The sequence below is a fragment of the Xiphias gladius genome, chromosome 18 (assembly GCF_016859285.1).
Source record: "Xiphias gladius isolate SHS-SW01 ecotype Sanya breed wild chromosome 18, ASM1685928v1, whole genome shotgun sequence".
Taxonomy (NCBI): Eukaryota; Metazoa; Chordata; class Actinopteri; order Istiophoriformes; family Xiphiidae; genus Xiphias; species Xiphias gladius.
The window spans coordinates 10,974,005-11,030,925 of record NC_053417.1 but is presented as its reverse complement, the minus strand read 5'-3'; the positions used below and the strand labels follow the sequence as shown (position 1 = coordinate 11,030,925).

General features: G+C 40.0%; 2 protein-coding genes across 3 annotated transcripts; both read right to left on the bottom strand.

Annotated features, from left to right (window-relative positions):
* Nucleotides 1-1,198: 1,198 nt before the first annotated feature.
* On the bottom strand, nucleotides 1,199-52,999 carry acot7 (acyl-CoA thioesterase 7). Of its 2 annotated transcripts, XM_040151816.1 has the most exons (10): nucleotides 52,560-52,999; nucleotides 47,886-48,035; nucleotides 46,395-46,512; nucleotides 44,302-44,458; nucleotides 33,443-33,534; nucleotides 33,068-33,182; nucleotides 32,052-32,138; nucleotides 20,138-20,254; nucleotides 12,059-12,243; nucleotides 1,199-1,720 (listed from the first exon to the last, which is right to left on the bottom strand). In XM_040151816.1, exons 1-10 carry the CDS (start codon nucleotides 52,607-52,609, stop codon nucleotides 1,622-1,624), a joined length of 1,170 nt encoding a protein of 389 aa, XP_040007750.1. In that variant the 5' UTR covers nucleotides 52,610-52,999; the 3' UTR covers nucleotides 1,199-1,621. The 2 variants fall into 2 exon arrangements, with proteins under 2 accessions (XP_040007750.1, XP_040007751.1); XM_040151817.1 differs by lacking the exon at nucleotides 47,886-48,035 and having other exon boundaries at nucleotides 52,560-52,996.
* Nucleotides 53,000-54,157: 1,158 nt separating this feature from the next.
* Nucleotides 54,158-55,095, bottom strand: LOC120804295 (transcription factor HES-2-like). The gene is made up of 4 exons (XM_040153662.1): nucleotides 55,006-55,095; nucleotides 54,807-54,902; nucleotides 54,607-54,694; nucleotides 54,158-54,504 (listed from the first exon to the last, which is right to left on the bottom strand). Exons 1-4 carry the CDS (start codon nucleotides 55,093-55,095, stop codon nucleotides 54,158-54,160), a joined length of 621 nt encoding a protein of 206 aa, XP_040009596.1.
* Nucleotides 55,096-56,921: the final 1,826 nt, after the last annotated feature.

The window sequence follows — 56,921 nt, the reverse complement described above, 5'->3', positions numbered from 1 at the left end:
GAGGACAGTAATGAAAACTGTTGTGAATGATGAGAAATTACACACGTTTTTGAATGTTTTAATATCAGGAACAGTCTGCCGTATCTGTGCTGATGTTATGCATCAGGCAGATGCTTTTCAATAAAGGTCATATGTCCCAGAAGTCTCATCTTGCCATATAAGATGGATCCTGTCTCCCTGTTTTCTCCTTCTCCCACAAGATGCCTCGACTTCACTGGGGTTAAAAATAGATATATCCCCCAAGTGCAGCTTGAGCCTAACTATTTTTTTTCAGAGGGGAAATGAAAAGCACACACACTGTGCTGGAGGGACTGAGGGGGAAAAAACAATAACCTTCAAGATCCAATGACAAATCAGTTCCTGTCTGTGCAAGAAAAATAGTACGAGGAGGAACAAAGGTCCAAACAAAAAGGTTTAGACCTGTGTTGAGCTTTCATCTTTTTAATTCACTTTGGTTTTAATCTCAAATTAGTTCTTTCCATCTGTTGCGAAGGATTGAAGCTTAACTACTCCTCCAGATAAATCAGATTCAAGTCTAAGAGTGTTCTCAATACACAAATGACAAACCATTCCTGCTAAATATTTGAACAGGACTTTTTATGGCAGGTTACTAATCACAGCCAGTACAGTCCCTGCAGTCCATATGGATATTTATTTCTCACTGGCTACTGCTGTCCCCCAATTCATTTTCCTGATCTTTCTGATGAGAAAGACGCACGTACGGACACTTTTTTTCCCCCCCAGTTCTGGCTCATATCAGGCTGTGAGGAGTCCTCACATCTTATCTGGAGACAAAGAGAGTTAGGCAGGGAGAAGAATGGAGGAGACACAGGGATAAACAGAATGAATGAGAGGAGCAAGACAGTGACATTGCAAGAGAATTGAGACGGACGAGGACATGACAGTAACCAGGAGAAGGAAAGGAGAGCACAGTAAGGCAGAGCAAATGCTGGAGTGAGAGTGTGACAGACAGGCAGAGGAAGACGAGAGCAGAGAGGAAAGAGGGGGAGGGCGGGCGTGGGAGGGATGCAAGTTGAGTCAAAGCCCTTAAGCTCCCCTGATTTCTCTGTGAAAGACACAGTGCTGAAAAGATGGATGGCGTGTGCCCTCTCTGCCAAGGCATGCCCAAGACAATGACATCATCATCATCATCAAACTATCAAGGACATGAAGCGAGAGCCCCAGACTCATGCTTGGATCTTTTATTCATTATTATTCACCCACTTATTCATCATTTTCCTTGCGCTCAGACTATAACGTTGCACTGACACCAATCATGAAGTCTTCATACTTAAAAATCTTCTTTAGTCAAAATAGTACTCTTACTTATACATACAGTCAGACTGTCACTTTGCACTGACAGTGATCATGAATAGTCTTCATACATCAATAATAATCTCCCCAAAAATTAAAATATGTACTTTTACTTTTACATACATGTAGAGCTATATGTGGACACTTTGGTGTGTAGCACAGGAATAAATAATCACAGGTTTAGGTTTAAGAGGAGGCTACAATTACAGAACAGGAGAGAGGGTTTTTATTTCCTTCATTCTGTACGCGTGTTGTGTGGGGTTGATATAATATTGTTGCAGGCATTAAATTCTGGTGAACAATGGCGTCACTCCTGGCGCTCCTTGTCTGCAAGTCTCTTTGCTTTGTTGTGGAGGTAACGCGCTTTGCCTTCCTCAGAACGTTTCTGCTCCTCCTCTCCTTCAATCTGAGAAAAAAGCAAAAAGACAAAAAATTTGTTTTCAGACACATGCATCATTTACACATGTACACTGGAATGTTTCCCCGGCTGTTATTATATTAACCGTGGGCATGAAGCTCTCATCTAATTTACCAGTCTGTGCTATTGAATGTGCCATTCATCTTGCTGGTGACGTACAGAATAAATGATTGAAGCATGAATGCATTTAAATAAACTTGAACAAAAGCACATGAGGTGATCTACAAGACATTTGCAGGGCATCGACAGATTTGAAATTCCTTTAGCAGCAATTAAACAACATATGAGACAACATCGTGATGTAAATGCAAATTTTGTGTTGCTGCAATGCTGACAGCACGGCCTAAAGGAAGGATGGCCATCAGCTTCATCCAGCTGGATGAATACTCATGTTTTCAGCTGTACTATCTACTGTACTGTAGCATCAACCTCTACTTCCATAACAGACTGTTAAAGGCACATTCCAATGCAGTTTTAGCATGTAATACATGGCATACAGTATATTTGTATTATACCCTCTGATACTGATAGGACACCTTCATAACCAGGAAATCTGGGAAGCCCCCAGTGATTTACAGCTACTCTGAATCACTTTTACACTTCTGTTTTTATTCTGAGCAGCACTTTCAAGCCTGTGAAGAACAAATATTCTCTTTCTCCTTCACTTAGCTCAGTTCGTGTGCTGATTCGTGGGAGGAAGCACTTGCTTAGCCTTTACAGTTTAATTAGACTGCCTGGCAACCGTGTGACTTAAACAATAATACCACCACCGGTGACAGTGTCAACACTTACTTTTTTACCTCATCTGCACACTGTTCTTAGGGAGCGGTGGAGTGTGAGCATGTGCACATATATGTTTTTGTATATAAAATATACTGTAAAAGTGAATACTAGCTTTATTAACATGTTCAGATGGAAGCTCTTAGCTGTGACACACCAGGTGGTTGGCAGATTCCAGAGCACCCACTCAGCAGCACTCTGGGTGCAAAGCTGGCAGATGGCACCTTAACTTTATGGAGAGAGCAGGGTGGTAACAGATATGGAAAAACATCATGCCAGGGACAAGCACAGGGGTCACAACTCAAATGTGAAGAGAATATTGAAATACTGAAGCTGAGCTACAAACAAAACACAGATGGGCATATCTTCTCTGCAGCAGGTTCAGGAGTTTACAGTTGTAGTATTGGTGCGTTTGTTGTATAGTGGTTATATAACAGTCAGCATACTGCTCAGTCAATTTTGCTTTTGCCATTCATCTGAAAGTAATGGATAATTTCAGTTCATTGACTTTCAAAGAAGAAAAAAAAACAAGCGAGACCAAGTTTCACCACAGTTCCGACATTTACATAAACACAAATGCTGCTCGGAAAATCAATTTCTCATAAAGTTAATTTCCTCAGTCCAAGTCATTAAACATGTACACAGCCAGGAACTGTGGAACCCTTTCTAGTGTATGAAAGTAGGAAACTGACTGTACAGTCAGTCAGCAAACTATGTATATGAAACTGAATAATAAATAGTGTAAAACCTATAAAAGCCTTTCACATACTATGAGGAATGTCAGGTTTTTCCTTCGTGCTGTTGGGGGGGGGCTCTGTTCATACGTGACAAATATACTAACATATTTTAGTAGTGTTTTGTTGCTGTATATCGTAACAAGTTACAGTAAAACAGTAACATCATGCTTTTCCTACTTCATCACTGCATAGAAAGCAAGCATTTTATTTTGAAAACGTTTACCAATGGTTACCTGAGGCCATGTCGGAAGGTAGACAACTACACATAAATAGGACTCTATTATTATAATATTTTTTGAGCTGGCTGACTCCCTGGATAATCCACCGCCTTTATCAATTCATAGTGTGTAGTAATTAGATAGACTTATTAGACTGTAAGTTAACATTCTAAATTGCACTGCAAGCAGTAAAATACAAAGGGAGCTGCGCAGTACAGTATTATTAAAATAAGCCCCGACAATTCCTCTTTCATACAGCTCCTGTGCGTACCAAAGGCATCCATCATTTAAAACAAAACACTCATTTAAAATGATTTTGTTACAAGTCCAAAAAGGGACTGCAGCCAAGAAACCAGCAAAATGAAACAAAAGTGGTAAAATGTTTAAATTACTTTTGGCCACTAGAATCATTAAAAAGTAATAATGCTGAAATTATTATAGGTCTGTTGTGTTTCTCAGCAGTCACCAAAGACAACCAGCAATTTCATACAAGTTGCAGAACTGATACAATGCCAGAGATGTATATGAGAGCCTATAAGCCTATAAGGACTTTGGCAAACCCCAATTGTCTGGGTATAATGTGTTGAAGAAGATAAATTCAGGGATGCAAATTAATGCATCAAGAGTGTGCACACACAGACATGAATTTATCAAAAAAATCCAAAAAACATACAAACAAATGCGCAAACTGTACTGTGTAAATATAAGTCCACATGGTGGGAAAATGTTGTCTTTTGGTTCATTTATAACAGGCTCTCCAGGCTGTTTGTACCTTTTATTCTCAGTTTCTCTCCTTTAACGTCCTCATAACTCCCCCCAAACAAACTTAACCAAACACCCAAATGTTCCAGTTATTTTTTTTTTATTATTCCAAGAAACTCCGTCAGGTTATCAGCAGAAAATGACATTATTCATTCTGAGAAGAAGAAATGCTCATGAACAGATTTGACTTACATTATGATGTGATTCAACTTGTCTTCTAAATGCTGGTTTAAGCATGATACGGACTAAACTTTTTTTTTTTTTTAAACAATTGTTAGTATTGCTTTGGTTTATAATGGCTTCTTCACTCTTTTACAGTGACAGCAGGAGATGATGTTCTCTGAGAAGTAAGTGAACCATAACATCGGAGCTATAACATCTACAAAGACTTATTACTGATGTTACTACCTTTTTGTCCATGTGTATGTATATGCATACACATTATTTGTCTCACTTTTATTATGAGCGCATTACTGCTAGGCTGCACATGTGCATGCATATGCTAATGTGGATCAGATTTGCATAACCCAATGAGACATTTCAATGCTAATCTCAAAATGTCCTTTTGGTGTCCCCATGTACACCAATTGGTATTCCCACAGTGGCTCCAGTCTAATAACTATGATTATGCAGGATCATCAACTACTACTAGTGCCTCTCTGATGCAAAACCTATCAACCTCAACGCAAAAAGCACTCATGCTTGTTTTATGTGTCTTTAACTTGAGTATTTCCATTCCCATTGTGTTTCACATTTCAGGCAAGAAACTTCTGCCCGCTGCCTTAACTTAACATTATTTCAATTCAACAGATACCACTTTTTGGCTCATAAACCCTACCTCAGGTATACTGTACCATGAGGGCAGTTTGCAAAGACTGGCTCCATTCCATCTGTCTCAGACTGAAAGAGGGGTGAGCAGTAGCTTTTCTTCTCAAATTACAGTTATTTGGAAATTAATTTCATTTTTGTTACTCAAATATTTCATCTGGCATACATTATTGTATTACTGTGCTGCATTCATTCACAATCAGTTTGAACCAATAATAAGATGGAGTGAGGAGATAATACGTTACATTTAAAAGCTATTATGGGGGGCCCTGATAGCCTAAAGGCTAAGGCACATACCACTTTATCGCAATGCCAATGGTTCAGTTCCGGGCAGCAGGACCCTTGCTGCATGTAGATCGCATTGAAACACTTGAAATATCAATCTGAATGCCTTCCACTGGGAACCAAGACAAAGTCAGATCTCAGAGCTTTGGCTAATTGGGCCGAGAAAAACAGCTGTTTTCACCTGCCACGGTGGTTGTCCATTAGGTGGACAGTTGAGTGGAGTGTGACAAACCAAATGGTGTAAACTTGGAACAGGGACATGGCTTGTAAAGGGACTCACTCAGACATTGCTAGCAAAATGCCAGAGGGGTTCCTTTGTGTTGGCACGAGCTGTTATTAGAGTGGGCATGGGGCATCTGTGGTACTGCCAGTGTCTCTAAAGCAGCACTAAGCTGTAACCAACCAGCTGAAAAAAATAATAGCTATCTGAAATGCCATTAGTTTGGATACTAATCTAGAGTCTATATTTTTGTGTGTGACAGAGAGAAATACAAAGAGAGTGAGAGGGATACACTCATACACAAAGGATGACATTTTACACAATGCTGAAAGGTGTTTCATTTGTGAACATAAAACGAATCCTGTCAAATACTCTCCACTGGCTTTTCTTGAATGCTAAAAGGACCTCTGTCCATGGATCCCTCTGTTCAGTCATGATTCATATTTTGTACTGTCTGAAGTTCTGCCTGCAAACCAGTCATCTAACATATTTCAATAGTCTGGGCTGGACTAAATTGCCTAGCACAAGCGAATTTCAAGTTTATTTTCAGACATGAATGGACCCCCGCCATTATCTGGAAAAACCAATTCAACAAAGTACACCTTGCTTTTATATACTTTGTAAATGTTTGGCATTCATTTAAAGAATTAATAATTTGCATTAGTACTAGCTACCGCTGTTTATGTTCTTGTTGGCCCATCTTTGATTTAAAACTAACACTTACCTACTTCTTGTGTGGTGCTGCTGAGGGTCATTATGGGATCTGTAGGTAAATAAAAATGAACCTAGGACTGGATGAGATTGAATACACCCAAAAAGTGATTATCAACACTTAATCAAAAATATCGAACTCGTGTATTGACAGTCTAAGCTCTATGTGTATTATTGACATTCTCACAAATTAATTGTGCCATGTTGCCTCTCCTCACAAAACAGGATGAGAATTGGATGTAATTTAGTTGTGGTTATGGATATTGGACAGTATAGGCTTCAATGCATATTCATGAATAAGATATAATGAAAAGGTCCTAATATTCATAATTAATCATCCATTACAGATTCATGCACTGAAGCGCTATGAGAACAAACGTCGGTATGTTCTCTGTGTCATGCCTTGGATTACCACAGAGGCAGAAATATCTGCAACTGTGGCACGAGTGTACCCATTAACCCGTTGTGGATTGTCTTGAATGAGCGGCATCTAAAAATAAATGGGCATCACTTCATGTGGACTACAGGAGGTTACCATGACAACCAGGCTTGTTTTCATGCCAAGGGAGGCCAGCTGAGCCTCTGCCAAGGGCGGGGGGGGGCAAGATGGGGGAAAAGGAGGGAAGGAGTGATTAAGAAAAGAAGGCAAAAGAGAGATGGAGGGAGAGGATGGGATAGAAAGTGAGAGAGGCAAGAAAGATGAATAGAGGCAGAAGGAGTGAGAGATCGAGGGAGAAATAGAATAAAAGAAGGCAGGAAGGAGAGATATGATGAAAAATGAACAACAATGGAGAGGAATAAAGAGAAAGCAAGATGTAAGAAGGACCAAACCTATTGTATGTTCACCAGGAATTAATCCACTTATTAACAGTAGACTCACTTATTCTAACCTTTATACCTCTGCAGCGGGATTGCTGAATGTGCACACTGTTTTGAGCAACAACCACCTTTTCATTCATACCGTAACACACATCCACACTTGGGTTTCGCCCAGTGTAACCACAGTACAACCACATTCTCCCAGCAGCTGGTATTCAGTCCGCACTGGCGGAGGGTTCACATATGCTGACCTTCTGGTTACTAGTCTGTTTTTCTAACCTTGAGGCAACCACTACCCCTTTTAAATCATCAGAAATACAACTAAGACATATGTGCTAGTCACAGGTGCTTCCAGGCATTTTCGATTATTTCTATGCCAGCCCAGTGTGCACATATATTACTTCAGTGCTTTTCAAGGATGCTGCTGTAGAGAGGCAAAGCACCCCCTTGATATCCTCCCTTCTACTCATACTGTCCTCTTTCCCCACTTCAGCATTACCCACAGTATGCTAACATTAGTGACAGCTCATCTACAACTCCCCGAACACACACACACACACACACACACACACACACACACACACACACACACACACACACACACACACACACACTCACACAGAGTCCCTAACCCCCTGCTGAGCTAAAACAGGAAAATCTAAAAATAGTAAACGCATCGGGCTCACTCGAGTGAAAGTCAGGATGAGAGAATGGGGGAAATGTACCTGCAGTCAAAAATAGCAGAAGCGGTCCTTTCGATCAGGCTATCTATAGAACATAACTGGAGCAAAACCTGCCACAATGTCATGAGAATTTCATTAGTGAAGGTTTGACATTTATTTTTAGCTTTCAGGGGTGTTTTTATATTTAAAGTGAAGGCTCCAGTGAAAGAAAGATAAGATATTCAATGACAATATAAATAAAGAAGAAGAGGAGGAGACTCAGCCTGGTCCTCTGAAATATTTTGAAAATGTGATGTGCAAAAATGTGTTCTGTGTGTACAATATGAGTGAATGGATTATGTGGAGGACCTGAGGGACAAAGTAGAAGAGAAATGTAATCTCCCCATTATTTGTGTCCACAACACATCATTTTATCCTTTCATGAGATTTTGTCAGACTTTGCTGTCCAGGCTGCAGGTAATTAATGCATGAATTAAGGTTTCAGGTCCGGTTTTAGCTCTTTCATGCAAGTGAGCTTTATAGGAAGGAGCCAGGAACAGACATGGAGCCTGTGCTGTAGATTTGGGAAGAAGTACAAACTAAAGAACACCTTTGGCGGCGACTGGGGAAATTAGTCTACATTTGGGCTTCCATAAAGTTGGTGAACGAGGAGAGAGCCTTAGTAGTGGTAGCTGTGAGGGAGTGGAGTTGGGTGTCACTGAAATAAGTTCTAACCATTTACAGTAGCCTATCCAGTTCTCTAAAGATCCTTACAATTAATTTATTTAAGTAATTTCAAACACTACATGGGATAAGTATTAAGAATTCAAAGTCACAGTTTACTGAGGTACATGTTGAAAAACCGGAATAAATCTTAGAAAGGGTTTTTTGTTTTAAAATAGGGATTTCCAGTACAAGCAGATAAAGATGATCTGAGGGAGAGGAATGGGATTTTTTGGCTAAGGAGGACGAGGGAGCGGGGAAGTCATAAAGGAAGATGTATTTTTAGAAAATCATACAAGATAACTTAGCATGCTCTTTTGAGGAAGTTTGGCTTTTTTGGAAATCTGCTTATTTTAAGGCACTTCCCAAGAGTTTGATGAGAAATTGAATCCAACTCTCATGTCTATATGCTAAATATGAAGCTACAACCAGCAGCAGGTCAGATTATTTTAGCAAAAAGATTAAATACAGCACCTCTAAAGCTCACTAATTAACATGTTATATCTCATTGGTTTAAACCCTGTGAAAAAAGAAAGTGTGAAAATGCCCCCTTTGGTAATGTGCAGGAATATTTTTTGGCAAGGTGCAGTTACTTCCTGGAGTCTTGAAATAGGCCTGCATTTGACCTTCTTTAAACTGCAACTTGTCGTTTGTACACTGCTGAGTGCTGGTGGAGAGATTTTGTGATCTTTGGACAGAGCCAGGTCAGCTATTACCCCCTTTCTCCAGTCTTTGTGCTAGGCTAAGATACTTAGTTGATGGCTGCGAGGAAGATTTTGTGTAACCATCCATGTTTTCATGCTAACACAAAGGAGCAAAGTCTTGTTCTCTTGAGGGTGGTCTTCGGCGAAACTTAAAAGTACTTAAAAGGACGCAAAATGACAGCAGTGTTTATCCTTACAAGGTTTATTTGGAAAATATATCAGCATTGCTTTTGATCATTCATGCCTACAACCAATTACAATTAATTAACCCTTTTTTGTGTGTCTTTTCAACTTTTCATCCTTGGAACAAAAAAATCTGCTATCACAACATGCACATGTAGAAATTTTATTTGACGGGACTATTTAGAATAATGGATGGTGGCATTGGCCCGAGATAAAATTAATATGGAAGTACAGGGAGGCCAAATGTTTGTCTTGCTTTGTTCAACTTGCTATCATCTGGCTTATGAGGCTAATTAATGTCACCATTGCTTTTCCATCCCTCACAGTCCCATCTTCACTGTTGGGGGAAATCCAGGTGTTAATTGGATTGACGTGTTAAACCTTATTTCCTGCATGTGACGCTTCTCTTTTATACACTGAGGGACTGACGTGTAAATAAGTTTACTGCCATCAATAGAGCCTGGATGGGCACTCCCTTCTTTTGAGTCTCATCCCAAGTTCAAGCAAGCCAGAAATACCCGTGACTCTGAGCTTTGTCATCCTCCTCTCGCTCATATAAATAATCACACGCATTTGTGCTCAGTGATCTGTCCAAGCACGTGCACATCCAAAAACAAAGCCCTCTCTTACACATACAGACCTACACATGCAGGAGCTCTATTTGTCTTTCTCTGACACAGAAACAAAGTCTGTCTATATTGTATCTCTGTCCAACATTTTCTCTCCAACACATGCACACACACAAATTTCTCTATTCCTGCCCTTGTTTATCTGACATGCTACATCAGAACCCTGGCAGCCCAGGCTCTATTTAGATTTCCATTTATAGTGTTGAGAATGAATTATTAACATCACCAAGAGATTTTTTTTTCAGCCTCTTTTCATAAAATTGAGGTGAACAGAGGAAATACAATGACTCTAATTATCGCTGCAATCCCCTGCCATTAAAACAAAAGCCACGAGCAGCTTGTGCAAGAGTGAAAACCAGGTAATGAATTCATGGAGGGAGGCAGACAATGGGCAAACCAAATGCGGGGTTTTTGTGAAATGGAAATAGGGGAGACCCTCAGGCACTTCAGAAAACGCCGACCAGCGGAGATGCAGATTCGATGCACATTTCTATGCAGGGGCACAAGCAGAGAACTCTGTTCCCAAATTGACGTGTCATGCTGTTAAAGGTTGATGCTGCACCTTTAAGTGTGTGAGAATATTAATGGTAAGAGGGGTCACTGCAGCACTTGGTGGCATGACAACACACCTATAACAACCATTTTCCACGCTTCACTCTCAGCCACACTGCCAATCTTGGATTTCTTGCTGCACATTTCTTATTACAAACTCATGTTACTTGAAACACGGCAGGACATGGTGTTGTGCTTCTTTTAAGATCTTAGGGTGAGTTTGACAGTAATTTGTCGTATACATACTGTATTTTTCGACAGGCTTTGGTTTGATGATTTTATTATCACTGAAATGTAAGAAATGTAAATGTTAAAATGAATTGCAATCCTTTAAAAAAAAACCCTTTATTTAGTGCTTGGAATGTGATTTTAATGGCTCCTCTATTGTCTAAATGAAACAAACTGACAAGCTGACTTCATCTCACATAAAAGTTGCACAGGTTTTAAAGGGATCATCACGGAGAAAATCAGGGTGTGTGAATGTTGCCAGAAAATAATTTCAACATGCTGAGTTAAACAGATGGCCTGTGCATACAATGTTTGCATATAAAAAGGCTTTGGACCATCGTGTAATAAGAAGGCAGATCAAACAGCAGGCGTCCCTCTCCTATCTTTAGGTAAACACACACACTTTACATACAGACAATAAGTGCTGAGTCAGCCAGACTTTGCCTTCCAGGGATGTTGTGGGGATATTAGCATTATGCTCTCAGTGATTAAGGACAATACGCAGACACAGCAAAGACTTTAATGCACTGAAAAGACACTAACAGGCGAAACTGCCAAATAACGGACAGTGCCTCTCATGCTCTGAGCTTTCCAAAAGTCACAGGTGCCACTGACTAAATTAATTTTACTATCAGGGAACAAGAAGAGAAACAGAAGAGTGAATTTACTGAATAAGTCGTGAAGAAACAGTCTACAAACATTAAATTGTGTGTGTGTACGTGACATTTAGTCAGTAATAATTTACATTTAGTTGAGTTTTCAAAGCAGTTGTCATTACAATGCTAATCTTTTCATATATACAACTTATTTGTACTAGCCTGTAAAAATACTTTGTCATTTCTTTTTGGCAAAAAATACAGAACAGCAAAGATCATATCTTCTCTGTAGAGTAAATTTTATATTTCGTCATGTTTTTTTTTATTCAGGAGGTTGCCCAAGGTCAGGTATCTGATTGAATCTTTATCAGCTCTCACGATAAACAAAGCCGAACAGGGTGTCCAGTCCTCAAAAGTGATGCCTCAGCATAAATCATAAAAATCCATGGCCTGATTTTTTCACCATAAAAAAGCTGGCAGACTAAGAAACCAAGGTTTTCCACCATGCTTGGTGGACAACAATCAACAAACAATCCACATTTTAATCTGTGTAAATGACCTGTGTAAATGTTTGCAGTCTGTATTTGGCCATATCTGGATATAAAATGATTTATAGGATCAAATTAATTCTACATTCAGGTTTTAATAAAAAGACAAACTTCAGAGGGCAGAGCCTGGATGGTACTAACCTTAAGAGGAGGAACAGGGAGAGGCTTATTGTCCTTGTCCAGGGAGATGAAGGTGAAGAAGGCAGACACAGCACGATATTTCCCTTTTTCTGTCTCCACCAGCGAGGAAGCATCTACCAACACTTCAATTTCCATTGACTTGTTACTGACAAATGTGAGACGCCCTGTCACCGTCACCACACAGCCTTGGAGAGAAGAGGAATGAGATAAGAAAAAAATGTTTGACATTAAAGCAGTATACTGGTTTTCAGTGTTTTTTAATGCAAGTAAGTATGCTGCCGTACAAGACGCTTTCATTGCATAAAGAAAAGGAGAATATCTCAAACTCCTTTCATCTTGATTTAACAACATTTCCCAAGAACACCTGAACTTTTAAAAATCTTTGCATTTGATTCAAGCTACTCTGTCCTTTAGGCATCCACAGAAAAAGAAAAGTTTTTATTTAAAGTTTATTATTTGTTATTTAAAGTTTGAGAAGGGTAAAAAAAAAAAAGAAGTTGTGAGAGAGTTATCAGGTTTTGCAAAAATAGAAATATCTTGTTGTAGTTACCTCACACCAAAATTACTAAAAGTTTTAAATCACCCAAAAACTTGAACACAACTATACTCATTTTACAAAAATCAAACTAGGGACCTTCATGTATAGCTATACTGAACAGGAACTGAACATGAAATCAGCTGGTATACTGATATACTCAGACTAGGAATTTTTACCATCTGCTCTTGCAGTCTACTTCACATTGTTGCATCATGAACTTCTGTTCCACTGAGAAAGTCAGCAGAGTGAGACAGGCAGAAGATCTCTGGCTGGAAGAATTTCCGAACCACAGCCAATCGATCTGTCCTCCCTTTTTCTTTCAGATTAATACAAAGTAGGATGTTCTTTTCTGTGCTAGAGTAAAACTGAAAGGTTGGAAAATAAGTACAAATTAAGTTGTATTTTAGTCAAAACCCTTTTAAAGAGGTTAATGTTTGTTACCATATATTCAGAGGACACATTGTGTCCACTGCTGCAGAGCATTTGCTACCTTTGCTTTCAATTTCAGCCTGAGATTCATCTGAGTCATCTAATGTTTGACTCATCGAAACTTACTACTCTCTCCCTTTGTAACGGCAGGGAGCTGGGAAGAAACAGTCAGCTAATAGCACCGGGCATCGCTGATGTGTTTCTTTATTCTCTTTCATGTGTCTGTACTGTATTATTAGTGCTGTTGCCATAGAGATGAGGGGAGAAGCGCAGTCTGAGACAAATCTCAAGAATATGACTGATCTTATAAAACAGTCAATGTCTTAAATAATCAAAGACATACATGGAAAGTGAAAAAGGCTTTCATATCAGAATATGTGCTGCAAGCCACTCTGACGTTATGTTAACAATTTCTGCCAGCACCACACTCGGTTGTTGTTTAGTGATGGAGCTCTCATGCAGGAAACTCTTTAGAAAACTCATGATGCTCAGAGTTTGAAAGCTGTCCTTATTGGGAAAAAGACAACAGCATTGGCCATCAAATAACTAAAATGACCTATGTTTGTCTAGGTTTTCAGAGACAAGCAAGCTCTTGTTGTCATGCAAACAATCGCTGGAAACCCCAGTAAAGTAGAAGTACTACCACAAATAAGAGGAGGAAGTTGATGGTTTGGTATATAAAGTGTGTGACTCTTGCACCAGAGACCATGGTTTGTTTGGACGGGGGCTGCCAGTAAGGTTGGCTTCTTTTAACCAAGACACCAATGGACTAAACTTCACTAGGCCTTAACCAGACACTGCAGATCAGAAAATGCTAATATTAGATTTTGAAGGCACTAACAATGTGCTAGAGTTTACAAGATATGTACCAATATAATTTTTTTTCAATCATCTCAACGTACAGTTGCATTGCAATAATAACTGAAAAATTGGAAAATCCTCAGTTGTGTTAACACATATTTCAAGGAAAGTGGTAATCATTCAATTTTAGCAAATGTAAAACTCTTACTAAATATGGTGTGTTGCTGCCTTTGGATCCTGCTCTTAAAAAATTTTCAATAGACTTCCTTTGGCACCTTTTCAAAACCAAAGTGTGAGTGTTCCTCTGAACATTCGATTTCACAGTAAAAAAGTTCTGCTCCCTTTTTCTGGCTCTGCTCAACCGTATTTTCCCTATAGACAAGCAGGGTGAATTACTGTATGAAGTTTTAATTTTTGTAAAACTTTCCCAGTGTCCTGAAAAGCTTTTTGCGTGTGACAAATCTCAGTGTAAAGTGTATGGGTCGGGTCAGCAAGGCCAGAGAAAGCGATGCTAATGCACACATGCACTGGGCTGCAAAACAACGAAGCAAACATAAGAGGGAGAGGGAAATTTTAAGGTGTTATGCCCTGAGTGACCACCTTTCACTGGAATAAAGAACTTAAATTCAGGCAGTTTCCTGTGCATTGGAGAAAATATGACAGCTCTGAATTAGATTTTTTGGTGTGAGTTAAGAAAAACTGATTGCTAACCTTGTTCTCACCCCTCTATCTGATACTTGTTATGAAATCTTCATTATGAGAGATCTTACATGCCAAGAGATTTGAGAAATGAAATCAAGGCGATGATGAAAATCCCACTGAATAAAGAACTCAGAAAAGGTGCCATGATTGTATAAGAAATCAGGATAAGTTATGGCAAAGTAACAATCCATTCATTTCCATAAAGCTTGCGAACCTAGCACATACACAGGAAGCATTCATTCTCTCTCTTGTTGTCTGGCCCTTTGAGTGTTTTTATATGTTACCCCCAGGAGCCTGACTCATTCAGGTAAACTATCTCTGGCTAGATGTATTAGGCTCAGTGAGGTATGGTCTGCTCAGTGACATTAAACCAAAAAATGAGACTTGATGAGAATGGGTAATTTTTTGAAGACATTCATGGTTAATAATTGATTTATGCAGAAAGTGGATATGGACTTGTGCAGCCATCTCTGAGGAGCTGTTTGATATAACTCATTTGTTGTGAGGCGAGTTCTTTGTTCTGGGGCTTGCTGTTGTATGCACTAAGATTGGATTGTACTTTTGAGCCATAGGTTTGCTATTTTAGCTACAGTCTAGTGAATAGAGTTTGGGTTTTTTGGACCGGAGGGAATATGTTTCTTAGGTTTTGAAAATAAAACCAAGAAATATATCGAGAATGGCATTTTGTTTCTTGTTATACATTTTCCTCTTTTCAAGGAGCTTTCTGGAAATTGCATTTTTGCATTAGGAAGTGGCCAGAAAAGGCTACAAAAGAATGGAACAAGGCAATATGCAGATAAAATAAAAGCCCTCACTTTTGACAGCTTCTCCAGATACACATTAGGTAGATGACATTGTTTCTTTTGTTGCTGATAAACATAGAAGTGTCTCATATTCAGATATATACAGTTCTCCACCCGAGGAACTTCTTGATTTAAGCAAAACCATGGAATTATAATGATTCTGATTCAATACAGATTACAAAGTATCGTCCTGATACGTCTTTAAATAAGTGAGATATGTGCCTCTAAGATAAATTCTCCAATTTTATGAATTTCTAAAGTTCATCTTAAACTAAAATTGCATATCCAATATTGTCTACTCTTCTCTATTAGCATGGGAAGTACTAGTGCTCACTTTATTTAGCATAGTTACCATAAATGTACTGCTTTTTTCAAATGATTCGAACCATTCTTGTTTGGTGGGTCAGGGTTGCTCCACACTGGTAACAATTTAAGAGTCTAAGCAGCAAACAGCAGAATTACTTTCCCCAGTCTATCCATTACACATATCGTCTACAAGTACAAGTCCTTTCCACATAAAGAGTAACACATAACACACAGAAGCTTTTAGCTTTTAGCTTGGATTTCCTCAAATCCCAGGCTACAATAATACTGTAAGTCCTCTCATCCCTGTCACTACACTGAACAGGTCAACAAGTCGACATGTTGTGAAGACAAAAGCAAGAAATCAATATAATTGATAATCACGCCGTGTATCTATTGTCTTTACTTATTTGAGCAAACAATTCATAAAAATGTCAAGTTTGTACAAATCATGCTGGATCAATGAAACAAAATTAAAAATCACTGAACAAGAACATCATTGTGAGTATTCATTATGCCTCACTGTTCCCCTTATTTCTTTCTCTCATACTTTCTCTTTCACCTTTAGTGCTCGTTCCTCTCTCCCTGAAGTTTCCTTTCATCTACCATTCATCTTTTGAGGTTTTATGCCTTTCTTCTCAGTCTTTCTACCTTGGGGCATTTTGCTGTAATGGATAGAGGAGAGGAATGCTGATTGAACACTACAGTGGTACATCAATGGGCAGCATCTCACCGACTTATATTCACAGTTTAAAATAATACACATTATCGTTCAGTGCAGCATCACAGTTACTTTACTTTTCACAATGTCTGTGAAAAGAAACATGAAAAGAAACTAATAAGCAAGGGATTCACAAGCTGTGATGTAAGTGCAGCCATTTTTTAATGTTTAAAAGACTCAACTTACTGTCTCAGCTAGTCAACTTTTATTTTATTTTCATTATAGAATTTGTGAACATTTTTAAAGTATTATAGAATATCGAAATAACGCAAAAATCTGCATTTCATCCCAAAACATACAAAAGAAATGTGTTGCAGACAAGAGAAAGATACACTGCAATCACAAAAAAACAGTCTAGGAAAACCATTTGCTGTCTTCAACAGCAAATCAAATTTGCATTTTTGCATATTGCACCTTGCCAAATTATTTTCATGGCACATTGTATACATGTTGTTCTCAAAAGAGACCTCTTGAAGTATAACATGTCTCCTGACAGTTGATAAAACAGACTGACTTAAAAGTGTTGAAAAAACAGATATTGTAAAAAAAAAAAATTAGGTGTCAAATGATGTGTGAGATGGAATATGATAGAAAGACAAATTAGTAAATTAAATAAATAGTAAAATTACAAAATATTAAGTTATTCATAATTGTTTAGTTTAATGATTATTGTGTTATTTATTTTAATAACCGTTTTTCAATTGCATAAACTGACTGCACGTGAAATAACTTTCTAAATAGTTTTTAAATGTGTCAGTTAATTGATCCATTAATGAAACCCTTCTCTTAGTATTACTGTTGGCACATAGCCACAGTCTGAAGCTTCACACTAACCGTTCGATCACATAGTGTATCAAACACTTTGCTCCTTGATCATTAGTTTAATCAGTTTAGATATCTTCCCGCTAAATCACTGAAATGTTGGATTTGTTCTGGTTTTGCGTCGATAATGCATAAAACTAAACCAAATGTGTTTTAAACCATGGTGCTCTGCCTCTCTGCATTTCACTGAATCAAGCTTATGAAATTGTACACTGTATCACTGAGATCAAAAATTAAGCTAAATCTGTTTCAGCTCAATACATTAATCCACAGGATCTTTGTGTAGCTTTGTAACACAGCATGACAGATAAAATGCGATTGTGGTGGAAAGTTAACATCTGGGATCGTTATCGATCCTCTGACCTCAATCATTTTTTCTAGTGTGGAGTATCACTGTGGCTGCAAATGAAGACCTCTAAGTTGCTTTGTTCATTCTGAAAGTCTATAAACTCAACTGTCTGTGTTTTTCTCTATGATGACTTTTGTTTACATTGTAAACCTGCCCTGCTCTGCAGTGATTTTTGTGCTGCTGAGCCCCACCCGACTGAAAATCTGTGCAATTAGGTAAGTGGACTGTTCAGGCTCAAAACAGTGGGACCTCCGAAAACTCATACACAAATCATCTGAACATCCTCTACATTAGTACTTTTACAGACCTCAGTCTGTTTAATGTTCTGGGTCTTAGTTTCCAATCTAACTGTATTTAATGTTCATGTTGTCCATTTGTCTGCTGGTGCGTGGTCCTCAAGCTTCACACAGGTTTAAAATGGAATATGCATTAGTTAAACGTTCTTGTACAAATCAAGGTTTTATGTCAAAGTACGCAATTACTACCCTCTGATATTTTTCACCTTTCCAGGAATTGCAATATCTTATTCTTAAGAACTAAAGTTTACTTTTCTGTCCATCAACCTGCCAACCTGTCTACCGTTCTTTCATCTAAAAAGAAAGTTGAACATATTACACCAGTTACTCAGACCTTATATTGGATTCCAGTGTGTTGCAGGATAGAATTCCAAATTCTATGCTTGTATATAAATCTTTTAATGGCTTAGCACATAAAATATACTGGTGACCTGCTTGTACAATATGACAATATGCCTTCTAATGGTGTGTTTAACGTCTGTATTTATTTATTTATTTATTTAGCAGTACCCTTCCTGTGAAGAAATTCTGCCTAAAAGGGTCTGTTCAGGGCACAAAAATCCCCCCCACTATTATAGCAGTAAGACTAAATTGTATTATAGTCTATTTAGACTACCGCCAGTGGAAAGGTTTGTTATTTTTCTAACTGCTTTAATGGATTTCTAGAGAAATTCACTGATAGTTTGGATCGTTTAAAATGTTTGACTTCAACCCCTGCTGGATACATCCTGGAAATAACTCAAAATTATGTATACTATTTGCATTTAGCTGGCAAGGAAACTAACGAGAAGCAATACACCCCATAAAATGACACAATAAATGCAGAGGTGCAGCCTACAAAGCCAGTAGCTTTTTAAGTCTGGAATTGTGTTTTGATCCTTGACCATTATTTTCCTATGCACACCTCTTGAGTTTTTTGTCTGACAACCTTAAGCAAAATGGGAAATCTACTGGTGACATAACACCTAAGTCACCGTGGAAGCCAGGGGAAATTCATGTCACCACCTCCTGAACTCAGAGGACAGATGGCGAGAGCAACTGGCGCTACCAGGAGCAGCTGAGAGATGTGGACTAGGATCTCATATGATCTGTACTGTGAAGTTTTCTGGTCCTGAAACTCACAGAAAGGTGTGTTTTAAACGTTTTAAATTCCCCCAACCTCCCATCCCACCACGCACTCCATCTTACTCAGACCTCCTTGAAAAAACACTTTTGTTTGGAGTGACTTATCAAGCTCTAACAAAGTCACCTGTATTTGAAAATGCATGCACTATACATGAAATGCTGTTAGAGCTGACCAGGCACAGATGTGCTGAGCCGTGAAGTATAAAAATGTTCTTACCACTTCATAATTCAACAATGGGGAGAGGTGTAGTTGGTCCATTGTTAACATCATATCCTGAGGTAATCATAACATCTGAATGTTAGCACTGGATGTCTGGATCAAATCATGCCCAGGACATGAACAGATAACATAGACACTGAGCTGACAAAAACTGTAAACCGTAGATGTAATACACTGTTCTACACCACTTTGAAGAAACGGCTTTTAGTCAATTTTGACTACTGAAGACTGTGTCTGTGTCTTATGTCTGTGGGTGTGTCTGTACTGTAGGAGAGTATGTTTGTTCCTTCTTGGATTACTGTACTTTATCTTTGCTCATACAGTAACTGTCCTTAAAGCACTTTGGATCGACTGTGTTGCCCAAGCCGTGCTGCCAATAAAACCTTTAACCCAGTGTTCAACTTTCAGAACTGAAAAGCAGTATAAATAGTGTCACCATCATGACTGGACACTTTTTACCCACTACGATGCCAAAGGCTAAGTGGATTGTAGCGTTTGTCAAAATACTTCAATAAACTTTGAGATATGAGGCTTGTGGCATTGTGGCAAATACAGTGTAAATGATTTCTCACTGTTCTCACTTTCTCAGAGTGTAAGAGAGTCACAGCTTGGTCATGGAAAATGGTTAAATCATAATGATGGGTCTTTCCAGATGTAGCAGCAGAACTACAAAACACAACTGGTCTTGATTAGCAACTGTGTGACTGGTGTTAACGCTGGCTAGCCCATTTTAAAACAGCACTGTCTGAGGCTGAATTTATAGACTGCTGAGTTTTTTCCACATTATCATGCAACTAGGTTTTTCGAGAGTGCAGTTCACTAATGGGCAAAATGCAGCTCCATGGAAGGTGGAGACACAGCTTCCCGTAGCCTACAGTACCAACGCTGCAGTAGATGTTTTGTAGAAGTCTGTAAATTTTTATCTAACAGTGACTTAAAGCTCTGAGCAGATTCTCTGTGTCATCCTCACCTTTCTTGATCTTACGATGGAAATTGATGGCATCCACAGAGGCAGTGACAACGTTGGTGTTGCAGTGCCGAGCTGCCACAATGCCAGCGACCTCATCCATCAGCTTCATGGTTACACCTGTGTCAGACACACACACAGTTTGACTTTATTAAGATACACAGTATATCCAAACAGGAAGATTAATAGAATAGTATTTGATTTCATTAAGGCTCCAAACAGTCTTTAAGGTAAATTTGAAGGATTTTTTCGGTTGTGTTTGAGACACTATTTCTCAGAGATGAGATTGTCCGAAGTCAAAATTAATGGCTTTCCTGATCCAATTGCTATCCACTATCCACCTGAAATTAAACTCTGAAGGAGTCCCCTTGCCATTTCTCAAACATTAGCTTCTCATTCAGACTCATTAGCCCACTGTGTTTCAGTTGACGGCTAACATAAAGCGTTTCAACAGAATTTCAGCCAGCTGCTTTTCAGCTGATAAAAGTTATCAAAGTTCAATAAATAAATATTCAATAAATGTTCACAATCCAAATTGTGTGATACAGAGTGGCCTCATCTTGATGACAGCGGTGGCAGGTGGTATCTGATTCTGAAAACATCTTAGCTAGTTTACTTTTGCATATGGATGTTGAATGAATTCTTGACACTGCAAACTGCCATATTTCATCGGTTTTAAAAAGTTTCAATCCCATTGCTCTCTAAGGTGATTTTAAAAAGGGGAGATGATTTTTCTTGAATTGAATTGTATAGTCTAGATATTAGGCTTCATGACAAAGGGAGCCATTCAAAAAATTCCTCTATTAAACCACATGTTGGTGAAGATGGGAAGGGAGCAAACAGCTTTTTCATTAAATTATGAACCTGAATGTATCTGTGGCAATGGGAATGACAAATGTCACACTGTGGTTTAGTTTTTTCAAAAGAAATTAAGTTATTGTCATGAAAGAGATCCCTTACACATCTCAACCCCTTCCTGAATCATAGCTGAAAGGCAGAGTCTAGAGAAGAGTAGGCGGAAATAGGGCATTGGCTTTCATAGGCAGTAGAGACAGTGCTTGTTTATACTTTAAGTGAGATCTAAACTGAAACCATATTTTCATTGAGCCAGTCACACTTTTCTTGCTGAGAGGTAATGGTGCGCAGAGCAACTGAAGTTAAAGTGGACAACAAGAAGACTGCTCCAGCTCAACCCATGCTGGACCAGAACCATGATAAAAATTCGATATCCAAAAAATAACTGTGAATGTTGGAAGCTGAATAAAAATACAAGAAATTAGGCAACGCTATTGCCCCATCCACCTTCTGGTTCTCCAGGATATTTACCTTATTGATGCAAGAGTGGTATCAATTTTTGGCAAAAAAGCGATTAAGTATATTTCCAAAAGATAAGGTGATCTATCACTAACTTTGACCTAGTAGTATTGGTTTCTTGAAATGTTAGTTGTTGCATGTTATTAAAAAGATTTATCTGTGACCATGTGCTCTAGATATTAGGGTTGTTTTATAATGTATACTACTCATGAAAACTCACCACAATCGAAATCCACTGTTAGCAAAATGAATCTTGTTCTCTGCGAAAAGATGAAACTACAAACATTTAACGGCCACCTTTCAAGCCTAAATGTGGTATTGGATACTAAAAAGATAGATGTTCGGAGAAGAGTAAGTTTTAAGATGTGAGAACACTTCCATCAAGCAATCCGTCATCAAAAATTTTACAGAGCACTTTCCCACACTAAAAGCTTGCAAATGATTTGAAGTGCAAGAAAACACTTTGAGCGTGAAGTTTCAGGTTAAAATAAAGCTTTAAACCCATTAGTTCCCTAATGGAGCAGAGCTCACAGAGTGGACACAGAGGAATTCACAAATCTGCACCTGCATTTGTCAAACTGCGCCACACATACAGCCTTGGCAGCTTGTGTTATGTGTTATGTGTAAAGGAAACAGCTGTTCCTTTGGGTTTCTCACAGAAAGTGGGACATCTTGTATAGAGTGGGTGGGTTGTAGATGAGTGAAGCGAGGAAGAGGGTGGCATCTCTTTCTCATCTCGGAGAAAGTGTGTATGCTTGTGCAATGTGCGTGTCTGTGAACATATGCTCATTTAAAGATATTCGGGCCCTTCACTAGACGCTCCAGTTGCCCCAGTCGTTCCCACTGAGCTGCTTTTTGTCTCTCTCATGCTACAGAAAATCAATAAGTCTGCTTGTTGATGGCTGGTTTGGCTCAAAAAGGCTCCTACCATCATCTCTATTTATGACAGCCAAATGTGTGTGGGAGTACAAACAGAATGTGCTACTTGCTACCAAATGCAGCATTCCTTGTAAAAGTTGACCTGCTGAGTTGATTGAGAATGAAACATGCTATTACTTTGACTTCTTCTTATCGCGAATGGTCGGAGCATCGATTTCATTTTATTTTGCTGATAACATTTATATGTACAAAGGCTGACGGAAAGTAGACATCTGTTTCTTCTTCTGTTTCTGGCCAAGCTATACCTTGGACAGAATACAATTAAATTTCCAACTGGATATATCAAAATAGAAAATGACTTAATGCTAGATAAACTGAATCAAGCTCTGACTTTGATGGGTGATTATGTGGTTAAACTCTTTTGCTCCGTCACATGAAAGGCTCCATCATCTTTAACGCCGATCGATGAACTATATCCAATAAAAACGCACTCTGATTGACGCTGATGATGTGGCCACGGGCCAGAAAGGTGACAACAGCATGTCAGGCTTAAAGTGCAAGTGGGCAAGGAAATATCTCACTCTCTTGCTTAAGCCTCTTGCGAGGAATTTTCCAAAACTCATCTTGTGTTTTTCCCCCCAGCTCCACTATGTCGTGAAAATTGATGGGATCTCACCTAAGACTGAAAATTTCCCCTGGGTACAAGGCACAGCAAGCTGCTGTTATTTAAAGACTCGAGTGGTCATGTCTGAGCCTGTAACACTTAATGGAGATGGATCATGACCTGACGAAATGATGAAATTGAACACTGTATTACACTACTCTGAATCTAAACATTTCAATTAAGTTTAAAGACACCCTACCTGAGTTTTTTACAAAACTTGTCTGTGAACTATGTTGACTAAGCAGCTCTTATTAGTATTTTTATATTAACAATGGATCACAGGACTATGAGAAGTGATAAACCTGCAGGGAAGTATCACCCAACTCTGCAGTTCTCCTCAACTCTATGGATCTTTACAGCAAATTGTAGCTAATTGTTTCGGTTTCCTGGCCTGCAAATTGAACAAATCGTTTTTTGTTCACTTTCACCGCTCCCATTAGGATTGTATACAACTGCAGCAGGCAGCTGTTTTCAGACTCTTTCAAACTCTTAAAAACTCATTGTATACTGCCTGCTCAGCACCAAAGGACCGACAGACAACGTTTTGTGACTAGCTTTTGAACATAGTGTTGTCACTGTCTTCCTCTCACAGGACTAAGATGGTGCAGTACCTTCCCTGAACTCTGGAAGCTGTCCCAGCTTTGAAAGTTTCTTCTGCCTCAAACTGTGAAAATTTGCATTTCAGGGAACCAAAAAACCGTTAACATTATACCAAGTCACCAACTTCTCTCCCTCTTCAGCAAAGTTTACTGCAATATGCATATTATCTTCCAGCATTTTTAGAAGAACAGTAATTTTTAATTAATGAATGGTCCATTCAAAGCTTATTATTTCTAAAAAAGACAGTTGGATTGGCTTAGTGCATAATGTTAATGTGCATCAATAACATTTAATGGTAACTTAAACTTAAACACCAGGGTCTGTTGTAAGTGCTTCTAGGAGGCCACATTTTGGATCAATTTGTATTGAAAATTGCTTGCTTTTAAAATAGTGTTAAGCCATTTGATTTCAGTCTGCAAAGATAATCTGCTGAACCCATTAGGTCCCTAACAGTCGTGTTATTTGCTAAAAAGTAATACAACAATATAAATTACAGCTGAAATCTAAAGTAGCATTCAAAAAGATGATGTAACTGAAATAAACATTATATTGCTGTGGCCTTCTCTACTGAAATATCTGTGGCTTTTGTCTTTATCTCATGGTAATGATACAAAACAGGAGCTTTGGTAGCAGCAATCATGCATCATCTGATGATATAAATCCTTGAAACACAGTGACCGGGCATTTGTGAATATTAACTGGTAAGAATTAGATCATGTTTTTATTCTGTTTCTCTGTCATGGTATGAGGGCCCTGATAAGGATCAAATGATCTTTTTTGGAGGTCATTCAGGGTAAATAAAGGAATCATGAGGGACGGATAGAAAGCCCTGCTCAGCATGCTATGGCATGAATTGAATGCTAATGTGTTAAATGGCTGGACTGGAAAAGTCAAGAATATGATTTTAGGACATGAAATGAACTCTGTAACTTTATAAGAAACAAATAAATAGAAATGTACTGAGGAATCGCTTATTTTAGATTTGAATTTCTGAGGGATTTTGAGACTGTGTGCACAGTGAGAGTGGGCTCCCATGGTCCTGTTCCCCAGCTCCCCAGTGTTAGCAGCCCTGCAGATGCCTTGAGAAAACCAAGGACGGTGGCTGTGGGGGGATAATTATGCCAGTTTGCCCAAGCTTTTCACTTTACAACACTCCCTTCCCACAGCCTAACAGTATCTATGAGTAGTTAGAAGCTGCGAGTTTGGATGCTTGAAAATACTATTGTTTACCTAGAGCTGAGAGGCAGTTGTGCACAGTAACTGATAGAGAGCTTCAGAATCTAAATTTTTGGAATTTTAGTTGCTTATTTTTCTTCACAACACACTTGTCACATCGTGGGAAAAAGCTTAAGCAATTCCCCAGAATGGTTCATTTGCATTCCTCGTCGTGAGCAGCACAGCACCTATAGATGTAAATGCAGTAGTCTCTTTGCCTCAGACAGGAATATTAACTTTTCTTTAAGCTGTTAAGAGGAAACGAAGGACAAATGTGGATGCAGTGCATTGTAGTCTGAATTTTACATTGGTGTACAGACGTTCCTACAACTCAGACTTTGGTTCAATCATGGAAAGAACTTTTCAATTGTTAATGCAATGTTCACCTTTTCTACCACCTTATGCTAATCTTCACCCAATTTTAATTTTTGTTGCCTTAACTCAAAACTCCACCAATCAAATTTTTGATCGAAGGTAATATGAAAACATGAAAGGGGTCACTCCCCCATGAACCCACACAGGAATGTCACCCAACTCTGCGATTTCTGCAGCACATTGTTTTAATTTTAATATTACTGTGTGGTTCGGTTTCAACGCTCTCATCAACCCTGTTTCACACAGCAGGCAGCCAACAATTTATCTGGTGCATTAGAAACCTGTGACTAAAATGTCAAGACAAATCAAGTGGAGGACTGCACTGTCCTTGAGTACCAAAGATGCTTGTCTTTATTAATCTCTACCATCAGTGGAACTGTTAATGCAACTCCTGCAAAAACGCCTCTCCTTGTACAGTCCATGTAAAAGGTTGAAGTGAGGCTCAATGTGTGACTGCAAATGAGGACAAGCGAGGCTAAGACAGCCCTGGGCCTGGCGTTACACATTCACAGGGTGACATGGCACACTATGACTCTCCCTTTTGCTGTAGGGTGGGAACACAAAAGGCAGAGTGTGGGGGTTGGGTGGGGTGGGGTGGGCTGGGGTGGGGTGGGGGTGTGGGGGAGATGGTGTGTGTGAAGAGGAAAGACAGCTTACTCCAAATGGGGAAAAAAAGGGCAATTAGTAACCAAGTCCCCAGTGCAGCCCAGTTTGCCATGGGGCAGAATACCTCTGTGATTAGATTCCTTCTGACGATTTTCCCAAATCTTCACGCACCATGCCGTCCATTGGCTACAGGCATGAGAAAGATGAAGGGAGTCTCCAGGGCAGCTCTTGTCGCCCATCAACTCTGTCTACTAACTTCAAGCCCTTTCATTTAGAAACAGCTGAGGCACTGCACAATACGCAAAGTGCCCAGTGATGTAAAGGGGGAAGAGAGTGTGACACCAAGAGATCAACAACAAAGCATCTGTGACCACATATTCTCTTATCGTTTCCTAACCTTACTCCCTCCATCTCTTTATCTCTATTTCTTCCCTGTCTTCCCTGTTGTTGCCCTCTGCCTACCTCTATCCACCAATGACAATTCCCTGTCTCTTTCTGTCCCTTTCATCCCCTCCCCGATAAGTGCTTTAATCATGGACAGTATCAAACGGCTCAAACTGACTCCTAATGAGCTGTTACTATAGAAACAGCTGCTGTTAACATTACTGCCATGCAGCAACCCACCCACATCCTCTTGCAAAGTCCCATAAACTACATATTTTTTGTATATTTTACCGTTGCAGGTGTGGTGAGTTTGGTAAAACTAGGCAGCACCTTCGCAGACTTATGTGTGGCTCTGGGTCCTGCAATTTGCGAGTGCTGTAATGATTACCATTAAACTATAAGCTCCATGCAAACCACAGGCCTGGGAAAATCACGGAAATACAATTCCTGTGATGTAAATTCTTTCAGATTAAGGGCTTTCAGACAAAATGCATCTCTGGCTGTAATGGTAATGGTCACCGGCTCCTGCAGATGAGTTTTCTAAATGTACAACTTTGCTTTCAGTTTGTGATAAACATAGTTAATTTGTGTTCCGTCTTTGTGTTCTGGGTAATATTCATTTCACCACTGAAACATCTTCCCCACTTTGGTTCATATTAGCTTATAACACACCGAGCACGGGTGTATAGTAGGGATGAGAGGATGCCCCCATCACTTTTCAAAATCATATTTTCATCCCACCATATTTTTACAGTTTCAGTTTGATTTACTCACTACATCATCTCTTAAAAGCGTCCTCTTTTCATCCAGCTGCTAAAATCCAGATGAGGGAAGCTCTGAGTTGATAAAACTATTGATACATTAATCTGTGACCGTACTGTACTGCACCTGTAACTACATCCAACAGTGATGTCACCTCTCTTTTCTGCAAAATTCTTCATGGCATGTCTCACTTTGACAGACAACTGACAGCTTGTTGGATTTACCTAAAGTACGCGTCCATTTATTTTTCTTCTTCTTCTAGACACAAACACACACACAAAGTGTCAAACGAAGGCCTTATCATACCATTCTACGGGTTGTAGTTGTGTTGAATCAATTTGATGCATCAATTTTTGAATTCTCCATTCAGGTAATGGCTGGTTTGAATGTGGTGAGGCTGCTCTGCCTCACCATGCTCAGGCCTCTCCTTTCCCTCAGTAATAACCATATTTAGGTTTCCTCACTGATTTCACTTGCATATAACTGAGACACCTCTACCGTCCCGGAGTATGGACTTTAATCACAACAGCCAGACAGAACTACGGTGACTTTTTTTTTTTTTTGGAACTTCAAAAATCTACATAAGTTAATTTTGTAATTTACTAACCAGTGTGTCTTGATTTTCACCTGGATGCCCTGATCTTCATAGACTTTTCCCCTGAGTATAGAAAAGGCCCGACCATTGCACCTGATTCGGTATCTTATTTCTGAATCAAGGTTGGTTCTGAAAGACAGAAGGCTGCCAAAGTAGAGGAGGCAATCCACACACACACACACACCCTCCTCACAAGGGTCAATCCCACAAGCTCCAGTGGACACATACCTTGTCTCCCTGAATTCCTCTGTCTCAGGCAGTGACATGTTCATATACTCTATGAGCATAGATCTGAGCAGATGACAGATAATATATAGAGCCAAAGTAATGGATGTGTTCCTGTTTTCTCAAGCAAGCTGGCTCAGCTCTGTCACCCGCACACACACACACACACACACACACACACACACACACACACACAAATCTTGTATTAAATCTGCACACACCAAGCACTCTATGGGCACACATCTGTCTTTCCTCTCTCTGCTCTCACACATACACTCAAACACATTCACACACATGCACACAGAATGGAAATGCACAAATACAAACATCACATGCACAATCACTTTTTTTTTGTTCACTGATGAAAAAAGCACTTCAGAAGGTGGATGAATCCTCAAACGAAGTTGACTTACTGACGAAACAAATCACAAAATCTAGCAATGTTTGTGGTGTTTTAGCCTTTTTTCTGGTCTATCTGTTTTAATCGTACTGCAGTGGTGTCCACCTGTGGCAATCAACTGCTGTTTCCATGGAAACAGGTGGTACGCTTCCTTAGAACATGAAAGGGGGGGGGGCAAGCAGGGAGAGAGGAAGAGAGAGCATGAGATAATGAGGAGAGGTGGGCAGACGGTAAGGAAGTAGAAAGAAAGAAAAGGAAAGTAAGAGAGAAAGAAGAAAAGAAAGAGTGTTGAGTTAACGGGCATCGTGGTGAGTTCGAGGCAAAGTTTCTCATTCTCTGATCTTTTCCCGCATGTAAAAAATTTCAAGGCATGTTAAAGAATTCATTACATAACTGCTTTGAGGCGCAACTTTACAGTCACAGGCCTTGACCTCACAGCATCTGGCGTTGTAAACATTTTGGGCTTTTATCAGGAATGTTTTTGACGCAGTGTGCCGGCTTTTCTCCTTTCCTACTGATAAGCACCTGCCAAGCAGCGTATTCATGTTTTATTGATTGATAACTCGACTCTACAAAATATAGTCCACTCTCCACAAACATCAAAACTAGAGTTAAATCACAAAAATATATATCTTCTCACTTACTCACTCACCCACTGAAAAAATACATCTGATAACAGCAACTTGTGATCGTAGAAATGTTCTGTTACTCTGGATCATCACAGAAGTCAACATATATCGCCTCAGTTGAAAGTGGTTCCACTGAAAACAGTTTATAAATATTAAAGGTAGATACTTTAAAACATTGGCAAACAAGATCAAAACTTTCTTTTACTGCTATGAACAGGATTTGAATGTCTTTTGATGCCAAATAATTGAAAAATTACTTGCTAAATTAGGAATGTGATGCCCACTCAAGGCAAAATGGGATCCCATACGACTATCAAGTCAATCCTAACCAAATAGATGATTTTAAATGACGCAAATGTACTGCATTAGCATCAGCGACACAATTGTCAAATCTCTGGCTGGACGCCTCATTTTGGCTCTGCTGTTACCGTCTGCTGTCAGTAAGGATTCCCTGATGGAATATTCAATGAAAAATGAAAGTATTCCACAGAGAAAACAATTAAGATTCATTTGCACCCACTGTGTGTTTACAAAATGAGCATGCACGTGTGTTCTGAGATGTTCATCTTTGTGTGGATGTGCTTTATGTCTGCTTAGGCTCATGCTAAGTAGGCCACTTTTCCAGACCACAAAGGGGAAACACGCAGTACGTTAATAACCTGTCATTGTCTTGGAGAACTCAGCTCGCTTTTCTCCAACAAGAGCATAGAGAGAGGAGAGCGAGGGAGCGAGAGAAAGTAAGACACAGTAAGAGAGAAGGAGAGAGCGAGCGCCCTGGCTGCCTGACCTGACTCGGTTATGTAAACAAAATAAGTGTAGTGAAAGCAGCAGCAGCGAACAACGGGGAACATTGCCTAATGAGCAATGGCATGTACAGAGAGAGAGCGGCGGTGTGTATGTGTGTTTGTGTGTGTTCTAAATGACCTGCTTGCTTGTTTCACATTTGATTTTTTTATTGGACAGATTTCTCAGTGAACTCTCCAAATTAAAAAGGCAACCATGACACGTGCAACACTTATCTGTCCCACCCTGCTCCCTCCTCCTCCCGTCCTGCCGTCCTGACCTGTCTCCTTCTCATTCCCTCTTAGTCAATATCGCGCTTCTATTTTTCTTCCTCACTATCTGGTGTCTCTCTGATGGCCTCTTTACATAGCTGACCTCAATAGAAATGGCAGTATGAGTTAGGAATATCCTGCCAGAAACAATACACCTCGACTGATAAAAAGCGTCTGTTCTGTGCTGATAAAATGTTGGATTTGTTACAGATACAGCCAGAATGGTTTCCAGCGCGGGTTTGCTTTTTTATGTTGTTTGGGACATCAGATTGTCAAGTTTTTGGTTACGGGTGGCTAAACCAGCATATCTAGATATGCACTTATTCCATTAATTGTTTATCTTGCTTTTAATCTTAGTTTTCTTTCTGTACTGTTTGCTCTCTGCTTTGTTTCTCATTTTTCTACAGTTTTTTTTTTAAGGAATCTGACTCAAATCCAGCAGAGAAAAGGGCTTAAGGAGAAACAGAAAAGCGCAACTGGAAGCTTCTTGCCTGCATAAAGTGAAAATATTTATTTAGGATATGTATACAGCTTCTGTGAATGTATGCACAGGAAAGATTTTTGCAAGCAAGGAGCCTCCAAATGCCTTTTTGAGATAAAGATAATTGTATAGGCCCAATAAGAAATTTTAATGTGGTGAAAACAGACAGAGGGACAATTTCAGCTTCTTGGCTGACTAGCTTGTCAGCAAAGCTTAGAATTGGAAATGGCATTGGTATCATAAATTTCCTGTTATAAGGACCTTCTATTTCCCATTTGTTGTTCTTGCCTCTATTTCCTGCTTCATCCTTGTCATTCTGTTCTTTACCATCACAGCCATGCTCACATCGATGCAAGCATCACAGAACTACGACAACCCGAGCAGTTATTTCAGCATGGCAACACTGCACACATACACACAAATACAGAACAATAACTCACTACGACACAAAGTGTTCACACGTAAAGCAGAAAACTGACACTACGGAACCTAAAAACACATTTTTATTCTTACGTCCCTCATCCATTCACTTAGGAAAAGGTAAGTACTAAAGGCGTAAAAATCTTTTTCAAGGATGCTTAATTTAGGATTTAATTCAGCAGTATTTCTTCCGCTGTGCCTCTGCTGTGTCGCCACAGGACATGCTGCATCAATGTACAGTCTGGTGGTTAATGCCAAAGGCTATAAAATTTGGAGGGACCTTGTTGGTGCTTCATTAGAAAACTGCTGAAGATGGAATAAACAGAATAATGTATATATTGAAAACATATGTATATCCGTTTGCAGGTAGTTGTGTGCATATGAGTGTGCGATGTTGAAATGTTTAATCACTCGTCACAGATGTTACTTTACTCTTCTCCTTCTGTCTTTCCTCGCCTCACCTTCTACGTTTCTATCTCTTCATCTATAAATCTCTCTCCCTCCCTTCTCCCAACTCTCTGTGTCATTCAACCCCTCTCCATATGTTCTCAGCTGTAGGTGTCTCTGTTTCATCCTCTCCCCCTGCAGGATTTCCATATCGTGCTGATGCTGTGGATGGTCTTGCCTGTCCCTGCCTTGAACACCAAACAATTTGATGATGTTTATGTGCTCTTCGGTTCACATGTGCGAGCATGACAAAGAAATCTGACAGGTACCAAAGACTAAGTGGCAGAGGGCAACTTGGAAACACTGAGCGCTAAAACGGCTTGTCAGCAGCTGTTAGCACTGGATCAATCACACAGTGTGGTCGTACAGTACATTTGAACTCCAAAACAAACTTAAAGAACACAGCCCTGAGATACTATTGGCTTACCCAATGGCTAATCTGTTAGCAAAAAATATCTACTTCACATCCAGGAGGCACAGACCTACATGAGCATCCAGTTGGAGTCGTGTTTCTGTCCACCTCATTAGTATAAGTTCCGTACTCACTGCTCTTCAGCTCTGGTTTTATCCACCAACACCTGAGAAATAAATCTGGGTCTTCAGCCTCTGTAAATTCTCAGTTGGCTAGAAACTATGAGTGACCCCTCACATTGCAGGCAGTAAATTCATTCTTTGCTAATATTAAAGGATTTGCTTAATGGACCTTTAGAGATTTCTCATTTTTTTCAGGAACGTGTCACTCTGACTCTGGAATGGACTCTACAACTTTCTGGCATTAAGACAGAAAGGCTTAATGCCAAAAACTGCCTGCCTAATGACCTAATCGACCTCCAATCTGGAAATAAAAAAAGAAGCAGTCGATTCACCTCCATGAACATAGTCGTGTAGTGTGCAGTCAGAAGGTCCCACCAGATGGATCAGACTGGACTGGCTGAAACCAACAGTGTGCTGTTCTGCAATGCAAACAAACATAAAACAGAAGGGAGGTGAAAAAAAAGTCATTTTTGGATAGATAAATTACCTATTGTGTATTTGGCCCAAGCAAGCCAACACTGACAAAATCTACATGCTTCCATACAGTCAGCCCAGCCAAACTCTCTGTAATGGACTGACATGCAGACTGCCGAACAAATTAGCATACCTTTTGGTTGATCCTCTACGGTTGAGCCAACATGACAAGATTAGAAAATTAGTTAACAATTTTACTATTGTGATGGTTGAATACATTTACAGAGCAAAAAAGCAACTTTGATCAACTTTGTTGTATGTCCAATATATGGTGAAGTTTCACAAGCGTAATGTTTAGCAGAAGGCAAAAGTGCACCATAGTACATTAGATACTGAAAGCACGAGGGATACTTTACTTACTCCATAGACAGTTGTCATTATTATTATCTCAGTATTTAGCAATAATATGTCAGTGTAACTGTAACTGTAAAGGTTTAACAGTGTAGCAAAAGAAAAATCCACTTTATTTGAATGTCCAAATCAATGATTCACTTCAACATAAACATCAAATTTGCACAGTTTCTGCAGTTTATTGTCACAACACTGACTTGTAAAACGTACAGCAATGGAAATACGTGTACACTGATGCAGAACACAGTGTCCTGTATTTTATGTAAATGAACGTCCTCCTGTTACTACAACCACTATACCTACTTAAATTCCTGCACATTGGTAGTACAACAGTATTTCCAGGCTAAACCATAATTACACTTTAGATGACAATATTAGCATTGATTATAGCAGATAAAAGAGTGAATTTCAGCTCATATCTGCTACATCTTTCAATCCACGAGGGAGTGAAAACATAATCCACAACTACAGATTTCTGTTGTATGTCTGAATTAGATATGGGACCTTTAGGGTAGGATATTACCTGGGTTGGGTGGAGGTGACACCACCTCTTCAATCCTTGCTTTGGTCTCCAGTCTGTCCATCTTCTGAGCCTCGTAGCGCTTCCTGCCCTCCTCCCCTTGCTCTGCACTGGCATACTATAGACAGAACATCAAACACCTGTCTCTGCATGGTTGTATATAAAGTATGTAGACACATTTTATCACATTGACTTTCAAAACAAACAAGACAGGTGAAATTGACCTTTCACACTGTTAAATGTCAATATTTTTATCTTGACCAAATGGCCTCTCTCATTGATTCCCTCTCCCTCTCCTCTGGTCATGTCATTTCTTATACAAATAAGGGGAGGAGAGTCAGATAGAGAGACTGAAGCTGACGGGTAAAATGGACGTACCTTGATGGGCGGCACATCCATAATCTTGTCGACATTCTTCAGAGAGCAGGGGACATACCACAGCGCTGCCTTGTTGGCCAGCTTTTTGGCACCTGCGGTCATAGAGAGAAGGTTGAATTCTTGTACCAAGGAAAATGTCAGTAAGGCATTTTACATCTTTCTTCTACCAAATAAACTGACACTTTTCACTGAGCTCTGTGACTGTAAACCAAGCATGTCATGCCTTTTAAATAAAACAACAATGGAGCAAACAATTTTTAAATAGCGGTTGTCAAAACAGACACTTTTATAAACACCCCAATAAAAGTCAATCCAATTTTTACAAATCCACTGGTGCTGCCCAAAGATTAGTCTTTCTTTTGCAAACAAAGGAGCAGAAAACAAATGAGGACAATGTTCAAGACAATCATTCATGTCTATTCAGGACACAAGCTCACATTCACTAAACTCGTTCCGCTGGTTTGCATAAGGTTTAGCATAATTCGTAAATCCTGAACTTTCTGCCTTTTTATATTGTGAATGTAAAATGGATGGAATACAATAGCAACTAATTCATTAAATTCTCAATTATGTTGTAACATTCATTCTTTTGGCAGTTGACACATTATTATTAGAGGTGTTGTCTTCCGTGAAGATTAAACAAGACTAGGTCAAAACCTAGTATATGGCTGGACCACCCCTTATATTGCTTCTCTCCTACTCTCTGTGCTCACATTTACAGTATTTTAAGAAAGCCGAATTTCCAATAAAGCTGTCCTCATTTACATTTTTTCTGTTTCTGTTGTCAGATAACGGAACAAGTATGAAATAGTGACTGAAACGCAGCCCTTTTAAACTACATGTTAACACGCAATCAATTCAAATCCATTTCCAATCTGCTGCTCTTCACTGCTATAATCCTGACTTTATAACCGCGACGTCGTCTGACAAAATCACCATACACTTAAAGACAATGGCTGTGCTGGAATTTCGGCTATATTTACTTGTAAAATGAAAACTCAGAAGAGAAAGCTGGAAGCTCAATCATATCTGTTTCAGCTGTGTGTGGTCAGTTGAATGAGATGCATAGAGAGGTGTGCCTGCGGAGTGAATGCCCAACCTCGCGCTCGCCTCGTCAATAGTTGCGACTCTTTTCTATGGAAAGTAGCTAAAGTTTGTCCAAAAAGTCACTAGATTTGTCGCTAGCTGCTTTTCTGAAAAAAAGTTGTGAAAATAGCGTGAAAAGTCTATAAATCTAGCGACAAAAGGCGTTAAATCTGCAACACTGCCTGTAAATGCCCCCCGATGACTTAATAGAAACTTATTGCACCAATTTATTTTGAAAGAGCAATGACCAATGGGGAAACACCAACATTTAGTCAGGCGACATTCGACTAACCAGCGGTGTAACTTTATATAACAGTCAGTCAGTCAAGGAGATTCGCATTTATAGGGTTGGCCCTGCTCTTGCAGTCCAGCCAAAAAGTTTTTGTGAGCATTTAAAGATGCATATAAAAACACAAGACTGTGTCAACAGTTCCATAATATCTAACACAGTTTTCAAATGCGACATCTTCCATTCAGTCCTGCAAAAAAATGACCGGAATATACAGGTAGTGTGTGTGGGTGTTAATAATGTTGTTGGTCATAGCTATAAATCTTTTCTTTGGTTCTGTTCCCAAACCTCGTGTCTACTCATAAAGAGAATTACTGAATGAACCTGTTGAAATACCTGTGACACTTTTTATCGGATGTAAACTAATCTTTTGGGCAAAGTGACCAGCTATTAGTGATAAGAAACCTACTAAGGACAGTTAACTTATCGCTCATGCTCATTTTATGAGTATTTACTTTTTTGGTCATGTTTTGTTTCATTTTTAAATAATGGGAAATTATTTTTATGTTTTAGATGTTAGGTATTTAAAGTGTTATTCCTTTTTTTTTTTTTTTTTTTTGGCAATTTATATTTATTTTATTACATGCTATTGTTTGTCTTTTGGGTGAATATCTTGGAATTTAAAAAAAAAAAGTCACAATAACATGTTATCCATTGGATTTTCTTCTCTTGTGAGTCCCTAAATAAAACCATTGTCATCATCAATGAGTGAAGTGCACTGCATCTGCAAATAAATATATAGGATCTTTCTGTATATGTCCATCTAGGACATGTAACATTGGTTGGAGGCTATAGCATCAGCTCTGCACTTCCTACAGAGAGACAAGAGCCATAAGATCAGAAGACAAAACTCATGGAAATCGCATCTCAGCAATCAGGCAGAGAGGTTGTCATAGTGATATCTGCTCTATCCTGCCTACACATTTTCACTTAATTCCCTAACAGAGAGAGAGGGGCTATTTTGAGGTTGTGTTGTTATGGTACATAAGGGACGCGCACAGATTAAAGGCACCACAGGGCCAGCAAGTTTATAATGAAATCACTGTCTTACAGTGTGTTAAAGGCTTTTAATTGTGGCTGCACCATCTGATGAACTTAGTGCATTGGTTAGTCTCATTAGGATGGATGATCTTTAGATTCATTTATTTGATGTTTTGAAATTACTGTCTCTTTTAATCTAACAAAAATATGCTTTCTTTAATTGCAGCTTTGCCCATATTTTTACCACACTTACTTGTATCAAATACATAGAAACTTAAAGCGGCACAAATGTGCAGTGCATCAACATTGACATTAAAATAGTACACCTAGTAAATTTAAAAAAAACTTAATGAGAATATAGAATTGTGGCATTACTGTGTGCACTACGATCAACAGTAAATCATCCCGAGACTTTGCAGAAGGAAATGTGAAGTTAAGAGAAGAGAGTGGGAGCAGTGGCTTATGGCAGGCTACTCTTGGGGAATAACATTTGCATTTTACACCCGAGTTAAAACCATGCAGACAGCTGGTATGCGTTGCCATGCCGACCGCACTTCTCTCTGCCTCCTCTCATTGGCTCCCGCCCTTGCCGGCAACCAGGAAGTTGCCCACAGGAGAAATGGGAGGCATATTTACATATCCTTGACTCTTCCAAGACTGAGTGACTCCAGTCTATTATTAGCTCCTGCTGGACCTTTTAAATGAACTGTGTTTAGGATGGAAAGAGGAAAAGTAGGAGTGAGGGAGGGACAAAGGGTGGAGGATGAAGCACTGGCATAAGTTGGCCAGCTAAAAACCATTCCCAGTCTGACTGATAACCTTTAGCGACAGGAAACGTAACCAGGGAACTGGCTTTGAATTTGAAACCCCTCTGCATCAAATGAAAACAATGTCAATGTTTGACCATGTTATCACCTGCAACCGTGTTTCCTTCACAGTACTTAGCATTTTGCAGTATCATGCACGTTGTTGACAGGAAACAAACTTGAGGCAAACTACGGTCACAACATGCATTTTAAAACGGGATATTTACCTCAGTTCAATTAATCTTTCAATACCGACAAAAACAGCTTATTGTATGTGTTGGTTTCTATGTGACAAGTGATTGCAGGGAACTAAATTCAGTCACAAAGGAGGGGTTTCATCTAGCAGGAGGGACAGCTGGCTTGCTTATTTAACATGAATGAATTAGTGAATAGGAAGCTACATCCACCCTGAACACAAGCTCCACAAATCTCCTCACTCAAATTTCCACACTCTGGCACAATGTTGAATAAACTGACAAATAGCACAGTGACTTTGTGCATGGTTTTTCAAGTTCCTCTGGTGGCAGCTTTAGAATGAGGAGCTCCATGAATGTAAGAGGACACTCGGGCAGCTCTGATGACAGTTGAGATGAATGTCACCTGGCAGTGGGAGGTACTTTTTTTAAAATTGACGGTGTATTGGTGGATCATGACTGTATGACGGATATGCGGCTGTGCATTGAGCGCATGAACATGCATGAAGAAAACGGCACGTGAGCGGAAGGATATTACACAGCAGACAGTCCAGCTAAAATCTCTTGGCTAACTTTACAGGAGTATAATGTCAGCAAACAGAAAGCACTTTAGCGTAAGCAGTAATAAAACATACTGATGTAAGCATAGCAACTATGGAAACCACAGCCACAAAGGATCTGGCAGTCTGCTGTGGAACGAGAAACAACAAGTCAAATTTGCCTGACTGTCAATGAGTCTACACCAAAACTTTCAACTTTCAGCTGATGACAGGACAAAAATCCAGCAAATCAGGTATTAACCACAACACAAATAGCATCAGCAGTTGCACTGGCAGAGAGTGTTTTTTTTAAACTACTTGATAAGAAGCAGAATTCCCCAAAACTATGCTCTGTCATACTTCATTATAAATTAGAACATTTTGGCTGGTTGAGTTGACTATTTACATGGGTGCTCAAGTAGAGGAAATATCCCTCCAGTACTGCTTATGCATCATATAATCCCCTTTAATCTAAGTTAAAGACATCAATCATGACTCAAATACTTTGAACAGTCCTAAATCCCAGTCTGCACTACTCTAAGATCTTTACTCTCTAATGTTGTTGTTCCTTTTGTCCTCTTCCTTCCTCTCTTTTGCCCCGATCTCTTTCCATCCACTTCACCCTCCCCCCTCATCCATTTATTTTACCTCAAGCAGTTTCACTTGATTTATTGCTGCTTTTTTACTCTTTCACCCCTTTGCTCTCCCCTCTGTCTCTTACCCACTACCCTTCATTCTTCCTACGAGCAGAAAACCCCCCTTGTTTTCTTTTCTCTTTCCTGAACAGCATGTTCCAGGCTCAGAGACAGTGCAGCGAGATTCGTTCTTAGTGCTTGATCCCTCTGATCAAAACCACAGATTTTCCATTATGCTGAGCCAAGGCTCCATTAGTTTTAACTACATTACAGTCACGCTGTGGGATCTCACAGCCTGATAGGAATAGATGAAATCATGCCAGGTGTAGAGTTTTGGGAGGGAGCTTTCTGACAGAAAAAGAATATCCATTACTCAATTTAAACATTATAGTAAATTTTAAGCGTACAAGACTCAGTTTTGAACATTGTTATTGTGAGCACCTCTCTTCTCAAGCTGGAGAATCTGACTGTGAGACAAAAAACTGCTCCACAGTTGACACACTGCAGTGTGATTCTAAATAAACAAATTTCTGTTGTGCTCAAATGACCTTTCTATTGTAGTAGTGTTGCCCTGTACTGTTACAGACCTCAGATATGCCCTCAGAAAATTTTTCTTTGCTCCAAAAGTCAAGGTACCCTCATACTTAATTGTTAAAGGTCTTTTTAAGTATTTTTTGAGTTATGTTTTTTTGTGTTTAAATTTAGATTTGATACATTTTACATCATAACACTCCCGTCTCTTTACTCCTGCTGTGGGTGTTAATGATTGGACAACTGAATGATAAAGAAAAGCATGAATAATCGTGTTCAAGTAAAATAAGATGCAGAACTCTATATAAGCCTAAAACAATACTGTTTTTTTTAATTATTATAAAAGTGTGTGTGTATATTCCCACAGCACTCTTTCGTTACATGCAGTTGTGTGACCCACCAGGATCATGGCAGGAACTTATTTTAAGCCTCAACCCACAAAGAATTGCTCTTAGCTCTGGCTATGCATGTGTGTTTGTGTGTGTGTGTGTGTGTGTGTGCGTGCGTGCGTGTGTGTGTGCGTGTGTGTGTGTGTGTGTGTGTGTGTGTGTGTGTGTGTGTGTGTGTGTGTGTGTGTTGAGGGGGCACAATCTGTGTATGCTGTGTTAATGCAAATGTGTGCCTGAGTGTATATGCAATACAAGCATTGTTACCTCTGCTGGGATTTCACTTCTGTGTGTTTAGTCCAAGTGTGACTTCGCACAAGTGCGCATGTAATGTTTAGTGTTTTTTCTTTGCTGTGCCAATTTCATATCTGCCGATCTTTGTGCCTGTGTGTGTGTGTGTGTGTGTGTGTGTGTGTGTGTGTGTGTGTGTGTGTGTGTGTGTGTGTGTGTGTGTGTGTGTGTGTGTGTGTGTGTGTGTGTGTGTGTGTTTGTGTTTGTGTTTGTACGCCTGAGCAAATGTAACTTTATGCAACAGAATGTTACGTGTATTTTCATGCATGTTTATACATACATGGGTATATGCAAGTCTGTGTGTGCCACTGTGTGTTGGTCTGTGTGTGAGTGCGCATGTGTAGTACATTAGTGCGCATGTGCAATACCACCAGCGGGGACAATCATCACGGCTCGTGCTCACAGTAGGCAGCCTTCCCCTGGGGAGCCGTGACTGAGGCCTGCCTGACGAGATGCTGCCTGACTGACTGTGGAACCTGGATGTTTGTCTCCTCCCCCACACACACACACACACACACACACACACAGACGTACACACATGTGAAACAAGCATGAATGTATAAGTACAAAGATGCATGCACACAGAGTGTACTGTACATACTGTCACAGTATTAAAAAAAGCATGCACGTTTACATATACACAAAGATGCAAAAACATGCATGGCTGCACAAACATTCACCCTCTAATGTACATAAACATGAATAAAAAGATAAACAAACTGCACATGCTAGTCTACAACCAAACAGTAAAATTCCTTCCTCTGTGTTCCTGCCCAAGCCATCCATCAATATTTTGCCTAGGCAAAGATGTAGCCAGGAACATGTAGCCTGCTAGTCCTGCCTCAGTAAGAGACTTGTTTTAGAAAGAAGGACAGTGTGTGTCTTCAGTGTGCATCCGTGTGGGTGTGAGAATGCGTAGGTGTGTGACTTTTTCTATACAGAATGTGTCAGCATGTGCAGATCAGGCTCTGTGTGCACAAAGGTCGTCACTGCACAACCGCGTGTGTGTGTCAGTGTGTCGGGTATGTGCGTGCGTCGTGTCGGAGCATGTGTGCAGGTACATCCACTTGCCGTTTGTGTCTGACTGGGCCACAGTGTGTGAGGCCTGATGCTAAGCCGACATGACAGAAGCAAATAATGTCTGCTCCCGTTATCTTCTCTTCCCCCTCGGCCCCGCAGGAACCTTTTAAAGGGCCAAACACTCATCAAAACACACACACACACACACACACACACACGCCCCTGCACACACATGCATGTATAGATACACACACCCACTGTGCATATGCATACTCTATTACACATGTACACATGTACACCACGCAAACACACATCCGCAAAATTATGCATCTAAATGCAAAGCACAAAGTGAAAAACACACATTTAAATTCAACGTTTTCTCAGTTATCGACACATGAATGAGCTCTTGTGCAAATCCACATGTCTAAAACCGGAACATGTACACACACCAAAACATGTATTCAACCATTCATTTACACAGCCCCACATACTGTGAATGGACAATCCTACTGAGGTTTAGATAAAAATAAATCCATAGAAACTCAGACATGCATAAGTGAACGTGGATAAATGCTGTGTCAACTCAAATGCACGCAAACATACATTTTTACACATATGACCTACTTCCTATAACTACGAACTAATAGACCCTCAAGCTGCAGCCTCTCCTCTGGCTCTCCTTTTAATGTCAAGGCTGCCTGTGTTTGCCTGATTTGAGGACATAAACTGATCGGCTCACTCTAAGCAGCACAGCAAAGCCATCTTTATATACTGGTGTTATAATTAATTTTCTTAGAGCATGATAGAGGGTTAATATGTGTTGTACTTTTTGTTTGTGTTAGACTGAAACATGATGGAATTAAATATGAATAAAGGGTGATGGCAGGGCTCGAGTATATATATATAATCTGGGCTACAAAGTGAGCATATCTGATCACAGATGTTGTGCTTGGCCCACACAGTCTCCAGCGAGCTCAACAGCAAAGTTTAGTGTCCCAGAGGATCTCACTTCCACGCCCGCTCTCAACACGAGCTTGAATTATACTCATCTACATTACACCCACACTGCCCTGACATTGAACCCACACTTAGACTTCAGAACTGTTTCCCCTTTTTTTTACCTTACACATGCACAGCTGTGCACTTCTAAACTATGAACAGAATCGGAAACATTTGTTAAATCTAATAATTACTGAAACTATTTGCCCGTCGTTTTCTGATACTTAAACCTCTTAATGAATTGGGGAGCTGAGAATTGGCTCACCGAGTTACCGGCCTCTGTTTTTATTTCATTTCATTGTTTGTTGACAGAAATGCTAATATGCCGATAATGTATGCTGTTTATGTTAAAGAAAAGCAAAAGTTTAAATGCCCCTAAAAGTACAAATATCTGATACGCAGAACAAATGTATCAAAATATAAAATACAGAGGGTTTGCAAGACTGACTTTGTTTCTAATCCTGTTTTTGCCCAATATACGAATACATATGGAATACGGAAATAAACCCTAAATTCCATTTGATTTAAAATGGATTTTCTACTAAAAATGTTATCACTGCACTCAATCATAAACCCTGTAAAGTGCATCAAACCAAACGTTGCTTCGAGTGTATTCTCTCCATCAGCTCTCTTCCTAATTGGGGTCCTTCACGACAGGCCATGTACTTGAGCAGACTGTCCGTGCTGATGCCTGTATGTATGTATGCTGCTCTCTACCTGTCATCTCATATCTCTGCCTCCGCCTCCGTCACCCTGCTTCCAGCACAGCAACCAGCCAACCAACCAACCAGTACAAGCCTGTTGCTAGGGCAACGGCTGTCTAGGGGATAATTCTTTTGTTTCTCACACCTCCTTTCCTCCACCTTTCTTTCTATCTCTTCCCTACTCTCACTCTTTTTCCCCTTTCATTCCCTCTGCTATCTTTTTGCCCATCATTATGTCTGTCTACTTCTCTTCTCCCATTGTCCTTCTGTCTCATTCCCTCTCTCTGTCTCCCTCATTCTGTCTCTTCCTCTGTTGGACACACTATTTAATCTCTTCAAATGGAAAATGGACATGTTGTTTTAATGCCATTCATCTCCTAATTACAAATTCATTAAAAGATAAAAATAAACACACAGTCCAGTGATATTTGCTTTTACATGTCAAGAAACTGCACCTATTTTGCTGAAATTCATTTATAGCCAGCACTTCAAGGATATATTGTGAGTGTGTCTTTACATGTATTAACAGGTGTAGACATCATCTCTCCCACTTTGATATGAATTTAAGAAGGTGCAATACGGTCAGCACATGACATTTGGTTGTTTCAGACAGTCAGGGCATCGCTGTTGCCACTGGCATTTAAAGGTTCAGAGATAACGCTAGGTCAGCCCAATGTGATCCTTCCTGCGTCTTTACTCGAGGGAATCTGGCCAGTGCGTGTGTGTGTGTGTGTGTGTGTGTGTGTGTGTGTGTGTGTGTGTGTGTGTGTGTGTGTGTGTGTGTGTGTGTGTGTGTAAGTCTGCATATACATATGTGTGTGCATGCTTTTATGAGCAAATATTCAATGCACACAAATCTTAATAATAAACAAGAATTACATACAGACTGCAACACTTGGCAAACTGGAAACCAACATGGCTCTGAGTTTGTATTCCCCTGCCTCAGCTCTACACACAGCACCTCATGTTAGCAGTGTTTCATCTTTCATCCAGCTAAGAGCTGCATTACTTATCGTACGCTGCCCTCTACTGATCAAACAGCGTAACATCACAGTGAGGTCATTCTTCCTCCCAGCCTAGCCAGACTCAGTGCTAAGTGAAATAACCAGCATCTAGATAAAATTACAATTTTTTTTTGAATGTTACAAAAACAAACAAAAAAAATTTCACCAAAAACAAACAAATGACAGCAGGTTGGTAACTACACGAGTGAAAAAATTAAATATCTACTATATACAGTACATTACCAATGACAGTGCGTGACAGGATTAAAATATCTTGTCCACAGTAACTTTACAGCATTTAATAAATAACTTTTCCAGCCCACATATAGACAACTTTGTGGTACTTAATGATTTATTTTTTTTGCGTTACAGTGAAGAGATGGAGTAAGTTCTCTGACAAACTGCAGCCAAAGTGATTCCAACTAACAAATGTAAGAAGAAACTTTAGGTGCAAGCAGCATTTTGCAGGGACAGAACAGTCTTTGCAAACTGGTAGTAGATAACAAAGGACTGGTGCCTGTGGGTTTCAAGCGGCGACTGTGTAATCGCAACGTCCGAGGTTTGAGTCTGGCAGGGGGACTGCTGTTCGATGTCATTACCCGTCTCACTCTCCCTTCATTTCCTGTCATCTCTACTGTCTACACTCCAGTAAAGGGGGTAAAGTAGGTGTTTTTCATGAAAGATATTTTGAAATGTCAGACATGTCTTATCGCTTATGGTCTGGTCAAGCCTTGATTACCATTTTTTTAATAGTCAAACCAAGTGTTATCTAATGCACACCTGGTAGAATGTGTGTTGGAAGATTTTAATACAAATGGAAATCATATCAGAAAATTTTGCCCCAACAGTAATAAATATGTTTCATTTGAATCTACTGCAGTAAGAAAAATCTGAAATGAATGAGAATATATCTGAAAATATATTAGATTATTATATTAAAACTGATATGCATCTTGCGTGGCTGTTTTTCTGTGACTAATGCCTAAAAAATTGGCTGAACAATTCACGTGTTTCACTCGCCTACATTACTGACAAACTGACCGTATGTCTGGAGGTGTGTGTGGGCACGTGTGTGCCTGCGTGTGTGTACTTGAATTTCTGTCATTCTTTCATCTCCTCTGCAGTGATACGGGTGAGAATGAGGCTAAAGGTGAACGCTGCTGAGCAGTTGGGGCAGCAGGCTTAAACAAAATCACTCATCAATCAAATTTTAACCAGAGGGGTTACAGCATTATAAATATGACTTCTAACAAAAAAAGCCGAATTTTAATAATTTGCTTGAAATTAAATTTCGAGTAATTACTCTTTTAAACATACAGTGTTTTCAAATGCAATGCCTGAACTTTATTTCGGTAGTGCCGGTTCTAAAAGTATCAAATGTCAAAATGAGTCACCTGTGAGGATGTTCTCAGCCATGACTTTGACCTGCACCTCCAGTGAGTGCTTGGAAGTGTACGTGATCTCAGCCGTGACGTGGGCGACCTCACCGATGAACACGGGGGACAGGAACTCGGTCTTCTCCACCCGAACCAGAACTGCCAAACAGCGTTCCTGGAGAGGAGGAAACAGCAAACCTAAAACTTACACAAATATCATACACACATTCACAACATTAAATGAAAAAGTGGATTTTTTTAAGATGCCATTTAGTAAACAATGACTTGCATCCCCCTCTAGTGAAGAACAGTAGAGGAAGCAGAATCTCTGTCGAGCATCTAGTTTTTTGTTCAAAAAGAAAATTAAATGGAGAATTAGTTTTGAAAGCCCGAAATCTCAGCACCTGGCAAAAAGATCAGAGTCTCTGGTACTGATTTACGTTGTCAGTCCACTACTAGTGTAATGGGGTCATTTTGCGCTGTACGGTAAAAAATCAAATAAAAAAATCTAAACTTACTTACTGCCCCTTGGAAATGTGAGCTAACCTGTTTAGTCCTACTGAGATCTCAATCTCCTCAACTGCAGGATGTTTTAATTCAGGCGGAAAAAGTAACAAAATCAGTGCCAGAGAATCGAAGGCAAACGCTGAGGGGCCTATGGAAGATATTAACAATTTCCATCAATGACATGTTTCATCATCACCAAATTGCTTTGATTCATTAAACTTAAGTAAATGCCAAGTCAGGGGAAGAAACATAATCTTATTCACCAACATTTGACCATATTGCCTCCAGTGCCACACAATGGTGACTGTTTTAAGTAAGTAAAACACATTGTGAGGAAACACAATACAGTTGATTATGATGAGCTATTCTTTCTGTAATTCTACATTTTTCTGGTGAATACATGTGTGAGTTGCAACTTGATGGGATAACTGTTCAGAACCATTCGCAAGTTAAATAGTTCTTTGTGCTTCATTGTGAGCTGTCTAATATTTCGAATGCTTCAGCATCAGTAAATGTCAGACACCAGAATGAAATACTGCTGACCCAAATTCTGGACTTGCCTGTCTTATATGATTTTATTAGGGAAAGGGAGGCTTTCAAAAAAAAAAAAAAAATTTGTGATGGCACCAGTGACCGGAAACTTTTATCTACATATGCCATGGCATAACCAATGAAAATAAACTGAACTGAATTTGACTTTAGTGATTTTAAGAATACTCCTGTAAGTATTTTCCTTCTTTATTTTCAAAAAAATGTTCATGTATCTTTATGACGCAGATGTGCGCTGTAGTATATGCAAAAGCACGTTGTGACCATGAATGCCTTTCTCTTTATTTCTAATCTGAACAGTGAAATCTAGGACATCAGGAGAATATGTTCAGAATGTTGTAGCAGGTGAGATGACAATGAGATGACAAAACAAAATGATGCAAGTCAAAAGTCGGTTAAAGTTCACCATGTGAGAAGAAAAAGCAATGTGGGTGATTCAGTACTAAATATAAACAATATTAATGTAGCCATGCATTTTGGAAAGATGAAATTTATAAGCTGTTACATACTGATAAGTAAATAAGCTGAACTGTGCAACTTTGTCATGGTTTTCATATTTTGAAGACAACTGTCTCAAATTGAAAAAATCAATTTCTTAATGCTGGACAATCTTTGTTAACAAACATTTTACGTTCTCTAAAAAAAGCAGTTCTATAAGCTTTTCACTTCTAATCCCTTCAGGCAAAGTAATGACCCATCAAATGCTGGAGAGAGAAACAACACAATGAAAGAAACATGTTCCCTCTTAAGATCATTTTTCCCTGATTATCATTTTTCCCAAGTTCTCATATTCTCATATTTTTCATATTTTTTATTTATAAAAAAAAAAGTTTAATATAAGTAATAGTAATAAATGAGCAGTTCAAATTTATTGTGCTATGCAGAAAATTTCTACGCTGCAGGTTACTATGCACAATACATCTTAGTCTGTTTTTTTCATGATGATTGCATAGTTCACATATTTTTCTTCTAAAAATGAACCTATTACAATTTAACTATCAACAGTACAATGAAATATGTAAGTGTAAGGTCTGAAACTTGCTGTGGTCTCTCACCCCGTTCTGTGTGTTGCAGTGTCGCGTACCGACGATGCATCCAGCTTCCTCAATCATCTTGAGGACGATGCCGCCGTGGACGTTGCCAACGATGTTGGCATCGTCTGGCCGCATGATCCTGCAGTAAAGAGAAGATTCATTAGCATCACCGTGGATCTGATGCTAGGATTACGTCATCTGGTGTTATAAGAGTTCTTAGCATCCTGTTTCGCATGTCTTTTCAGCTTTTCGAAGAGAGGGAAGCTGCAGAAGGTTGAAACATCATTGAGCAATGATTTCAAGACACAAAGAAGTCTCCTCTTACTCTAACAACATCTGGCCCTTAGTGCTAACTTTTAAAAAGGCAGGATTGACCCACAAATGGGAAGGTGGTGGTGTGTTTTCAGTTTAAGACACTGAGTAATTACTAACTGAATTTCAATCCCCCAACATATTTAGTTTAAATGGTTTTATTGATTTATTCAGCCGAATGAGGCCGACATTTAGTTGAAGCAGGCTTTAATCTATGTCTATGTGATCTGCTTGTAGATAGTCAGTCATGAGTTGAAATGAATTCTATCGAGCATATTTCATTTGGTGGGGACACATAATGACCTCAGGACTGATTATGTAAAATATTGTTAAAGTATTTTCGATACTAGGTTGAGGGCATCGTGTTTTTTTGGTGTCCAGCCTCACCTCTCCATGTCTGTCTACATGCAGTACCATTATCTCTGACGGTGCAGCATGCTGTCCTGTACTTCCGCTGGTTCCAGTTTTCCTCAGCGTGTGGGTTAAACTAGTCTCACCACTTACACACTAATCTGTTTACATGCTAAGAGGTTACAAACACAAAAATGTCAAAACACACTGAGATGTGACTAATCTTAGGGATAAGATGATTAATATTTATAGGAATGTGATTGATGTTCCTTGTTTGCGCGGATGAAAACGTACAGATGTCTACCAATAAAACAATCTGAGTCAGAGTCAAATTTAGATGTCTGGGAAATTTTACAGTTGCAACATTAACAGTCAAATGGCATGCAAAACAGCAGGAACACTGAAAGTTGAACACATTAACCTCTGACACCCTTGAGTAACTCCTATACATTCCAGTGAAGTCCAGTACAATAGCACAGCACTAAATACTACTGTTGTGAAAATTTCATGATTAGCAAATGTATGTATTGAAAGGAAATTTTAATATTTTTGTTTATATCTATGATATTCTACATTGGAGCTCAATCAACACCTCTGTGACACAGTGTCAACAACAATTGAAAACTTTAACAAAGGGGTATTTGGTATCAGTAGTATTTCTAGTATTGCTGTGATAACTTAATTTTTTCGAAAACCACAAATTTTATGGGGTTTTTTTTGTGTGTGTAAGGGAAAAAGAATGAACCAGACAAAACATCCTGTATATTCAGCATCCCTCATAGTGTGTGTGTTTGTGTGTGTGTGTGTGTGTGTGTGTGTGTGTGTGTGTGTGTATCACAGATGAAGTACCTGCTGAGTTGGTATTTGCTGCCCTGCTCAGCTCCAGCCTCCCCACTTTCTCTGACATCTCTGCTGACTTGCTGACTTTGACTCGCTTGACGTTTCTCCACCACCGCTGTCGTCTTATCCACTTCATCAACTGCCTTTCTGCTCTGAGGCCTAAAGCAACGCATTTTTACACTCTGACTGACTCTCAGTCTTGCTCTCTAAACTACTTCCCTTCTGTATGATCTCTACATCCACAACTTCTGAGATTTTGAGTCTTAACGTTGCTGCAGTGACTGACGTCATGCATGGTTTAATGATGATCCCGCCTTAGGCGTCACAACTGGTCCAACTGGATCACAACACACCCACTGATGCCCAAACAACAGGCGGCCGGGGTCGAATGCCTAATAGTCCATTAGCCCTTAAAATCCTAATCACATATACCTTCCAAAATGAGGATGATGTACTTGATGGATCACTTATATAACATACAATGTCGATGTAAACCTCACGGGAGCATCATGCCAGAAGTTCCTCATACTGTATGAGCTCTTTTGTAATGAACTGACAAACAACCTAAATCAACTTATCACTGAGGTATGAGCTCTTGTCTGGGTAGTTTAAAGTTGCCAGCAACATGTGGATTAGTTAGAATTAGTTTAAGCATTTGTGAAAGTGGTTTGTGTAGAAAATATTTCAATGTACACAGCAGTGTATATTTATATGAATATTAAATATCTAGAACATACAGATTTTCTATACAGGTCAGGGTGTGCAGATTTTTCAGTTGCCTATATGTATCCTTTTTGCATTATACCTGAAAGTTGACTGTTTTTTTCACATGAATTCTCATTTGTTAGAGTTAAAATATAGCTTACAACTGAAAAGTCATAGAACTACCATCAACGCATGCATAAACCATAATTACAATTTTCTAGCTGAAAACAAACATATAAAACCTAAGTTTTACCTGTGTCGGGAAGGGTAGTGGCAAAATGTGCGAAGTAGCTTGAGAAAAGCATACCGTGGTGTCATTTCTGTCCCGGGCCCCGCCAGTAAGAACACGGCAAAGAACAAAGATCTGACTGGGGTGGTGGCATCAGAAGCAGGGCTTGAACTGTGTTTTAGCCACGCAATCTTACACTACCAGGTACGACAGGCATTTGTCAAACACTCACAACTGTATATAGACAAACTTAAAACACACACCTCAGTCCCACATTATGCATTACTGTATGTTTGCACAGCCTGATGAACCCTTACTCGATTACTCTTACTTAAACAGGCCAGTTGAATTATCAATAGAGAGCGGACCTATTTTGCAATTTTATTTGCATTTTAGACTATTGGCTGATGCTCTAGTCCAAAGCAACTTGCAATCAACAGAAGAGCAAGTTTAAGAGTAAATTACCACATTTGCAAGCAAGTACCAGTAAGCAAGTGTCATGGCCACAGCCCAAACAATATTCCAAGTATGAAATAATAGTTAAGCAGCTGGAGTTTTTTTGATAGCAACTAGAGTGAACAAAGAAGAAAGTAGGGTTACGGCCAATAACCTTTTAGTCAGGCAAAAGTCAATTCAAAGACAAGACTAGGTCCAGATGAGGTCCAGATGAGGTCCAGATGTGGTCTAGACCTCGTCAAGATTTACTGCAAAGCGGATCAAGCTATATTTCAAAGCCAAAATGAAAAACGGCAATATAAACAGTGTAAAATGTTTCCAAACGTACTGTAAAAGGAATGATTACTTATAGTACAGTGGGTCTGCACCGTTTACCACAACTGGTGAGAGCAAATACATTTAAGTCCCTGACATTTTGTATGGTCCTGAAAAGAAGTTGAGAAATCACATGGACAACAACGCATCTATGAAATGATTCTGGATTGGTCACGATCTGCCCCTCTTCGTGACTTTCTGCCCGGACGCTGTTGTTATTTCCTGTTTTATTTTGAAATTACTTACCTTGTGCGTCTTTTGGTTGTTTTACTTCCTGCCCTTGTGTGTGTGTGTGTGTGTGTGTGTGTGTGTGTGTGTGTGTGTGTATCCTGCCTTTGTGGTTGCCTGCCTTGCCCTCTTTGTTAATTTGTCTGCTTAGTTCCTGGGTTATGTTCTCTAGTGTTCCTCATGTGTCTATTTTCTTGTTGCCTGCTTTTGTTTCCTTTGATGTTCCAGAGTGTTTTTCCAAATACCTGCTACCTGCATGTTTTTTCCTGTTCCCGTGTTACTGTGTGCCAACTTGTTCACCTTGTCCACCTGTAAGCCTGTTTTATTCTTATTAAAAGCAACTTCACTGCATCACCTTTCTCTTGTGTTTGCATTTGGGTCCAGAATAAACTAAACCGTCACAGGATTGGAAAAAGTAAACTGAATAGGATGTAATAAAAAAGTGACAAAAGTGGACTTGAGAGACAAAATTCAAGTTTGCAGCCCATTAAAAGGTCATATGATCACATGAGAAGAGGGTGAAACACATCTGACTCTGTTGTTAGCTTCTTCTTAAAAAGAGAAAACAGGAAGTGAATTGTTTTTTCCAGGGAGGGAGAGGCATTTTATCACTGGGAGTTGGAGTGAAGAAGAGTTAAGACAGGGCAATGACCAGGCCATCGGTAGATAGGAAGTCAATGTATACCGTAGTCGTTTAAGTGGTAGGAAGTTTGAATTTGTCATAAGCAGCCAAGGGCAGTCATGGGAAAAAGCATAGCAGGTGAGAGGCAGTGGAAAGTTTGCAGGCTGATAAAAACTAATTAGGTTACAGTATTTTTGGAAAAAATTTGTAGGTTCATAATGATTGAGTTTTTCGGAAGACTGATAGCTACTGATTATAAAAAAAAGTAGTTACTGTATATTTATATTTATGTTTTTGTGATGAGTGGAGTTATTCACAATATACCACATTTTGATTTCACAGTAGCATCACTGAGGTGTCAACTTCCAAACAGAAGAGCAGCCTCAGCATTGCAGCCAAGCACGAGTTACACTGAATTTTGAATGAGAGGAGTGGCAGCAATCATTGACAAACCTCTAACCATACTAGCTGGTAGCTGGTTATATTTGCGTTCACGCCCACCTTTGGTTGTTCATATCTTTTGAACTGAAGGTAAAGGTCATTGTTCATTGCATGAACACACCAATATGGAACCTGAACTGACTAAGTTTCAGGCATCTAAACATTTAAACAGGGAAATCCTGTTAAGTCAAGCAGGCTGCACGGCTTCCACTCAGGCCAGAATCACTCGATGAGTCTTGTATTACAAATCATTACAACATAAAACAGTCTAAGGCTGTAACTGCCTTCAAGTTATGGCTGACTCATAGTGAAAAACTCAAATATCAGACTGTTTTGACCAAATAACCAAACGGTCTCGCCTTCCCCATAAACTTACATAAAAAGAAAATTGGATATTATGACAAAACAGGTAGATATTTTAATTGTTTGTTTGACTTTGGTTGAACAGTCTAATTTAAGCAGTCTAAATTGCATTGTTTAGCTATAACGCAGCTTTAAAACCATGGAGGACCATGACATGTTTGTAGGCATTTCTTACTGGAGCAACTACAGGGACTGTGTGATTTCACTACCATTCAGGGCAAAAATATGTAAGATTCAACAGTCAAATCTATTTTCAAGGTGTCTGCCGAAAACAGCACCTACAACAGTGTGTTGTACGTAACAGAACCCGAGTCTGAGGTTGAAATGTCTTCTTTCCTTGAACCCAAACATACACGGAGCGGTGAGTGGGTCTGCAGTGTGTAAAAAATAAAAATAAAAAAATAAAAAAAAATGCGGCACTAGCAGCTCAACAAAGCAGCGCCCTCGGTGAAGGGCAACCGACGTGTCCCATGCCAGGTCAGAAGAACACCTTCATATGCCACCGGCTCGGGGGGAATGTAAGGCTGCGGGGGGGGAATTCCCACACAGGGTTTAGTTCCGACGTGTTGGGATGCGCCGACAGCGCTACAACTCCCAACGGAGGGTCATTCCCCCCTCAGCCGACGGGGCCGTTTGTCTCCGCCTACAGGCGAGCGCGAGTACAAACGAACCCTGCATGCGGTCGGGAAGCCGAGCCTATTCGTCGCGAAGGCATTTCAAGGGGCAGCAGCCTTCGCCACTCGCACGGCACTCTACTGGCCGTTTGCGTCCAATGGTCTTCCTGCCATTATCCTCGGATAAACAGAAAGCGGATCGACTACACGCGCTTTCACCGCACCGTCCAGACCGAATTCCTTCGAGCCTGCGCGATAGAATGAAACTTTTATTGGAGTTTCGGTAGGATGGTGGCGACCTCAACGTGTCCTTGGTCCAGTTTTAGATCGAGTTAGTCCTACCGGTGCCAACCGCGCTGAGGTCATCGTATACCACATGCGACATGGATGATCGGCACCGCTGCCGGGAGCCCACGGGCTAAAACAGAAACGAAAACAAAAACAAAAAAACCCAGGAAACACCCCGTTTAGATGGTCGAGATTAAACACCGTCGTCAGGCAGGAAGCAGACGGTGTGTGTTCGCAGACCGTAACGCGCTGTGTATTATCTCGGGACATGAGGCGGATTATCTGGGTTATCAGCCTGTGAGGAACGCTCACCCAGCGACGCCGGGACCCGCGCTGTTCTCCGCATTTGTCGATCGCCAGCACGTTATTCGCATGCGAGGGCGTCTCGCACATGTGTTAATGTGTCGTTTCAAACGTCCTACCTGCATAACTGAAGGGAGGATGCTGCCGCGCGAGCCTGCGGTACCGACATGATGATGGTGATGACGCTGGTGGTGGTGGTGGTGGTGATAAGCTCTCGGGTTTGCTGGTCTCGTGTTGCAGCGAGATTCCTGTGTGATGGGAAGGGAAATCGGGCTCCTTCGGTGTCCGCCGGCCGCTCTGGTCACGGTCTCTCAGACAAATGAATCATCCGGACGGATATTACTTAAGACTTCACACGAATGCTAAAATGGTGCTTTGTGCGATGTAGCGCAATTGTTTCGCAAAAAAAGGAAAAAAAAAGTCCTTTCAAAGTGGGCAAAGCTTAAATTACATTTTGAATTAAACCAACCAACAGACATTTAGCTTAGACTACATGTTGGGACCGGTGCCTTTCGAAAAAGCAAACGGGAAAGACGTGGTAACTGAAAACTGAAATAGAAACCACAACCACGTCCATGCCTCCAAACGCCGGGGGAGGGCAGCAGAGACCGCATCTAACACCACCACCAGCGCGGGGGAAGTGGTTCGGGTGTCATGTTGCCTGATGCGGGCGCCTTTGACCACAACATCCATGCGGGAGTCGCCCTCACCAACGGTTTTTATTCTATTCAAATCTGCCTGACAGATGTGCCGCCCCTGCCTTTGCTCATTAAACAAAGAGCTGTCCCCATATAAGGAAACATTACATCATATTTGCTGCACCGAGGCTCAATTCAAAGTCTGGTGAAGCTGTCTTCGGTTTTTCTGCACCTACTGTGGGAAGAGGCAACCTCTAAACATTTCTTTTTCTCCGTTGACTTTCAGTCATGTGTATCACACTACTCTGTGAGTGCGCTTTGCTGTGTGATCTTTGTTGTGACTTGTTTTTTTTTTTTTCTTAGCCTGTAATTTTAATAAAAATCACATTGAGTTTATCTTGTGTGTGTGGTGTGCCAGCTAAATAATAGTTTCTCTTCTTTTGCAAAGCCTCGTGTGGCTTTTTGTGCGTTAACGTTGCGTAATTACGCACACGAGTAAAGACCATTATTCTCACAATTAAAGTGTAAGCAAAAAGAAAACGAAATTTAACCACGACATCGTAGTTTTATTTGTGTTTATATAGTATATATACAATATTTGCAGCAAATAGCAAAAATAAAACACATCCCAACAGAGATACTTACAGTGACACATAATATGTCTACAAACTTCATCTGCACAGACTCAGGACACTGACGTCTACGGTGCAAATTCATACATACACTGACCCTTTGGGTCTTACAGGGCTGTTTCAATAGCCCTTAATAACTTAGTCCGCCAAGAGGACTAAATATTTAACGTATACATACATGCAGATTTAAAAAAAAATACGACTGTCTAAACTTGTCAACTTATACAGGACAACAGACTCGTGCGCAAAACGTAAGTATATAATACTCAACCAATACGATTTAACGATGAATTCTGGCTTTTCATCAACACAAACGAAGCACTAAATCACTGTGTATATTTACAAGTGATGCTTTCTCAACACGTTGCCTACAAATCAAATATTTTACAGTCTTTTCATAGGCTTTTGGTAGAACCGGCCACTTATTTCTCTCTTAATTTGAGAAATCTACCAAGGTCTCCACATGGCAGCGCTGACGGCCTGTGGGCCTGGCTGTGCTCGGATGGGAGCCACTGCGCTGCTGCTGCTGCTGCTGCTGCTGCTGCGGGACTGGCTCTCCGGTCTGGAGCCGAAGCTGGATTTCAGGCTCAGGAGTCTCTGCTGAATCTGAGGGAAAGTCCTGGAGCTCTGGGCGCAGCAGTTCAGGCAGGTTGGGGTGATGGTGGCGGACATGGACTGCTGCACGAAGTCGTTCACCCGCTGGCACGCGTCTTGATCCAGGCTCGTTTTGGGAAGCAGAGAGGAGACGCGCTGGAGGCAGGCTTTGTAGCCTTCTCTGTAAATGTGTGCGGAATCTGAAAAGGCAAAGAAAGGTTAGTTTCTTTGTTCAACAATGACAGGTCCACTGTTTCTACATTTATCAGCCAACGTGTTAAAAAAGCAGAACCATAACTCACCTTTGGAATTAACAGGGGGAATGTCGCTGAGGAACCTCACGGTCATTTCCAGGATGTCGGCTTTCTCAAGCTTGGAGTAGCGAGTCTTCTGGAGAAAATAATAAAAAGCAAATGTTAAACATATGAGTCTAAACGTTACCTTGATTTTAGTATATCTGAAAGGGGTTTTTCTGCATCCCTAAATGTATATAATGACTTACATCTCTGCCTGTAAGCGGGAGGATGAGGTTTTTCAAGTGGTTCAGGCTGTCGTTGATACGGGCGCGCCTTCTTTTTTCCATCAATGGTTTCATTGTCTGAAAAGATCAAATAATATTTAGTGTCCATTCCTTACATTAAGAGTAAGACTTTGGAGAAAAGGTTTAAGATACTGAAGCTATACTCAGTGACTTCACTTACCTTTCTGAGCTCAAGAGCCTGTTTTCTTTTGGCCACAGTTAGCCTTGGAGAAAAAGACTGGAGAGCTTCACAAGTTAAATTTGGAGACATTTTCAGCGTTGTCTTTGTGCCAGAGAAGTGTCCAAAACAGAAATCTGCGAAGACCTGTCCTTAACGGCCGAGAGCTGCGGTATATATCCAGGTCCGTGGCGTCCGCTTCGTGCGTCACGGGTACGCCCCCAAGCCGACACAAAACGATTTGAACTGACCATGTATTCGATGAAAACAACACAAACGCATCACATTTAGAAAGATAACCATCTGTTTTCTACTCTAATCCAAGCGTAACAACTGCAGTGCGTGTCTGCGTTATGATCCATAGACAGAATCAAACAAAACCTGCCTCAAGAAGCTGGAAAAATGTGTGCGTAAAAAAGCGCTGCTTGGACGCACTGAATGACCAAATACAAATTCTGCAAACCCTACAATTTACATCACGTTACATAGTAAAAATTTAAGTTCATTATTAGTAAACAATGAGGTTTATTGTTTCATACATAGCCTAGTAGATGGAGTAGGTTGTTGTTTTGTTTGTTAAATACATATAGTTATTGGTGCGTAATTACGCACCGAAAAAGCTTTATATGGCTGGAAACAAACCCTAGGCTGAATAGCATGAACTTATTTCGGTGAGCTACCCATGAAATACAACAGACCACATTTTAAAAAAAAATCTAATTTACAACAAATTCTCAGTTTGCATTATTAATGGCATTTTTTTTCCTGCTGGATTTTCTGTTGCTGTTCCACACTGAGGTTTTACTGTATTTTATTATGTGTGTAATGGGCCCAAGTTTGATTATATATCATTAATGTAATGCTGAATGTTCTAAATATATATGCACACTTAGAACAACAGGGTGTAATACATATTGCTGGCGTAGGGGTCAGGCTTGCGTGTATGGAAAAGTGTTTATGGAGATATATATTCTTACTCAAATCACATACCCAAGCCACGCTACTTTCAAATAACATCTGCTCTTAGATTTTGACAACAATAGTTTTGCATATGACGTTATAATGCAGTTTCTGCCCGGGGGAGTCTCTACCTGGAGGGTGTATCCCCCTCCTGCCAACGCCTCACTCAGGGTGATGGGGGCTGAAAAACAGTGGGCGTAGTGGTGAGGGAGCATGTTCTTCAAACACAATAGCCACCGCAAAATACAAAGGGAGCCTGGTTTTAAACTTATGAGTCATTTTTAATAAATATTGAAAGTATTTACTTTTGGACTTGGACTCGATGTAGTTTATAACCAACCATCGTGCCCTGCGAGGTATGAATCGAACTTTTGAATTACAGCTTGGAGCTTTGCAGATTTTGAATAAAAACTGGAGAAACATGACAAGCCATCAAATGCCACTGCACTCAGGGGAACCACGCGCGCAGCACGCGCCACGGGGACCAGATGGCTGTCTGTTACCGAGCCTTCAACCCCACCCACTTCCAACCTCCGTCTATGACCCCACCCCCCACACTCTCCTCCTGCAGCACACCAGCGATACCGGACAGCCAATCTCCCTGTCGAGCAATGGTAGAGCCATCTCTCATCCATAAGTGCGCGCGCGCGCAAACACACACACACAGACACACGCACACACACACAAACACACACACTCACCGCGTTGCATATACTCAAGCCCCTTTTCTATAAACTTTACACGCACGATACATGATCTCCAAGCAGTTTTAGCTTGGGTATCCCATCTGCATGCTTCTAATGGGCCCTTGTTGAATGTGTCCAACTGAAACAAAACATCCTCGCCCCCCTGTTCAGAAACTCTGCTCTGCAATTGTCTCCTTCAGCTTGACTCCTTGATACTTTGGCGTCCAAGCTGTCGTGAAATGCTTGTTTATCGGGATTATATGGTGATGACGA

Excerpts from the sequence above, each read along its gene's own strand:
- acot7 (XM_040151816.1), bottom strand. The coding sequence starts at position 52,609 with ATGTCGGTACCGCAGGCTCGCGCGGCAGCATCCTCCCTTCAGTTATGC. Across the intron at positions 44,459-46,394 it reads ACTGCAACACACAGAACGGG|GAACGCTGTTTGGCAGTTCT; the intron begins GTGAGAGACCAC and ends CCTCCTCTCCAG. Across the intron at positions 1,721-12,058 it reads TCCCTGTTCCTCCTCTTAAG|ATTGAAGGAGAGGAGGAGCA; the intron begins GTTAGTACCATC and ends CTTTTTTCTCAG.
- LOC120804295 (XM_040153662.1), bottom strand. The coding sequence starts at position 55,095 with ATGTCTCCAAATTTAACTTGTGAAGCTCTCCAGTCTTTTTCTCCAAGG. Across the intron at positions 54,903-55,005 it reads AGGCTCTTGAGCTCAGAAAG|ACAATGAAACCATTGATGGA; the intron begins GTAAGTGAAGTC and ends TGATCTTTTCAG. Across the intron at positions 54,695-54,806 it reads TCCCGCTTACAGGCAGAGAT|AAGACTCGCTACTCCAAGCT; the intron begins GTAAGTCATTAT and ends TATTTTCTCCAG.